Genomic DNA, 65,964 nt, shown 5'->3' on the forward strand with positions numbered 1-65,964 from the left:
GCATAAAACTCTCAAAAGGTGAGCATTCATTCTGTAGGACCAATCCAATATATCATCTGATTAATTTCTATGTCCATTATAGATTTTCCTCTATCAACTTATTTTTGTTTCCCAAAAGAGAGCTAAGACTTTTTTCAGTAAAATTTGTATATTAATCTTTTTATTGGATTGCATTGTATTCAAAATATAAACATCCCTAACCACTGGTCTGCTTACAATTTAGGAAATTATGAAGATAACAGCAGTTCAGTGCCTTAATTCAACAAGCACCAGAAGTGTTTACTGCCTGGTTTCTGGCTCTGGCATTAATATGCTCAGACTACACAGCTTTCTGGAGCAGTTCTGCAAGCAATGCAATAAATTTGTAATACTGACCCATCTCTCACTTTTAGACAGCTGGCTTTTGCTCAGCAATTTCAAATGAAAATGACAACTGCTTTAAACCAGCTCTTTAATTGTAAGTACTGTGATTACTAATGCAAATGCATGATATGTATCAATATACTATTACTAGCTTTTATAATCATGGGAACATCTGATTTAGTCCATTCAGCGTTGGAACAAAAAAGACTAAGGTGGGTCTCTCTCCCATGGTACTGGTTTCTGTAGAAAAGACAGCTATGATTTAACCTAAGATTAGCAGAGATTTTTAAAGGACTTATGCATGACCATGTGTCCAAACTGACTTAGAAATGGTATTTCTGCAGGGATAAGGTATTAATTGTTTAACAAAAATAAATTTGATCCTCATATACTGTTAGTACAGTACAGCATGTCTGAGACTCAGTGGTCAGTGTCTCCATTTCACAAGGAAATAGTGAACACTTCTATTTCAAGTGAACACTTCTATTTCAAGTAAAGTACAAGATTTTACTTCCCAATAGTCCTTAATCACTGTAATGAAAGGTATTTCAATTTCATTATGTCTTACTTTAAGTAGGAGGCCAGTTTTGTAAAATAATGTAACACACTGAAATGTAGGTGAGTAGAATGCAGAGAGGGGTTTGTAAAGGCAGAGGTTACTGCCACTATCTAGGTACATGCACAGATACTGTGGGGAAGGGTGCATTCTGGAACTCCAGATAAATACGCAACAAAAAGGACAGTATAACACTCTGTCTTTTTGTTTGTTTGTTTTTGTTTCTGTTTTGGGGTTTTTTTTTGGTGGGTTTTTTGTTCTTTTTTTTGTTGGGTGTTTTTGTTTTTTTGTTTTTTTTTTTACAGTCTAGTACAGGAAATATGTCTGAACATTCAGGGTGTCCATATCTGGGAACCCAACAATCATGTCACCACAGCAGCTGTGTGCAGGGCTGCCCCAACCCAGGACAGCATGGGGGAGCTGCACAGGCACTTTTCATGCCCCCCAGTCAACACCCAGCAGATGGCAAACATGGAATGGAAATGTCCTCAGGACTGGAGCATGGGAGAAAATGGAATGGCATTTACAGTTTACACCTTTTGGGGAACTCTGACAGCAGCTGCCATCTCAGGTACACCCCACAGAAAGCTTTCCACACATCAGAAGAAATGCTTAGACATCTCAGGCACAGGTCTGGGGTCTAGTCATTCTGTGCAATTTTGTATTGCATTTTCTTCTAGATACAGTGTTTAATGCAGCATTTTTTGGCCAGATGGGCCCTAACTCAGAGAAGGGCCTATGGGGAGACATGGCCTGACTCACTAAAAAGCACACTACAATTGAAATGTTCAAAGCTTTACTATTATAAATGAAAAGCACCTGGAAGAATTTAATGCTTATGTTTTGGGTTAATACTTATTCCTGTGCATTAACTCTCAGGAGTTACTCAAGCACCTGTAAATTCCCTTGCTGTTGTTTTTTCCTCTTATTGCTGATTGTGGTCTAGCAGTGATCTTTCTTTTAATTTCCTTTCTCTTCTGTGACCTTTACAAAGAGCATTGCAATCTGTCTGGCAAACCAGACACAGCAAAATAAGAAAACATTTTGAAGACTTACTTCTTACTTTGAAGATTTACTGAGAGAGATAAGAGAGAGCTGTTAGACAAGGAATGATAGTTAAGGCCATTTCCGGAAGTGCTTAAAAGCAGACCCCATATACATATCAGCAGGTTCCCACAAGAATGCGTCCTGAGGCTACCAATTAGTATTGGCATGGGGATTGTTACATATTCCTCAGTACCTTGGAATCTGAGACCACAAACACTTGTTTCATGGGAGACCTACTCAACCATGTCAAGTTATCTATGCATGTACCTGGTTACAAGTAGGCAGGATTTGGCATTTGGGTTAGGATTTGACACCGACAGACACTACATGTGACAGGACAGAGCTGGCAGGCACAGGCTCAGTCTCAGTGGATGTCTCCACAGCCAAGAAGCCACTCTTATTTCCTGCAAATGGTCCAGCAGCAGTGCTGGAGAGGGCTCTGTCAGCATCTGCATCTTCATCCACCCATGTGTAATGTCATCAGATAAAAGCCAAGCTATGTAAAAGCTGTATGTAATGAAAGGGTTACAGTACATTTTGGTCACTTCTCATTTGCATATTCCTGGGATTAAGCTGAGATATTACACATAATAGTCAGATTTGAAAGGCCCAACAATCTGTTTTGATTTCATGGTTGTGGACTGTGCCTGTCCCTTAGCCCCTGCTGGAACCTGATCAGAGGAGTTGTGAAGTGAAACATAATCTGGCAGTGAGACACACACATCACACTTGCACCCAGAAGGAGACAGGGCAGCAAGGAAGGCAGAACCACAGATGCTGATCTACAGATAAACCACGTTCCCCATGGTGGGAACTCATTGTCCCAGATCCCCATCAAAGTCAGCCATTCCCAGGTATGTGTTCTCTTATTTTGGAACAAGCTTCGACCCCTGGCTGTGGGGTTCCGTCAGCTGGGGAATGGAATAGACAACACGTCAGCTCTTAGTCACCTGGGACATGGGTGTATTGGGAAAATCCTTCTGGGCCATTCATCTGGCTTTAGGAAACAACACAAAGTGACCTTTAGTGCATAGCAGCATCTAGTGCCAAGAGCACAAAAGCTGAGTGTTAGAAGTACTGTTTCTGCTTTTTTTATTCAAAGAGGTAGTGAAATGCTAGTGTGTATGTGCTGATGTGTTAACAGAGGCCTCTGACACAAAGATCATGCTAAATCCACATATCTCATGGCAGGATAGTTCTCCAAGTGGGGGAACTCTTCAAATCACATTACATCAGCATTGTCAGTGCAGGAGCGTGCCTTGGCTCATGTCCCTGAGTCCTAGCAAATGGTACTCATTTGAGTGCTCTGTGCATTGCTGTGACAAAACCCCACCAGTCTGCAAACAAAACCTGAAAACCTTAATAGAGGCAGAAAAAAAAAAAAAAAAAAGACAATTACTCTTAGGCACACTAGGGTCAAATAACTCACAGTATTTTGTCATAAACTTTTATTATCCTCAGTGCTGCAGGATACAATTGGGATACTAAAAGTTGTCAGCAGAGTGGCAGGCTCTGATTTTGTAATCTGACTAGCAGGAATGGTCAGGATCCAGATTTGCTCTCCGTAATAGAAAGTATACTGGAAATAGATCTTGACAGATGTCAGAGGGAGAGACAGTGTGCCAGTCCTACTGGAGTTCTCCAATAAATAAAATGACACAGGGGGGAAAAAATGAAAAATGAACTTTGCTTGGAAATGAAGAAAATTGCCTAAGAAATTCTGTCAGAGCACATAACATTTTGCTTAATGGTGAAATTGCTCAGTGAAATAGTTTCTAAGGGAAATGTTGAACTTGAGGGATGTTTTCCAGCATTATCATGTGCCAATCTAGAATATGCTTCCAAACAGACTATTGTATGCTCAGGCATTTAATACCTCTCTCAACACAGCTTCAGCTAAATATCTGTAAAGGGTATGCATCTGTATTTTCTTTGCCTTGAGTAATAGCTGTTTTTTTTTTTTTATTTACGTGGCACTGACAGTGTGTATTCATCGATTTAGAGAAGTGTGCCTTCTGACAAAAGAAAAGTCCTGGCATCCAGCTGCTCATTTTTGGTTCCCCATCCCATGGGTACTGAAGTGACGACTCAGCCAGAAAGTAAGGAGGAGAGCAGCAGTGGCAGCAGTGGCTTAAAACAATTTTTTTGTGCTGCTTTAGCTCTGGGTGTCACTCATCTGTGTGGAACTCAGAAGTATCCTGTGAAGATTTATGTGGGAAGTAGATTGGGCCTGTGATTACTACCCACTGAACACAGGAAGAAGTGAAAACCCGTGGATGTAATTTTTAGCAATACTACAGAACAGCCTACACCAAAAAACACCAGCTTGGCTGCTGGCTTTGTGAGCATACTGCACTTACCAGCACTAAAACCACTTGTAATTCCACCCTGACCTTTAGATTTTGGGCCATACACAGCTAAAATCATCTAATTATCCCAGGCTGTCTGCTGATGAATTATCCTTGCAAATTCTCCTATTAACAGTCTGTTAATAGGAAACATACTGCACTACATATTTTCGTCCCAAGCTGCCAGGAAATTCTATAACATATAGTCAAGCCTCTCACCTTTGTAATGCAGGCTATTTTCTCTCAGACACTTAATAAGCAGAATTACTCTTTTTTAAAGACTTCATTAAGGGAAAAAAAAACCTCATTGTATGACTTACAGCATTTCCTTATCAGTGTCTGAAGAGTGGCTTAGCTTGGTACAAGATCTTGTGTGATGAGAAATCAAGCATCTGTCTCTCACTTTCTCTACTGTGCCCCATAGCGCTGGTTTTTCTCCAAGCAAATATATTTCGTGTCCTGACAGCATTATCTAACCAAAGGCCACTGTGATGTGCAGGCTCACAGTCCATGTTAGTAAGGACAGCATACTATACAAACACTCTACATATGTTTGCATGGGTTTTTTCTCCTAAATCATGTATCCTAGACTTACTGCATCACTATGCCACCACTGTGAGCTATTTCACTCCAGCCATCTCCAGCACCTTGCATATTTGATGTCACATTATGCATGTAAAGATTTTCTTCACTTAGATGCAAGTGACTGCATTTTATATATTCTGATAGCCCATTCATTTTCATTGAAAACAGCTTGATAATTTGCAGTTCTGCCAACAGGCAGGAACTAATCAAAAGAGCTCCGCTTTCATTTTCTGCTTTAAAAGAGATAAAATCTGGTATCTCAAGAAAAGCAAAAAAAAAAAAAAAAAAAAAAAAAAAAAAAAAAAAAACCCAAAAAAACAAATAGGAAAGGATAAAAATTGTAAAAACACAGTTACTGACCTCTGTTTGGCTGTGAGTTTCTTACTAATTAAATAGTTTTCAATCCCTGTTACCACAATCCTTACCTGACGTTTCCAAAAGATGATTAAAATTTTATTTTTAAATTAAATAAAATTTATTTTTACTTTCTTGGTAATTTCAACTATTTTCTAATTTCTGTCTACTGCAGATAGGAATCAATAATGGCTATGCAGAACCTTCTAAGGTAGCTATGCCAGAATAGCTACACAAAAATAAAAGGGTCTATGTCACTTTGTGCTTCTTGTTGGCTAAATATGTAAGGAGAGATTATTGTCTTCTAACACATCTGCAAATTCATTGACACAGGGTATGTTTTAGGTTTTTATTACAGTGTCAGCTTCCTGGGGCTATGCCGGGAGCCATAGGACTGGTGTCATGAGGTGCCAAAAGGTATTGCTACAGGCATGGTTTTGTGGGAATGGCAGCAGACTACCGGATCAGTCCCTGCATGTTTAACAAATGGTCTTTCTTCTTGCCCTGTTGCCTATCTGTTTCCACTTTTAAGTTTTCTATGGGATGTCTTCTTGCTCTAAGTACTACTTTAAAATCAAGGAAAATTACAAATTAGGACAAGAGCTTAAATTATAGCCTTTAAAGTCTCCTGAGTTCTGTTTCCTATCTCACTGCTTGTCAGTGCTGCTTCTGTAGTATTTGAGGTGGAAAACCTATCCAAAGCCTTATCAAAAGCATCAAGTACTGTTTGTGTCAACTTTTTCACACAGCAACATTCCTAATGACTTCACTGGGACGTTATCAGGACAGAAATCAGTACTTATCCCAGAATCATGACTTTGAGAATGTATGCTCCACAAGAGCTCCACAAGAGAGAGACCACAGAAGATCAACGGAACAAACAACATGCTGAGGATCTTCACCAAATTTCGTCTTCTAAAATAGTACCAAGATCCTACCTAACACCCACAAAATTTTACCATGTCTTGTGCTCAACCACTTACTTGACTTAATATTGTCACAGACTGGTATATTCTTGCACGTGTACTGTCACATTTTCCAGCAAATTGTACTGAGGCCAGGTATAAAATTAGAGGCAATTTTTAATATGGTGTGGAAGGTGCTTCCCTTTGATAAATGGATGTTGATCAAATAAAACTCAGTGAATGGGAATAAAACTTGCTAGCAAACTGTTTGTTTTCATTGCAAGAGTAAATCTGTGAAAGCCACAATGTTTAACTCTGTGCTACTGAAATCTGGAATAATCTGTGAAATTCATGCTTTATGGTGGTCATGAAAGCAGTAAATGCTGTCCCGATTTCAAGTTTATTTTTTAATTTGAATTTGGACTATATTAGGGGGGTTTTGTTGTAAATGGAATTTATGTGTTCCTGTTTTAAGCTACAAAGATGTTAAAAAGCAGTGAATGTGTCTTGCATCTTTCAGCCATATATCCAGAATAATGGAGGTGAAAATTGTGACTGTGATTGACATACGTGTGTTGCTGTGCTGGTTGTGCAGATACAGTCCCAAGTCACACACATGCTCTTTCAGCTCTTAAGCATAAGGACTTAGAGTAACTACAAAGAAAAAATATAGAAGCACTACATTTGAAATTGCACCTTCTAATTCTGATCACTAGTTTAATCACTTAACTCTCATAGATACTATAGCAAGCTGATAGGGACCAGAACTGAGAAAAAACAAAAGCAATCATACAACTTAAGGGTTTTAATGTACCCTTTAGGAACTCTCTTTTCTGCAGCACACACTTCCTTAGAAAACCCTCCATTACATTGGTAACACATTCTCATTTATTTGTCTGTGACATATTTGAGGTCTTCAAAGTGCAGCTCAGTGTGGTTTGAGTTAGTCAAATCTTGGCCTTCAGGTGACAGGAGGAAGAAAAGCTCCCAAAAGCCCAAAGTAGGCAGCCATCTTTTTGCAGAAGCTTCAGAAAAGGGCAACAAAAGGCCATAAGAAAGTCAATCACACTTGATTGCATTAATAACCAGTTACAGAAAAGCAGTATAGGAGCTGATAAATTAATAACTCATTATGAAAAAGTGGCAGAGACAGCTGCTGAGTAAGGTCTTAAAGCCTCAGCATGACTGATGTAGTAGTGTGACCTATACAGACTGCCAGTTCCCAAAACAAGCAGCTGCTAAGGTTGTTGATTGAATGTACAAATGTGTACCAGGGACAGCATCCAACTTTTTGCTGTGTTGAGGTTTGGCCAAGACTAAAATCTTCTGTAATTTTGCCAGAGCACTTTTCTGTCCTCTGCTTGCCAAGATCTAAAAAGAGCAGTATTTTGGAACACTGGGACTTGAGCTTAGAACTAACACCTTCATCACATCTAGAATGATTTTCAAGAAAACCTTTGAGACTTAAGACACATTAGGAATTGTTTGTTTACTGGCATGCCTGCTATCTCTCTTACAAAAGTGGCAGGAGTAGGAAATGATGTGAAAATATACTAAAAAATCCAGAAAACAGAAAAAAAAAGAAGGGAAGATTTAGAGGGGGAAAAGGAATAAAGAGGATTAATAATTATTCAGTTGTCTTTTATATAGTTATAAATCAGGAGAAAGGGAAGAAAACAAAAATTATGTTCACTTGGGATGCTTGGACTTTTCCAGGTTTTCTTCCTTTCCCCTTTCTTTTCCATTTCAATTTTAATGTGAAATCTAGATTTCAATGAGGGTTCAAACAGAGATGAGAGGGGGGGGGGGGGGAGGGGAGGGGAGGGGAGGGGAGGGGAGGGGAGGGGAGGGGAGGGGAGGGGAGGGTGGTTTACTTGGGCAGATATTTCAATGGATACTTAGAATACAGCTTTTTTATTTCATTTTTATTATTCCTACCACCTATATTCTTCTATGCTGAGGTTGTTACTGGGTCTAGGGTCTTCAAAGAGACACGAGCAGTTGTTGCTTGTTATAAGATTGTTTATTGCATGAATACATCAGGCTCAAAGGCAAAGAGTTCAAGGTGTTAGAGTCTGTGTTAAAGCTTTTCTAGTATAGAGTCCCAAGCTGGAGCAGCATCTGCAAGGCTGCTTTCTGGTATAAAGTCCCAGGTTCTGTGCAGGAACAGCAGCAGCAACAACAGTTGTTCTCAGTCAGAGAGTCCAATGTCCTGGGCAGCAGCAGCAGTAGTACAGTCAGGCAGTAGTACAGTTCCAGGCAGCAGCAGCAGGGACCACAGCTTTTCTTTTCTTCTTTCTTCTTCTGTCATCTTCCTCTTCTGGTGGCTGCTGATGTGTTGATGCTGTGATGATCAATGATGATGGTGAAGCTGATGCTGAAGATGATGTTGCCAATGATGATGATGATGATCATTGTACCCCACAACGGGGCTTTTTATTTACAAATTATGCAATCAGCTAAAAACATTATTCTAAAACATTATTTCTAAACCAATCTGAACTTGATTCTAATGTGTGAAAGTAGTACGAAAGTAGTGTCAGTTCTTACCTGAAAAACTACGTATATAATATTATCTATTTACACAAATGTAGTATCTGTTTTCTTATTAAAATTTATGTGAACAAGTTCATCTATTTACATGAATAGTTCTATCTATTTACGCATGTAGTTTTATCTATTTTATGTGAATAATTCTATCTGTTCAAGTGGCAACGTTCTGCTATGTTTTTGTTATGTCTAGGGCTAAGTTGCTGAACTTTTAGGTAGGCCTTAAGGCCTTTGCTAGCTGATACAGTTTCTTAAGGCACTTAAAATGTGCTTCTACTTACTTAAAACCTAAAACTTAAACTTACTTAAAATTACAACTCACACTTCTATTTACTTAAAACTTAAACCTACATTGCTACTTTATGTCTATATGGCTTAATATATCTTAGTTTCTCTGAAAGCTTTAATTCAACCCCAGCATTCATCTCCTTCTCTGAGAAACTCAGAGAGGCTTGCATTCCAAAACTCCTACAAACACATACTAAAACTAAGTTACTGACTCCAGGCGTCTTTTCATATCTAGTGCTTTTAGTTTCTTTAGAACATCTGCAGGGTACTAAAGATGAAAGCCAAGCTACCTTTCTTTGCCATCATGCCACCAACCAAATTCCCTTCTACCTAAAGCACAGCTTTATGCTAAAATGAGTTTGGGTGAGTGGAATAGGCACTCATTTAGGGAAGAGAAAACTAGTTTCTATAATTCCATTGTCAAGTCTGGAGCTCCTTGACTTCTGGGGCAAGTTAGGCACTGTCAGGAGAAGATATTGGGGGACACAAACACTGGTCTGCAGCTGCAGAGCCACAACCCTGTCTGTGTCCAGGCTGTCAGGTCTGCCAGCACTCCAGGTTAGGACTCTTACGAAAAAGTGATGACCACTCAGTGCTCATCAAATAACAGGAAGCTGATGGTATATGGTATCAATATGGGGCCAGACCATCCCATGAAGAGGGACAGAGACAGCCAAAGAGCTGAATGCAGGCTCTGCTATCTACAGCTATATAAAAGCTTGTTGTTGGTTTCTTAAAAAAAAAAAAAAACACACACAAAAAACCCCCCCAAAAAAACCCCAACCACAACCAAAAAAAAAAAAAAAACCAAACCCAACAACAACAAAAAAACCCAACAACCCAAAAGCTAAGCCTTTAGTAGCTATCATGCGCTTCTCAGATGACACCTGGTGGACAGAAGCTAAAGAGACGGAAGCATTCTGCCTTCATAGTGCAGAACCTTGATCCTTACTCACAACTGCAATACTGCACCTACTGCAGGTGCACTTATCAGCTGTCCTCCATACTCTGCTAATCCACACCACGCCCCCAGTCCATTATTAGCTTCCCAGAATTATCACCCATCTTCAACAGCTATTTTCAGCACTCATATCTATTTTCTTTATATTTTCTTTATTCTTTAATTATTATACTGACTCATGTCCTGAGTTTGTTTAGTTCTGACTTGCAAGTCTCAGGCTAGGCTAGAGTGGACACATCATTTCCACAAATAAAAATACAGGGAAAGCCCATGGTAGCAGCAACAGGATGATATTATGGTGTGGGATAACTAGACAATTTTATGAGTGCTTCACAAGTGGATAGTTACATTCAGAGGGCTAAAGGCTTTAGTTTCTTCTGATTGTTAATTTACTCTCTTAAACTAATTCCAGTTTGCTTCTGTTACAGTGTCTGTCTTTTCTGCAATTTCCCTAATGCATGCCTGTTGAGGTTTTAGAAATAAGTTAGCAATATAAAGGGGGGGAAAAGGTAGTCTGAAGAGAAACATGTACTCAGAAAAGTGTTTCTAATGGGGATGTTTTTACCTCGTGGTGAAACAGGTAGTTTCCTCAAGGTCTCATGGACAGGCATATTAAGTTCTGGTGCAGTCCTGTCTCTCTATTTGGCTCAAAGGATTTCAAAAATGTCAGATACTGCTGAATCAATCCTGTGACATATGAGGCTTCTCCCATAAATAAGGTGACCAGGGTCAATTGTTTGATTGCTGGCATTGCATCTTCCAGGTTTTTTTTCCTGTTATTTTTTTTCCCTGTTCTGTGTACACCTATACCTTTAAATGTTATCAACTATATTTTTTCCTTGGTGTATTTCCATGTCTTTTTTTTCTGCCAAATCTTGGAAGATTTTATGAAGCAAAACACACAGAGAAAACAGGGATTCATTGACTTCAAACACCAAGCTAAGCTGAAAAATAATGTGGTAGAGGTCAGAAGGAAATTTCATAATTATCTAGATTGCTTTTTCTGGATTCAGATTATCTGTTTACCTATTGGTATCAAACCAAACAGGCCATCCAAGAGTTGTGGCATTGTATTTGGTCTGGCTGAGGTGGAGTTAACATTTAAACAGCTGTGCTTTGTGTTTGTAGCCACAATGGCTGAGACCACTCCAGTGCTGGGCTCCTGGTGAGCCCTGCTCAGGTGACATCAGGGCTGTCACTCCAACACCCCCCCCCACAAAGGCGAGCAGGCCTGGAGTGTGCAAGAGGCTGAGAAGGGAGACACAGCTGGGACAGCTGGCCCAAACTGACCAGAGGAACATTCCATACCATATGATGTGTAAAAACAAAAGCTAAGGGGTGGTGAATTTTTGTTATTAAGGTGTTTGTCTTCTAAAGCAACTGCTACATGTACTGGGGCCATAGTCCCAGGAAGTAGCTGGCATCGCCTGCTAAGAACAATTAGAGAATGGATCTTTTTGCTTCCCAGTGTGGCCTTTGCCTTGATCTCAACCAATCGAGTTTTTCATCTCATTTTCTTCCCCTGTCCTGCTGAGCAGAGCAAGTGATGGAGCATCTTTGTGGAGTCCTGGTGTCCAGTCAAGGTGAACCCACTGCAGGCATATCCTGGCTGAAATGAAGTTTTCTCCACAGAGAGAACAAAGTAATGTCCTGGCACAGCTGAAGGTCAGGGTTCATCTTTATACCAGTGTTGCAACTGGACATCCGAGTCTCTGCTGCCCAAAGCCAGAAGTAACCAAATCTAACTATGCTCTGATACCTGAAATATCCCTTCATATGGTTTCCAGAACTGTGTAAAGTCCTCAGGATTCTGAGTAACTCACAAGTAAAGTAAAATAGTCACAAAGATTGACCAGCCAGAAACTGGTGAACTACCAGTGAGCAGTACCTGAGTTACACTATGGGGGGAAATACCTTAATAAAGCACTTGCTGAAAAAAGGTGCTTCCTGCAGAGCAGTCCCTAACACCTGATCAATTTCCTGCTTACAGTAACAGGAAACTTAGAAGGGCTGACAATCACCAAAAGAAAGCAACTGCTAACATAGCTTTACTTTTTTCTCTTACACTCAATAGTGAAGGCCAAGGCAAAGAGGACTGTGAAACACTGCTGCGAACAGAATACTTTTACAAGCTTTTCAGGTAGCAATCTATGAGAACAACCCTCTTTATTTTATGCTGAAGAGTATTTCCAGGCTTTGAAATGTTCTCTTTTACTTTTTATTTCAGCAATTACCAAGAGAACAAGTATAGTCATAAAATACAAAGAGGAAAAATGTATGTGGAAAGTGCTGTTAAGAACATCAATTAGGCAATACAATGTCTTCAGCATAGCCCTTTGGGCAGCATCTGTGAATGCATTTGTGTCCTGCCGCTGGGAAAACACCGGTTCCTGAAATCTCTGTAGCAGGAAAGCCAGTGGATAAATAATTATTCCTGTTCCACAGAAATGTAAAATGACAATTCATTTGAAAGTTTGACTTGCATACATGAGTGAGAAACAAGATCTTCAGAGCCCGCCCCCAAGAATTCATTGAATCATGTGGAACTCTCCACATTCTGACAGGCTAATGAGGGTATATCCCGGTGCTCCTGAAGGAAACAATCCATACAAACCCTGGAACATAGGTGAAACCAGGGCCGGCGAGGGCAGCCCCGCCGGCCGCGGCAGGAAGGAGTTAATGGCGGCAGCGAGGGGCGCAGCCGCCCCTCCCCTGGGCGGGCCGGCAGCAACATGGCCGCGCTGGCCCCGGCGCTGGCGGCGGCGGCCGGGCGGCTCCAGGTAAAGGCCGCCAGCACCCCAGCCCGGTGGGGCCGCGCCTCCTGGAGGAGCTCGGCCTCCCCGAGGGACCACGGGCTGTGCGGGTGTATTGGGCTGGCGCCTGTGCCCAGCGCCTGTGCCCAGCTCCTGTGACCAGCTCCTGTGACGAACCTTCGGTGTGGCGGGCTCGAGTGTGCGGGCGTGTCACACCCCTCACTCCACTTTCGTGCGCCTGCCGCTTAAATTTACTTGAATCGCGCCAGTAGAAAACCGAACATAACAATTAATTTTGTTATTATCTACAGAATGAGAGCAGTTCCAGTACTGCAGGTGCTGGCCGACAGATTCAGAGCTGGAAGATCAAAGCTGAACGAGCTAAGAAAGTTGAATTCATAAGAGCTGCAGAAAAGCTAAAAGCTCAGTAAGTTGAACACTTTATCATGAGTACATTTTCATTCTGTTCTGGAGGTAACATTATTCGGGGTTCAAAGTAAGAAAATGTGGTAATGAACTCTTTAAGCTAAAGGTATCCTTTTCAGGAGCTCAAAATATTGTGGTTATTACAGTAGCTCAGGATGGGCTCATGAGCTCCAAAATGCCCTGTTGTTTGAAATACCGTTCAGACTTATGCCAGGCATGTAGTAAGACTTTAGGATGAATTGCTGCACTTCTGGTGCACCAGAAAAGGAAATGTGCAAGGCACAGTTGAGTTCTCAGTCTTCCTACTTAGCTGTGCTTACCCTCTAAGGACCTAAAGCCCTTAAGACATACCGACAAAAGGGGAACTGCAGCAACAGAAGATTGAAAGACTTCATCTAGAATATCTAGGCCACTGTTTTGAAAAACAAGAGTTCAAGACAGCTCAGGCACAGGAATTATTTAAATCTTCTTCCCCACATCTTGACCAAGTGCTGATGACAACTATACTGGCAGCTGAAGGAACAGGGAATTTTCTTCTCAAACAGATGAGAACAGATGAGCTTTTTGGGGAATAGCTAATGTAGCCATCTGACTGAAGGAGAGGTTTGCAGTTGTGAATCGTGATTGAACAGGACACTTAAGTCTCACACCAGTGTTTTACACTCCATGTCTGACTCGAGTTCACCTTGATTACCCTGGATCCTGCGTTGCGGTTGAAAATTTGACTGCTGGGTAATGTAAATGTTCCCAAGCCACTTGAAGTGAGGCATGCTATTTAACTATGGCTCAGCGTCCCTCTGTAATGTTGTCTATGCTGGGGCTCCATCTAGGTATGCCACTGCATTAATACAGCCTGTCTGCCTGCACTTCCCAGGGAAAACTCTGGCAAGGCTCCCAGAGAGAATGCGTGCACATAAAATCTCAGTGTGTAAACTACTGCATGCCACTGACATTATTTCCCTGTTAATTTCTTGTTAAAGTTCTTGAGTTACTGAGGTGTGTAGTCCTATAGCTGGAGAAATATTTTCCTTGAAAACAGTTGTAGAACAAACCAGGGATTTGTATAAAATCTAAGACAGTCCTGTTAACACAGCCTGCATGCTAACTTTGGAAAATCGTGGGGCTTTGCTGAGTGTTACTCACTGTGCCACCCCTTCTTCCTAGGCTTGCAAATATAGAAAAAGACAAAACTGGACACCTTTATAACAGGAAGAGTGATTTCAGGATAGAATACAGATTGCTTGAGGAACTGGAACACAGCATGACTGTCAGCAGGAAAATGGAAAGTAAGTGTATTTGGGCTTATTGGCTTTTGTTTTTTTCTAATATGCTGTTGTTTTTGTAAATGGTTTAAAAATCAGTAGTACAGAGAGATGGGTTTAGATGGAAGATGTATGTTGATAAGTGTGGTAGATAAGTGTGGTATTTCACCATGTGCTTACAGACAGACAGTTCACTGCAAAAATCAGAAGTATAAACATTTTGGGCCTCATATGTTACTAACAGTTATCTTTTAATCTTCAATGTAAAACTGTTCAAGATACTTGGGAATCAATTTTGTGTGTATATTGAAAAACCTAATGTAGTCCAGCTAAGGTGAAGTAAAAATATTCTTACCTCAATACTCACACACTAATTGTTGCCTTTAAATATCCCTTTAAACTGTTCTGTGTTTGCATTTTTGAGTTTTGGGCAATTAATATTCCTAGTTCAAATACTGCTGTGAGTTGGTACACAGTCTGTCCTACAGTATCTGTTCCACTTATAGTCTACAATATAGTTGTAAGATGTAGCCAGAACTTCATCCTCTTCAGCAGTGTATTTATGGACTCATGAGGAGCCAAGTGGTAACAATGCAAATAAGTGCAGACATGCTTAGAGCACATGAAAACATTCATTTATTTGTTGTGTTAAATAGCAAAGAATCAATCTTGTTGAAGTAGTACGTTCATATACACTTTCAAAGTTTGTTTTCATAAATGGGTATTTTGAAGCCTCGGTTAAAGTCTGTCTCTAAACTCTAGAAGCTATCACCTGCATAGGCAATATTCTCAAAGCTCCCCTTTAGAAACGGGAGCTACTAATTTTAAAATCTGATGCTGTGCAGGGAGCTAACATGGATCACGTGGCCAGCTACATGCAATTACTAGTTAAAATGCTTAGTACTATGGCAGTTTCTTATCATCACACAGAATTTATGTCCCTGCTTGGATCCCTGGTTTATTTTCATTGCTCTTGTTCTTTTACTGAATGTAATGCACAAAGAAACTGTTAGAACTATCAGCACTTTATTTTGTTTAACAGAAGCTAAAATCCTGCAGCAGCTATCAAAAATACAAAACAACGTGAAGAGACTTCAGCAGCAATTGAAAGATGTGAAGCCTACACCAGAGTGTAAGTCAAGATGACAGGTTTAAAAACATTTTTCCTCTACAGACACGTTTCTTGCATAGTTGTCTTTCTCCTGCACACTTGGGACACTCCTCCAGTCTTTTTAAGATTTTGCAGGAATCTGGAAAGGGAAGACTAAACCTAGAAATGGCAGAAACCTAAGAAATGGTAAAAGATTGTGCAGTTCTGTATGGAAACAGAAACTTACTTGGTCTTACAAGCAGTGTGTGTTTGTTCCTCGAGGTTGTTGAAAGCCAGATTTCCTATCTGTGACATTTGCCTTATGCAAAATAAGCTTGGTATTCTACTACATGTAACCCCTTTGATCTGGTAAGAGGTCATAGAGTAGATTCTACAGGGAACTCATTTCTAGCCACCAGTTTGAAATGTAGACTGGAATATTCCACAGAAAATGCTGCAGCAGTTTGTTCAATTTGGATGTTTTAAAACTTTTGGGAAATAGGTTCTGAAAGGACCATCCTCATGTGGTACCTACTACCTTTTGTGGAGCTCAGGTTGAGGGCCTCCTACTAGCTGAGGGCTTTCTGATGCTAGATAAAATGCATCCCATTTTATTTATTCAGTGTTTTATCTATAAAATTATCATTATCTGCTTAAACTGTCAGTTAAGATGCTAAGAACTAACGAGGCATGAAAGCTGAAAAATTAGATTTAGTTTGTGTAACTTTACCAAAATACAGGTTAGTTGAACTGCATTCAGCTTGCCCGTAGAGATGTTGGGCTGATCTAAAAGATATTTTAGTCTAATAATACAGTCTAATCTAATGGGTGGATTTTCTTCCACTGCAAAATATATCTCCTCTGGACAGCTGTATTACCATCTTAAGTCAGGACTACAGCATGCTGACAGTACAGGACAAAGTCTTACTTTGATGTTTCTTAGTCAGCTTCGTAAAAGTAGTTACCTGCAGGTTAAATAGGATTGCTGTAATGTGGTATAAACCAGAGCTGAGTGTGCTTAAGTCATTAACTGCATTGCTATAAGAAACAAAAGTGGAACTCTAGGATAAGTCTGTCTTACTTTGGGTATCAGTTGAAGGTTAGTGAAAGTGAGATTTCTTTAAGGGAAATAAACATTTATATTGGCATTTGCATCCAGTTAGTTAAGTCCTTTCATAAACACACCTTTTGAATAAATAAGAATTTGTCTTTTAAGGCTGTTTGAGATGGAAATCCATGGTTTCTTGTATAGTGAGATATGTATCCTGAAAGTCTCCACAAGCCCTGCATTTCTGGATAGTGCTGATAAATAACACAGACTTCTTAAGTTATATGTTTTTTTTCTTTTCCTTTTTTAGTTGTTGACAAGATCAAGGAAATGATGGAAGAAATAGAAAATGCAATCAATGCTTTTAAAGAGGAACAGAGGCAAATGTATGTTTATACATGCTTCAGCTACTAGCAAAAGGGCTGTTGTAAGACACAATGAAAACTTTGGATTAATCTAGCAAACTGTTCTTATGATTTACTCTTTTGGTAGTGGTTCCTGTGGTACGTAAATCAAAGCACAAACTGTCAGCGGTAGAATTTTGATAAACTGACTTTTAGAGAGAGTGTTTATACAGCTATTGCAGCATTCCAATGTAATGATTTGCCTATGAATAGGCTTTTTAGAGAGGCTGTAGAAGAGATTAGATTGTGGGGGTTTTTTGTGTTGCTGTTGTGTTTTCTCATTTGGGGTTTTGGGGGGGGTTTCTTTTTCTTTCTACTAGTGTCAGGAGGGGATTGAGTTAATTGTATGGGTGCCATAAATGTGTTCTTTCAGTAAAAGGGTAACTTAATTCTCATTGTGTAGGGCTTTATTACTGGATCATTACAACTGTGCTGTTTCCACTTCAGTTCTTAATCTTTGAAGAATGGCTCTTGTGTGGCGTTGAACAATTCCAAAATTCATTTTTGGTGAATGGACAATGAATACTGGATTTTTTTTCTTACATTTCAGTGTTTGTCTCTTTTCAGATATCAACAGCTTTTGAAAGAGGAAAAAGCTGTCATTAATGAGCTCAGTCTCTTTGAGAGAAAAGTGGAACTGTGGTCATTAGGGAGCTCAACAGCAGAAAAAGTTTGGAAATTACCATCAGCCAGGGTCACAGTTGATAAAACACTGGAAAATCATCTACCTGAAGAAGTAATAGAGTTTGAAAATTTTCTTCGGCGAACAGGGGGGCAGCAAGGAGGCTGGGATGATTATGATCATCAAAATTTTCTGAAAATACGGACAAAATACAGAGGAAGGCTGTCTTACATGGATGAAGCCCTTGAGTATCTCAGTGGAAGAACAAAAGAAGACATAGAACAGCATGACAAATGGTATCAAGAATATGTAATTTTACATGAAAGAAAGAAAGAGGTAAAATGACCCCTCTAAGGCTTTTGAAGATTTCAGGAAATGTACTTATTTTTGAAATGCATAATTTCTTGTTTTTCTATCTGCCTCTCTGGTTGTAGTGCTAGGCAGATTTCTCTTACAGTTGATGGTATGTAACTGAGGTCTTTAGCATCCCCAGCTTGCCAAAGTATTTGTCTTTAATAAATAATTAAAAATAGGCAAAGACCTAACAACACAGAGAAGTGGCCTGTGTATTGCCGAAGTATATTACAAATGCTTTTGAAGTCAGTGATCTAGCAAGTTAGGTGCCGAGCCCAGAGAAGTTAGTGATCATGCCTTCCTGTTACATATGTCTCTAAGAATGTGTGTCCTACTGTATAAGCAGTACACCTAAGACAGACTGACATGCAGAATTATTATTCCCTCAAGAACTATCTAAGTAATAAAAGATAAACTGACATAAGAACTACTATAAAACAATGCATTATTTGGAAAGAAAGCAAGAACTGAAATATGTTTGCATTAAAAAAGTATATTACATCAACATTCATAACTACCTGAAGTTAGTTATTATGATTCTTTTAACTGAAACAGTTTTAGCAGACATCTGTTAAACCTCCTTGTGTGATCCATAAAATAGAAAAAAAAAGAGAGAGAGAGAACATATATAGGTACTTATTGGTTTTAGGTTTTACCTTCAGTAGACTTTTAATTCCTATGTGCATCTTGTGTTCTTGGAACAAATGTCTTCATCAGACTGAATCCATGTGAATATGTAAAATTTTCATGAAAACCTTGGATTTTTTTCCTATGGTCTCTTGCAGTCAATTAAAAAGTGGAAAGAAAAGCAGCAGCAAGAAAAAGAAAGAAACCTGAAGGAAAAAGAGAAATCAGAAAAAATGCTGAAGGAAAGATGGCTACAGCGTGAAGAAGCTCAGAAGCAAAAAGTAGAAGAAGAAAGAAAAAGAAAACATGCTGCAGTTGAAGTCTGGAAGAAACAGAAAGTAGTAGCATTTGCAATAGATAAAGCATCACAACTAAAACTGGAAGAGAAAGAGAAAAAGCAACAAAAAGAGCGCCAAAGCCATGTGAAGTTACTGTTGGAAAGGAATACCTTGCAAAAAAAAGTAAAGGAGGAGCTTGAAAAGCTTGAAAATGAGAAGAAAGAAGAAGCTGAAAAGGAGGGAAGGAAGAAAATTGCTGCAGAAGAAATTTCTAAGTTTCAAGAGCATGTGCGTAATTTCACCTCCATTTTTGCATGTCGTTGTTTTAAATGTGATATGACCTACTACAATATAATCAGTCAAACAGGTTTTAAAATCGAAGTACCACACATCTAAATCCATTATTGATTCATTACAAAAAACAGTATCTATTGCAGATAAATAGTATGAAACTTGATTTTAGACAAAGATGCTCCTTTTCTTCAATAGATACTGAATTGTACAGGATTACTCAAGCACATATCACTTTATCCATGTAGAAGTGGTTTTATTTCTTCAGTAAATAATTTTTTTGAGAAAAACTACTTGGGCTATGCTGCCTAAGAAGACTTCAGACGACCTGAGTGCTCTATTCAGATGGGAGTTAGAGTTGTTTGAATATCCTGCAGGTTTCAGTACCTGTTAGGCAGAGTCAGATCCCGTATCAATGTAAATACGATTGCTGGAGAATTGACATTATTGTCAGCGTTAATACCGAATTTCCATAAACAGAGTTTGAACTACTACGTTTATATTTCCAAGCCACATAACTATAAATTGTTCGTGCAGGACAAGCTATAGCATCTAGCTACTACCTAGTGAAACCTTATTCTTTACTATTACAATATTTTCAAAACAAAAATAAAAAAAACCCAACCAAAAATAAAGAAAACAAAAAACAAACAAAAAAAAAGCTATGAAAAGGCTGCATGTATATTTTTACATCATTTGTTTTACTTCTGAAGAAAAGTTTGCTTTTCCACTCATTATGTTTCAGGATCTACATAAACTGGAGCTAAGGGTTCTACAGAAACAAGCTGAAGAAATAGAGAAACAGGAAAAAGAAAAAAGATTGGCAAAGTTAAGAGAGAAGGTAACTTTTTGTTTGTTTTAACCAGAGATATGTGCAGCTTGGTGGTTTAAGCAGACTTTCTTTTCATTGATCTAAAAAGCAATTGTTTTAAATTATCTAAATGGTTGATAAAGGAAAACAAAAAGTCATCAGTAGACAAAATTGCAGCAGGCATAGTTGTTCCTGTTGGGGAACAACTGGGGGAAAAATCACTAAAATTTATATCTCTCACAGTAGTATTTCACTGGGTAAGGCCTGTAAAAGTGAGCTCCAATATGGGTGGTGGCTTTCATTTTTTCAAATAGTTTTCCACCATTAGTTAAATAAGTAGGCTGTCTCCCAGAAGCATTTTGCATACACTGGGTTTAACAAGAGTTTAACCTTTTAAATTATTAAATTATTAACATTTAATGAGAGCAAGTGGTGTCACTGTCTTTTATGATGAAGACCTAATGAGCGTCATGGAACTCCTCTTGTGATGAATGAAAAAGGCTAATTATTTTTGGTTGTTTGTTTCACTCTGAGGTCGAGGTTCGGGTCACCAGAGACCGATCCACGTTGAACAGACCTTCCAAGGGCTGGGAGGAACGCAGGCAAGAGATGGCATCAGTAGCTGCAGAACAGCTGTTGCGCATTTCTCAGAGGTGAGGAGGGGACCGATGGACGTGTAGCATGACACAAGCGCAATTTTACACTTCAAGCCTTTTTGTTTTCTTGTCAGAGCTGTCCCAGCCTGGAGAGGAGGGTCCTAGCTGCGCACCAGCCTGTCCCTGCCGCAGTACGAAGCAGCAGGCAGCACCTCTCGGCACAGAGCCGGCGTGACCCATGGCGTGCATTACCTCTGTATTTTGCGAGTGTCGGGTCTGACACGCCGGCTCTCAGACCGGCCCGCTGTGATGTCCCTTGGCATTAAAACGCGTTTTCCTCGCAGGTGGTTGTGGCGGCCCCTTAATCGTGGGGTCGCCACCCCGGCCCCCGCCGCAGTGCAAGGTGCCCCTTCCCTTTCCCCCTACCCTTCCCTTCCTTCCCCCCTTCCCTTTCCCTCGTTCCCTTTCCCCCTTACCCTTCCCTTCCTTTCCCCGTCCCTTTCCCCGCCCCCGGGCGGGCGCCGCGGGTGACGCGATCCGGGCGCGCCGGGCGCGGGCAGTAGCGGCGAGATGGCGATGGCGGCGGCGGTGGCGGCGCCGTGCCCGGGGGAGCCGGAGCGGCTGGACTTCCTGCGGGAGCGGCACGTGCGCTTCTTCCAGCGGTGCCTCCAGATCCTGCCCGAGCGCTACTCGTCCCTGGAGACCAGCAGGTAGCAGCGGGCCGGGCTCCTCCCGCGGGCCTCGCGCGGGAGGCGGGACGGGCGCCGCCGTGCCTGCCCGGCTCCCCCCGCCCGTCCCGGGCCCGGCCGCGCTCCCCTCCCGTCGGGCGGTCGCGGTGACGGGAAGCCCCTCCTGGAGCGCTGCCGTCTCCCGCGGCCGGGAGCAGCGCCCAGCGTCCGGAAGGAAAAACATCCCTATAAATCTGCCTACCAGCAGACGGTTCCCAAAAAATATGTGCTAGTGTAGGGGTGTAGTCACTGCTCGCGTAAACTGCTTGACATCCACGAAGGAAGACTTGTTGATCCTTCTAATCTGTCTTAAATCCAGTGCTTCACTCTCTTAATCTTCCCTGGAAGCCATTTTAAAATAAATCACCTACGCTTATTGGAGGGGCATTTGTTCCTCTAATGGCTTCAGAATGTACTTTTTTGATATTTTTACACCTGAAGCGTAAGAATACCAGTAATGTGATTATTAAGCTGCACTTGATAAAATATTGGAGACAAGTAGATGGTTTGATGATCTTATTCAGCCAATAAAATAGTAAGATTCTTTTCCACTTCATGATGTCTGGCAAGTTATCCTGTGCGGAAAGCTCCATGGCTTTGATCATGTCATCCTGCTTTATTTTGTTTGGAAGCACAAACACCTGGCATAAACGTGTAAGGATTAGAACAGATAGTGCTGAGCTGTGTGTAAAATAACACGAATTTATATTGAAAAGTTAGAAATGGAACTACTGGAGAGGGGCCAGCAGAGGGCTTAGAAGATGGTTAAGGGACTGGAGCATCTGTCCTGTGAGGAAAGGTTGGGTGAGCTGGGCCTGTTCAGACTAAAGAAGAGATGACTGAGGGAGGGTCTTATCAATGCATTCAAGTATGTTAAAGGGTTGGTGGTGAGAGGATGGGGCCAGACTCTTTGAGTGGTCCCTGTGACAGGGCAAAGGGCAGCAGACAGAAACACAGCAAGGTCCATCTCAAAGGAGAAAAAACTTCCTCACACTGGGCTGATCTGAAGCAGACTGCCCAGAGAGTTTGTGGAGCTTTCTTCCTTGGAAATATTCAAAACCTGCCTGGACACAATCCTGTAGAAACTGCTCTGGTTAAACCTGCATTAGGAGAAGGGAGTTGTATGAGATGATCTCCAGAGGTCCTTTCCAACCCTGGTTATTCTGTAATTTCGTGAAATTTTGATTGCAGAGCTGTAGATCATTTATTCATTAAAAATTAGTTGGTGTTTCAGTCTACTTTCTCATTTATTTTAGGTGACAGCAAGGGGAAGTCTAGGCATCCTGTGCCTAACAGTACGTAGACCTTAAAATGACCACAGCATGCAGATGTACTAGAGCAATAACACAAATAGCTAACCTTAGCCCCACTGACATCTGAAAAGAGCTAAAGAAATGGGATGTCTTCAGCCTAGAGAAGGACAGCTCTAGTTACAGTCTTCCATGGGTGGGAAACTACTTACAAAGAAAGATGGAGGTGCTGTTTGCAAAGGATCATGGTGACGGGGCAGGAGGCTGTGGCAATGAGGTACTTAGTGGAGAATTGTGTGGCTGTAGGAAAAATGTTCTTTGCTGTTAGAAGAGTTAACCATAGAAAGTTTGCCCATTGAAGGGATGGAGTCACCTTTGAGGATGTGGCTTCTCAGGATCTTGGGTCATCTCCTCTGAGGCCCTGTGTTCTTCAAAAGGTGGGACCAGTGATCTCCAGAGGCCCTTGACAATGTAGACATCTTCTGCAGGGCTGCACACCTGTCTTTTGACAGATTCTGAGTGGGAGATGGAACCATAAATGCATCATTTCCAGTTTGATTTCAAGGGTATTAAGTTTCCGTTTTTGCCAAGTTCGAAGTCACTGAGTTCAGCAAACCTTCAGCAAACCTCTGGAGCTGATTCAGCTGCAGAAAGAAATGCTGTTACCCTGTTACTCGTATTTCCCCTGTTCCTGAGTTGGAGTGGTTCTATTTTGAGTTGGATGGGGGAACAGCAAAATTAAAGACACATTTGTTAAATAAATAAATAAATAAATAAAGTCATTTGTCAGATTTTTTTTCACTGCACTGCAGTAGAAAACTCTGTTTGTTGTCAGCAGATAAGGATGGTAGAGAAATTTTCCTCACTGTGATGGTGCATTCCAACTTGAGATTGTCAAACAACAGAGAATGAAGAAAATTTGTTTCATGTTCTCTACGCAACTTCTTTGCCTCAAAGCCTTTGTAATTATTTTTATCTGTGGTTATTTGCATGCAACAGTAGTTGCAGCAAGAGTAGATTTTAAGCATTCTGATTGATAGTGTTTCATACACACTGATTGTCAGCACTGTGAGGTTTTGCAGGAGAATGCAGCTTTCTGGTCTCTGAAGTCTTTAGCATTCTGGTACTCCATGGTGCTCCTTGTAGCACACCTAATCAGTTTCTCAAATTTGTCTCTTCCAATGCTTTTTGAATTCTTTTGTAAAACTGTAGTCTTTGTCCTTGTTTGAAGATAAAGGGGTCTGAATCTGCCATCCAAAGTGTCCTGGTGGCCGTCCTCTGTGGAACTGGCTGTAAATAAAGTTTTTACACTTCTTGGCATGTGTCTGTCACCTGAGGTGCTGCTATGAGTTGCTTTTGCTAGGACATATGTTTGTTAATTTTCTGTGAGGGAGGATAGCATATCGAGTAAAGATGCAGTACCTAAACAGCTGTATTGCAACCTGTGTGTGTGACCAGTGGTGCCAGATGCTCTTGCCCACCATAAATAAATTCCATCACGTTACAGACTGTTCTTTAGTAATGCTAGAGACATTCAGTCAACTCTGAATAAGTGAACTGAACCCTAACTATATTTAAAACCACTTTTTAAGTTCATATATCTGACACATGCATTTTTAACTGTAGGTGAGATTTGCTGTCTGTGTTGTATGTATAGCCTTGTGGTTTTGGACTTTGCAGCAGGTTCTAGTGCTGATGTTGGCATGATTGTGCCTCATTGGAAGTAACTTAGCTGGGTAAGATAGAGTGAAAATGTCTTTTTAATAGTTCTAGTAAAAGATTGTCAGTATTCGTGAAAATCAGAACATACAGGCAGTGTTTCAAAAAAATAGTTTATTGTAGCCAAACAGTAAATTCCTTGTTTTTTAAAATAAAAGTAGTGATTTTTAAAAAATTAGTTATTTATTATCCAGGGTCAAATTCTGGGTTAAACAGAGATCTGATCAATGGAAAAATTTGATATAAGCCTTGAAGTGTTAATTTTGCACTTCAAAAGACAATTTCTTAGTCATCAGAAGGGCTAAAATATACTCTTGTTCTCTATTGAAATACTTTTGTGTGCAACATACTTTTTTTTGGCTTTCTCTACTCAAAAAAATTACTTCAAATAGTGACAGTAAATATACATATTTTACCAGCCTGCTGTTAGGAATGTCACCCTGGGAGGTTGTGCCACTGTATTGAGATTAGTATCTGCTGTGTTGTCATTTGGCTGCTGTGTTTTAATTAGAATAATTCTTTTGGATGTGTGTTTTGGGCTGACTCACATGGTCTTACTGTTTGTGGTTCTGATGCAGAACCTCATGCAGAAATTAAGTGTCTGTGGAGGCTCCTGTCCACATCTATCTCTTCAGAGGTACCAACCTCTGGCCAAGGTGGCTCACCAGTACCAGTTTGTGAGGTAAATACAAATTACAGCTTAATCTTATAAGGAAAATTGGTGTTAACTGTTGGCTTTCCTTGGCATACTGAATTTTAGTTTCTGCATGTGTAGCAGTTGTTTCACAATCCATGATCTTATCCGGTGTATGGAGAACAAGAATTTCTAGAAGGATCAGCAGACAAGTGTGGGTGGCAAAATAAACGTCTGGCTAATTTTAGTCTGAGTCAGAACATCCAAGGTACCATTATATGAGCATTTTCCCTCATGGTAAGTTCTCCCAAGTTGCTAACCCAGTGGTGTTGCTTTGGTGCTCTGTCAGAGTGAGTAATGCAGTGTTGGAGGGCCATGCCATGGGTGGCTGCAATGCTTTGAGCTAAAGCCAGTAAAGAAGGTGTTAGTTAGCAGCTATGATAGCACACATTCATGGAAGGAAGCAGGTTCTAGGAAAGAAGGACATTCAGCGTGCCACTCCACTGCTAGCTACATGCTAGCTACTCCACTGCTCTGTTGGATACTTGAATGTGACATGCTTAATTTTAGATGTTTAAGTAAGGTAGTCATCTAGGCTGCTTTACGCCCAAGGACCAGAAATAAGTACCTCTAGATGTTAATTCATTCTATATGCCTATTAATGCATTATTTGCTTACAAAGTAGGCTTTGCTGTTTGACATTGACATCTAAGCATCTGAAATTGGGTTTGAGACACAATAAGAGGCAACTTACTGTAGTTAAGGGTTACCTTGCATATGCGCCTAATGCATGTTTAGGGGATTGTTCATGTAAGAATTCTTCACAGAGAACTAGTGCTCCATATGTCAATATCATAACCTAGTTTACTTCATAGTGGGTTGTTTTGTTGGGATTTTCTTTTGGGTAAACAGGTCCTTATGCAAATTTTTAATTGACGTATCATTATTATATAAAAGGAGGTAAAGCTTATATGAAAAACCTTAATGAGGCAGAGAAATGTTTTCAGTACAAAGAACATTATTTTGTCCAGTAGATGACTTTCACGTGTTCTAAGCTAGGCTCTGTGTTGCACCACTGTCAAAGGTTGAGAATTCATAGATGTGTCTGTTGCTGCAACCGTTTGTTAATTTCCCCATGATATTTATGGTGGGAAGTGTAAGTCTTATCTTTTTCTTTTAGGTTGACAATTGCATTTTTCGCACTCTCTGGTCTGGATATGTTGGATTCCTTAGATGTGGTGAACAAAGATGATATAATAGAATGGATTTATTCCCTGCAGGTCCTTCCCACAGAAGACAGTGAGTGAGTTTTTTAGTTTTTTTAATTGATATTAACATTTTTACTTTTGCTTTTTACATGGGGAATAGTGGATGACTCTTGTTTTTATAAAATACAAGGTTGACCTTCCTGAAGTACAGTCCTGATAATTTCAGGTAGTGATGTTGAGCAGATCTTGGATATAGATCCCTCACAAGTAATAAAGCTAGAAAAAGCAGAAAATAATTTGAAGATCAGCCAGTATAAAATAGTATAATAAAGTTGCACTTTTAGGCATTTCAGAGGAATGTTTCACCTGGTCCTAAAAGAAATGCATTTGTTGTCAAAGTATTACAAGTGTAATAGTGATTATATTGACTTCCACTTCAAAGCCAGGAGCTGTGATCACAGGTGTGGTTTTTTGCAACAGCTTTTGGAGATTTAGAGGTGTAAGAGTAGCAAGCAAAAAGGATAAACACAGTCCCTGCTTGATGTTCCTTAGATCTGTGCAGGTTGAATTTACCCTAGGTTTTGAGAAGGAGTAATGCTGTTGCTGAATCCCAGCTGTCCTCAGATTGGAAGGTGCATGGCAGAAGAGCTGGCAAGGGAACTTGCAGGAAATGTCCCTTTCCTGGTTGGTTTGACAGAAGTTAGAGAGGTGCTGTTCCTGTGGGCTAGTTGCTGTTGGCAGTTTTTTGTGTGGCAGCCCAGGTAAATGGCTGGTAGCCCTACAAGGGCTGGGAAGGAGGGAGGGAGATGTGGGGGAGGCACTGCTGCTCTGTGACAGAAGGTGCTGGCATGTTTAATGCTGGTATGGGCATAGCTCCAGGTTGGTGGTCTCTAGAGAAAAGGCAATTCCAGTTGCCTGTCTGTAAAATGATTAATACATCCATCCATGTACTTTGGATGGATGTAGGCAGAAAATTCTGTGTTTCCTTCTATTATTTATTCTAATTATATACAACAAATAGGGTCTCTAAATACAACAAATTAGGTCTCTAAAATTAGTTTTATGAAATAAGCATATGGAAGTCAGGACTGCTGATGCCTTATTTTTACAGTAATAAAAAAAAAATCCTTTTTCTTACTCTGGAGATTTAGAAACCGTCAGATCCACCACAGGAACTAGTTCTGATAGATTTCTTTTTTCTTGTATTGCATTCTAGGATTGATTCTTGAAAAATAGGAGTTTGGATTATATAAATATTCCCACAACTGTTTTTCATGATTAGTAGGTTCCTGTGCCTTACTGTTAAGTAATCTTTGCACAGGGTACATGCTTTGTTTCTAGGAGTTGCTCACTTTATGACTCTTATCCCAGTCTTCAGGATTTGATTCTAAAAGAAGAGAGAGGTTTGCAAGAAGAGAGATTGGAACAAGCATTTCTGTTTGTTTGTTTGTCTTTGATAGTATGCAGTAATTCTCTGGTGATTCTACCTGGTCAGTGTTTAGAATATTGCCGTTGTCTGGAGCCTCCTTGGGAGGGCAGTAAAAATATCAGTGTGCAGATGTGGAGGCTGACAGTTCAGCAGAGATGTTCTGCTTCTTTTTCTACCTATCATCCCCTCATAAAACTGAGAGGAGTTTTGGGGAGGGCACTTCTGGCAGTGCAGTCTGTGCTTTCCAAGTAATAAATCTGCTTTTCACTAGAAGAACAAGCTGCCCTTCAGTCCTGTATTTTTGTGTCATATTGTAATCTCTTGTTCTTCCTATGCTTTTGGTAATAACACTGCTCTTATCTGGTCACTTGACCACTAAAACTTCAGCGTCATTCGTATTTCATTTTTGCTTTTTCTATTGGACAATAGAAAGTGCAAAATGTAAATGATGCTGATAGCAGCAGTCTGGATATTGAATGACTAAATGTGAAGAGGGAAACACCTACACTCCGGTAATGTCTACTTCCAGTAAAATGTATTGGCTCTCTAGTTTAAAATCCTGGGTGAGTGCAATGCTTGTTAATTGGCAGCCTCCCAGCAGCAGAGCTCCTACTCCCTCTTTCGGCCTCTTTAAAGAAGTGACTGAACTGTGGTAGGCTACAGCACTGAAGTTTTCGGTTTCAAAGTGCTTGTGCATCTCTAGTTAAAGAGGAGATTGCTAATTTGATGGATTGGAATCTGTCCAGATTAAAAAAACAAACAAAAATCCACCAAAAACAAACAAACAAAAAACCAACAACCCCAAAACCAAGAAAGCACAATATTTTACTTTTAAAGAAACATGCTATTGCAGCATTTTTTTTCATACCTTCTGATAAATGTCTCTTTCCATGCAATACTGGTTTATATAAATTAAAATACTCTTTTATAATGATAAATTCCACCAATCTAAAGTAACCACATTGTATTCAATGAAAGTCTTCACAAAGTTTGGCTCTGGGACTGAAAACCAGTTTAAAAGCTGCATTGTAAATAGTAATACGTTTTTACAGAATCTTGGGGTTTGTTCTTGATTGCATCAGTGCTTGAATTTCTAAAATTTGGTATCAGTCAAAAAGAGAATTCCTGTAATTCTGATTAGAAAAATTAATTTCTTTGCTTTTCATGTTTGTCTCTCTAAAGGTTCCATTATGCACAGCACTTAACTTGATTTTTATTTAAAGCAATTTTTTAAGATGGCAAATTCATATTATTTTGAGAACTACTACTACCTTAGAGTATTTTTTCCAGTGGATGGGAGACAGAGTAGTTGGTGCTCTGCAAACTTAGTACCTGTTTATTTTTATCAGTAACTGTTATAGTAGGTGCACTGCCTGGGCTGGAATTAATTTTTTCTACAGTAGCCTCTAATCTACTGTGTTCTGAGCCTGGTACTAAAAGTGTTTTAGTCTTTCAGCTATTGCTGAGCAGTGCTAGTCAAGACTTGCTCTTTTTGCCTCCTCTGCACTCCTTTTCCCATGGCAGATATAGCAGGAGACACAGCCAGGACAGCTGACCCAGGCTGACCTCAGTACTGTCCAGAGGGACAGTCCACACCATCTAACATTCTCAGCAATAAAAGCTTGGGAAGAGAAGGAGAAAGGGGGCAATATTCATGGTTCTGGCATTTGTCTTCCTGAGTAACCCTTTTTCTTGTTGAGGCCTTACTTTCTGGGAAGTGACTATATACCTGCCCAGCTGATGGGAAGTAGTAAATTAATTCCTGCTTTGCTTTGCTGTGCGCCCACAACTTCTGCTTCACCTATCGAACTGTCTCTGTCTCACTCAGTGAGTCTTCTCTTCATCTCTCTGTTTTCTTGCCTCAGCTGCTGGTCGGAGTCAACCCACCACAGCAGAGTGTTACAGAACCTGCTAGAAAATTCAGAATTTGGTGGTTTCGAGCACTTCTTAGGTAAAGTCTCGCAATACCCTGTGATAATCTTAAGTGACATGTGTGTATTTACTGTGTGTATTTAATGACTGATGGCTAGTGATAGCTTCACTTCAGAGGTTTGTAGCTTTTGAAATTTCATGTGAAACTAAAGCTCGCTAATGTTGATATCTTGATCTACTGAGTTAAAAGGCAAACATATGCTCTGTCAGCCTAATCAAAATGCACTTAAGGAAGCTGAAGATTAAGGTCTGTCAGGATAGACTGTATTCTTCTGTGGGTTTATTGTAGCTGTGATTCAAACAAAAAATGTCCTTTGGTACCATAAGTTTAGCTCAAGTCTTCTAGAGACTGGCTCAATACCACTTCTAATTAGGAAGTAATGGCAACAAATGGCATGTGCAAACTAAGCCTCACACAGAAACACATTCTTAGCTGAATGCTTCAACTTATTGCTGCCTTCTGCTTGTTTGAAGGACCCCTGTCTTCATGCCAAATAGTTTAGCTTTATCTTGCACAGATTTTGGCCATTGTTACCTTTCCTTCCCTTTTAGTGAATGCTTTGCTTAGGTGCATAGCTGTTTTTGTTTTCTTTGTGTGCTCGCTGCAAGAAGACCTGACTATGTTTCCTCTTAGAAAGAAGTTGAAATCTTAAAAAGTGCTTTTCTCTTTTTTAATTTTGTGGAGGGTAATGTTCTTTTACAAGTCTCAGAGAAATTATACGTTTTTAGATGAAAAGATTACTTTTTGAAGTGTTAGTGAAATTGGGAAAGGGTTGGCAAAACCCTCTTTTAGCTAGTTGCATGTTTTTAAGATCATGTCAGTGTTTTACTGTTTTTCCTCTCATAGTGCAGCTTAACTTAACACAATTTCAAGTTTCCTTTAGCTAACTAAAGCGCAACTCATAGCAATTTAAGAAAGATTTATTCCAGTTTCTTGCAAGTCACAATCGGGGTTGGTTCAGCACTTTTAAAAGAGAGTGAATCCAGAGCTTTGTACTCAAGTAATCTAATTACACAGTGGAAGCACACTGCTTGGACATATTCATCCACCATCCTCCCCCATAGGAACAGTGGCATTTGTTTGACCCTGCTTGAGAGCTTGCTGTAGTGGCAGAAAAACACGCATTTATTTATCTAACAGAAGGTTAGCTTTGTGTTGCATTGGTGAAATGTGTTGATTGGGAGTGCCTGTGCCAGCCCACTACGGGAGAAGGAAGAAAATTGTACTTTTTGACAGCTGGATGCTTCGCTGGCTTTGCTGTACTAAGAAATTGAACCAAAAGGAATACCAAAACGTATTTTACTTACTTACTGGTCTGAATCCCCAGGACCCATGGATACTAGACTGAAAACCAGTATGATACATGACAGACCTAAAACTTAATTCTACCCAAGTCTAAATTCAGATTTGTATTAATAATTCTTTCTTCTTATGTGGCAGTACTGAAAAAAATGTATAAAATGACATTGACTTTTTTGAAATCATCAGTACATGTGAGCTTTCTGATCATGAGTTTCTTGAGCGAAAATGCAGATTTTCTTCCAGCATAGTTTTCTTTTATGGCTGCATTTGATGTGTTTATCTGGATATATAATGGACTTCCATTTTAGAGAATGCAACTTTGCATTTAGTGACATCCTCTAGTGCTTTTATTTACAGGAGCAATTACAAGCTCTAGTTCACTGAGAAGAGCTTATGCTTACTTTTATCTGGATGTACTGACTGAATCAACCTATGTTAAAGCTATGATTTTTTTTAATACATTATATGATTTTAGTAATGTATGTAAACTCCTGTACTTAGCAAAAGGAGACAAGCCTTGCAGCCAGAGAAATGCATGGATAATCTGAATGTGAAGAATTAGTGGTAAAAGTTTGTCAATTTTTCCATGCAAGAGAAATCATAAAATATAAATAACAAAAATTCCCTGTCTGTAAAAAAAGAGCTCTTAGGATAAGTTGTCTGTGGTCATCACTTGAAGCTCTTTTACGTATCTTAAGGACTTTCTGGTTTAAGGACACATAAGTAACATCTTTTTCTTCACAGGAAAGTTTCATCTCTTGATTTAAGCATGAAGTCTTTTTGGTTTTGGAAAAGGGTCAGTTTTCTTTGGTTGTCAAACGTGAAAAGTTTTTCCGTGTGTGTTTTTCAGCTTTCAAACCACCATAAATACTTACACAGCAGTTTATGAAATATTTGTTACTTTTTGCTCTGTCTTAAGCTCCTGCAGAAAGTGGCTAAGTAAGGTTGATGTTGGACGTGAACACCAGGTGGTACCATTTCACAGCTGCAGTTGAGCTGAGGCACAGCAAACTCTGCTGGAGCTGAACTAGCCACTCCAGCAGTTTTTCCACAAGGGACATAGGCTGCCATCACATCCTTTTAATTTGGGTCTATTTAATTTTTAATTCTATTTCTGATTTTGACAGCCCATTTTTGGTTCAGGAAAGTGAAGAGTTTGATTACAAGCTATTACATAAAACAAGAAGTACAAGTAAATTGCAATAAAATAGTAACACCAACTTTACAGAAGATGAAATTTGACATTGTAAAGTTTCTTTCATAAACTGAAAGACAGTCATTTCCTGTAACTGGCCTTTTGTTCTCACTTGATTTTCAACTTGTGTGCTTACAGGATGCTAAAAAACCATTTTGAGACACTACATCAGTGTTCCAGAGTCATGTGGTTAAAAACAAGCTGTTTTCACTTCCTGTTTTAATGCTTCCTTTATCAACTCAGAATTCTATTTATTACTTCACGTATTGTGAAGTAGAGATTTAGCAACTCCCTTGTAATAGTCTAGGAAGGTCTAGGAAGCATCTGTTGCAAGCACATTATGTATTTGAGAACAGGATAAAATTACCTGCAAAGTTTAACCTAAAGTTTTCCTTAAAGGGCATGCTGGTCTTCTCTTTTTCCTAGGAGCCAGTGTGTGAAGTTTGGAGTGGTAAATGAGAAGTATTGACAAAAAGCGTCAAAATAGATTTTAAGTTCGTAGCAATACAGTTAAAAATCCAATTTTAAATCCAATTTTAAAATTGCAAATGATGTTTTCTAGTTGATAGAAGTTTAGTTGTTCAAGAAAGGTTTTAAAATACTACATGAAAATTGAACATCTAAAGGGAATAATAGATCATGATTTCATTAATGTACTTTATCTTTAATCTATTTCTATAGCATCTGTGAACTCAGAAGGTGATCAGAGTGACCCACTAACAGCAAACTTGGGTTTCATGCTGCCATTTCTACCTTGATAATGAGTTATAAACTACACTCCAAAAGGCCAGTGATGGGGATAGATATTTCTGGGGTGAATCCTTCCATCCAGGAACTGTCAGCCGAGTTCTGTTCAACTGCAGAGCTGTCTTAATTGTAGCATGTATCCTTTGCAGCAGGCCAGAACAGCTGTGTTAGTAGCATAATAACTCTTTTCTAGGTAAAGGGTTTCCACACCAGTATAATTTCAAAGTGAGTATTCTAGTTTGCTTAAGCACTTTAGACACAGGTTCATTTTTACTGAAAATGAATGTGAGTGGTGATTTTTTTTTTTCTCCTCCATGATGTCGCCTAGGAAATCTGGGACTTACACAGGCAGGAATTCTAGATCTTCTCTTACTGATTTGTTCACGTTGTGTAATTTTTGAAATTTTGGTGCTTTTTTGGGCAGTGTCCTTTAGGACCTTAGTCTTTAAGACTCATTTAATTTTTTGCGCTTTCCAGAGGCTGAGGCAACATGAAATGCAAGTTTTTGACTCTGCAAGTGAACAGACAAATGTTCTCTGCTGAGAATGTTTATATTATAATAAATAAAACAGTTATTAATTTTTTTTTCCTTTTGTTTCCTCTGTGTGGATCAGACTATGGCACACCAGCTTTAAAGCAGGCTGAAGGTGCTTTTGTTACATGTGTAGAATCATTAAGAAGAATCATGTTACATGTGTAGAATCATTCCTGTGGAGGAAATGGAGAATTGCAGGTGTTTCGATCCATGTCACTTAGCTCCAAAGACTTGTCTGGCAGAGAAACTTGCATACTTCAGGCCAAGTTGAAATTCTTAAGCTGATAAAACCTTTGTAGTTTAAATTTTGCATATATACAAGGTATATTTAGAATTGAAAGGTAATATGCTGCTAAATTACACCAGAGCTTGTAGGCCACATTGCATAGTGACATTGCTTAGAGCTTTCAGCTTTATAACTATTCATTCTTATTTATTCTGGTGCAGTTTTCTCTAGTATCCATGGGGGGTTTTTAGCTTAAAGCTGAATAGCTTAAAAGAGGTTGATAGTATTTAAGAACAGCCAGCTGCTGTTTGACTGTGGCATTCATTAAGTTTTTAGTTTCAGACATTGAGCAGTGAGCAACAGGTTTCGCCATGCAAAAGCAAGTTTGAGCCCTGCAAAGCTGTACTTCAACTCTTGAGAGTGTGTATGGTTCATGGTTCTATGTGTCACATGCACAGGTATTGTGACGGGTTTGAAACAAATTACACTGTATCACCAACAGAAATGTTTGATAGCTACAATGTGCTTAAAATTGTGAATTTTTTATCCTTGAACGTGTTGCAAAGTATCTTGAAACAGTTCTGCTTGGGAACAGATGGTATTACCAGGCAAGAATCCAGAGAGCAATAAAAAAATATGTTAACTCTGGCCATTTTCCCAGGGGAGCAGTCCTTTTCTCTTTTTTCTTGTGAGCATGGATGACAACTCTGCCATGACACAAACTGTATTTCCACCAAATTTAAAAAAAAAAAAATTAAAAATCTGATGCTTCGTGTTTTGTCACTACAGCAATAAGTAAGTTAAGTTTCCTTGTGGTTTTCTTTATTTTTTTTGTTAATCAGAGAGATACCAAACTAAGGTTGGGAACTGAGAGACACGTGCACACTTTGTTAAGGCTGTGAATAGTGGGTCTTGATCTCATTAGAGAGTTATGGTTTATAATGGGTCTTGAACTAATGGGTCTTGATCTCATTAAAGAATTATGGTTTATAATAAATGTTTCAACAAAACAAGTTAGTTGAGTATTGTTTTAATCTTTTCCAGGATCAAATATGAATCGCTGTGGATTCAGAGGTTCTTCATATTTAGGGATGCCATTCAATCCCTCCAAGGTCAGTTAAGAATGTATACGTGAATGTTTTCAATTAGGCAATAAGTGATCTTGTGTCTTTTTTTATAATTGCAGAATGTCTGGAAGGCAGGGAATTTTGTACTGTTAATACTGAAATGTTTGCAGAACTTTTAAAAAATGTGCGTAAGAAACATACTAAAATGATACCTAGAACTTAAATTCTCACAGTAGTGAAGAAACTGACACACAAATTGTGGCTTATCTCAGTACAGTCTCCTCCTTCTCTGGTCTTCTCTTCTCCTAACAAAGGACAACTTCTCTAGCTGAAGATTTGTCATGAGGTAGAGAAGCTGGGCAGAATAGCCCTAATTCAGTGATGCAGAACGTGCTGTTCTTTGGTATCATAGAAAGGTTCAGGCTGGAAAGGGCCCTTAAGATCATCTAGCTCCTATCCCCTTGCTGCAGGCAGGGACACCTTCCACTACACCAGATAGCTCAGGATCTCATTCAGCCTGGCCTTGGATGCTTCCAGGGACAGGGATTCCACAGCTCTGGACAATCTGTTCCAATGCCTCACCACCCTCACAGTAAAGAATTTCTTCGAAATACATAATCTAAACCTGCCCTCTTTCAGTTTGAAGCCATCCCACTTGTCCTGTCTCTTCATGCTTTGGTAAAAAGTCTCTGTCCATCATTCTTGTAAAGTCCCTTCAGGAACTGGAAGGCCACAATTAAGTTACCTCAAAGCCTTCTCTTTTCCAGGCTGACAAATCCCAGCTCTCGTAGCCTTTTCTTAGAGGAGAGGTGCCCTAGCCCTCTAATGAACCTAGTGGCCTCTTCTGAATGTGTTCCAACAGGTTCCCATGCTCCCTGTGCTGAAGACCCCAGGGCTGGACATGGGGTCTCACCAGAGTGGAGCAGAATCCCCTCCCTCCCCTGCTAGCCACGCTGCTTTGGATGCAGCCCAGGACATGTTTGGCTTTCTGGGCTGTGAGTGCTCATGGCTAGGTCATGTCCAGCCTTTCACCCACCAGGGCCCCCAAGCCCTTTGCTCTCGATGACTTCTCTTCTTCTCCCCATCTGTACCCTCCCAGTCCAGGGCTGTCCTGACCTGGGTGTAGCACTTTGCACTCGGTCTTGTTAAATCTCATGAGGTTCTCATGACCCACTTCTGGAGGTTGTCCAGGTCCTTTGAGAAAAGTGAATCCCATCTGATGCCAATGTGTCTGGTGTCATGTAGGCCATCCCATTGTCAAAAAAACACCTAAAATCTTGGCAGTGACACCAGCCAGGGAGGCATGTATTGGGCCTGACTGTTTCTTCCAAAGTGAATGTCTGCAACTGCAAGTGTCAATCTCTGCAAATGGTATTTCTCTTCCTGTATTGATTCATGCATATTTGACTGCACCTGATACCCACCCAGACTTAGGCAGGTCTGTTCATCCATGCCTGTCATGACAATAAGAACGGGTGCTTTGAAGCCCAGGGAACTGAGGTTCAAGAGAGTTAAACTTCCATATGAAAAGAAAATGCCTTTAATAAAAGACAGAAGTGAGGTTAGCAGAGGCTAGTTTGGTGCTCTCACAGATTTTTCATCCACTTTTCAGTATTATTTGATTTTTCTGTCTCAAACACTGGACAGATCTACTGTACTTCTTTTGCAGTCCTTCCTGCACACTGGCCTCTACTTTTCATTTTCCAACTGTATCACACCTTTAGCAGTCCTCCAGTGTAGTATTTTAATAGTAGTAGTAGTAGTAGTGCATACTTTTGGAAACCTTTTTCAAATCCTCCCCAGTTTCATACGAAGCTAGAAGAGTTTATTCTGGATATAGTTCTGAAATCTTGTAAAGGGCCATGAGCACAAGAAGTCTGTAAGATTGGCAGAATATTGTTTTCCTCTCCCAGCACTTTCTGGTGTTTTAATTTAATTCTCACCTTTCAATGGTAAATGCGTCATAGTGAAATATTACCTTTATTGGAAATATGTTGCCGTCCAGTAGAATGTGTTGGCCACTATACATATGAGATAAAGGGATGGAATCAAGTTACCTGTAGAAATTAGCTACAAGGTCACTATCTCTAGAAAACTGCTTGCACATGGATGTGGTTTTTATTCAAGTATTGCAGTACTTTCTTCATTGTATCTGCATTTGAGGGATTGCAGCTGTTTGATTTATTAGCAAAGAAAGGTTTAAACCATTTCCAGCACTGTTGCCTGAAATGTTCTGAAATAACTCAGAAAAAAAGAGTTGGTAATTCACTCCCATGACTCTGGGATATGTTTACGGTCACATCATTTTTCTTTTTTCATTATTTGAAAGTGTTCTGTTAAGTCTGCTGTGAAAAATATTTTTTTTAAAGCCTGTAAGCATTTTGGATTTGCATTGACATTTGCTATCTATTACATGCCACTACAGTGATTTCATTCTTGAACTGTAAGGAAGTAATAGCCAAATCTATTCAGTTACTAGGCGCCCTTCAAAATAATATTAAAAAAGCGAGGGTTATGTTAGAATATCCAGCATTACTAAATCTCTCAAGAGCATGACCTTTTGGGTTTGATTTGGGAGCTGTGGTATTTTAGCTGTTGCTTTTGAGGTGCTTGACAGTAGTGTCTTTGCAGCTTTTTGGGATAGAAGCAAAAGTGAAACAGAAGCATATCCACTTCACCAACTCACAACACAGCCCTCACCAACTGTGACAATCTTAACTGTGAATGAAGGCTTAGAGTGACTCCTCTATCTTCACGTTCAAAACATGATTATTTTTAGAATTAGAAAATAATTGTATACTGAAGTGGCTCCAGATTTTGAAGTGCCTCAGATTTGCTGTTACTGCAGTTTAATCTGGCTTTTTAATTTAGGGGTAAACAGTCTCCTCAAAGTTTCAGGTAGGTCTAGGTCTTTTCAGTTTGTTGAAAGTGTTGTGAATCAGAATCTAGTTTTCAATAGCTGCGACTTTTATGTAAGATAGTGGTAATGAGCACATGCTTTCACCTTGGGGGGAAAAAAATATCTTTTGTGTTCCTGATACAACATTGTATTTTCTCAAGGCTGCAAGACTGATACTGGTGAAAGATTAATAGTTATAAATATTTTGCAGAGTGAATCACAAAAAAGAAAACAATAAATAGAACATAAAAGTAAATGTAAGATAAAAATAAATACTGTAAACACTCAGGTAAGCCTGAGCCAAAATACCTCTGTACTACATATTTTTTTATTTTAAGGAAACATCTCTGTATTATTTTTAGAGGGCCTGTGCAACGTGGTCTACTGTCCATGTCAGGGGAGTTGCAACAAGATGATCTTAAGGTCCCTTCCAACCCAGACCATCTTGTGGTTCCATGAAGTGAGAAGCCAAGGTCTTGCAGAATAGTTTTGAAATTATTAAAGAGATTACAGAAGCAGAGACACCTTGAATTGGTGGGTAGATACTGCATTTGGCAATGTACTGTAGGTTTTACTCAAATTAGCTAAACCAGCTAAAATCGTGCTTTAGATGAACTTAAATCATTATAACGTAAAAAAGACACCTCTAAAGCTGAGGCTACCCATGTCCAGGTAAAGACCGTACCAACTGAACCCCTGCAAAATGTGTTGTGAAATACATCAAAGCATGCAAAAGATAGATTGTCAAATAGCTATTAAGTAGGCATTTATTTAGAAATTAGATAATTGCATACTTGTGTATTTTGAAAGCATAATTATGCTTCTTGGCTGTAGCTAGGTGTGTTGGCCTGGTGGACCTAGCACTCAGCACACACCTCTGTAAAAACATGTCAAAACCACTTAGCTCCGTGTGCGGATTGGCACCTACGGGAAGGAACCCTGTCTTGAAAGTGGGACTGTGCCAGTGCAAGTGCATGTTTAGTAGCTTTCTTTATTAGTCTTTGAAGAGATCTTGCCCATGCTTCTGCAGCAGAGAGAGTTTCTTGGCTCTGCAGTGGTCGCTAGGAATTCTTGGTGGCCATGAGTTATGTTTTAATAGCTTTTCCAACTGATATACTAGGGAACACTGTCACATCACTGAGCCAAGTTTAAATGTTTGAAAGCTTCCCCCCAACTTAAATCTTTTATGTATTAATTCTTTTAAAGAAGGCTGAGATTGTGAAGAACATGATGGTAATTCCAACAGAACAGAACTGTTCACTCCATCTCTGAGATCCAATTAAATCTCTTTCCTGTGGAACCTACAAACTAATTCTTAAAATTGGCAAAGTGCATGGAGAACAGACCCTGGCCATACCCCCTTTGTTGTCTTCTCAGAGTATGTGTGCACCAGTGCATTAGCTCAGGTCAGTAGAGACCACTTAACAAAAGCAATTTAATGTGCCCTATATGTCTGTTTAATGTGTAGGGTAGGAGACAGTGATGGGGGCACTGGCAGTGCAGGGATGGGAGTGGGAGCTGTTGGGATTTGTGATGCCACTTCAAGAGAGGGTTCAGGACTGAAAATAAGGGAGAGGAAGTGCAGCTCTCCGCACATAAACTCCTGTTCTCCTTCTCTGATACATAGCTTTTTCAGTGCTGCTGAACCCATTTCACCCTGTTTTCTGCCTCCCTTTCCCAATTGTCTTTGGTTCCCTTGTATGAAAGCAGTCTCTTGCTATCTAGTGGGTAATAACAATTTTTCTCCCAGTTTCTGACTAGAAGCAAAGCCTTTTGGCTTTGGAAATACGCATGACTTGCCTGAAAAATACCAATTACGCATAACATAATATTAAATTTAGTTTTATACTGCTTTTTCCTTGTGTTTTTAGGATTAATTGCAAAATAAGAATTGCAACTGATTAGGCAACAATGCTAGTAAAATATAATTTTAAAATCTGTATCTCTACTACTCAGGATTGAAATAGCTTTTATTGTGTTTAAAATAGTTATCTTCCAGTTGCTCCAAACTAAACCATCCCAAGTATCCACAGTCATCTCATTACATGTAGCCTCTGTTTCCATGAAGTGGTACAGTCCAGGATGGGCCTATAAAATACCATAAAGAAAAACAGTAGTTTTAGCACAGCTCTATCAATCCCTTTCCCATTTCTGTGACTTGTATTATGGGACTAGTCAGCCTTTAACTATAATTTTTGCTTCTCAGTTGACAGTCAGTGATCCTTGTGAGTCCCTTCCAACTCAGGATATTCTATGTTTCTGTGATTATTTGGTATATAAACACTTTGTTTGATCTCTGATTATTATTTTAAAATAGAGATGAAAGTAGGTAAGTGGCTAATTTGGTATTGCTTCAGTTGACAGTGACATTACTAATAATCTCTCACACTGCTTTCTTGTAGATCATTATGTTGTAAAGTCTCTGCTGAGGGGCCTCCAGAGTTTGGCTGTTTAAAGAGTGCTTACCCAGCTGCCAGGAAGTTATATGCCCAGTGGTGTGTCAGGACAAACTTAGGTACAGTTGAGGACATCCCATTTTTTCTTAATTGTTTCACAAATGGAGCTTTTGATAAAGCTTTTTCCAAAGCTTCCTACTGACCAGGTATTTACAAGAGCAGCAGAGTTATGCAGTAGCTTAGTTTGATAAGGAAGGCTGAGCAGAGTTTGATGAGGAAAGCTGAGCAGGATACCTTCAGTTTAACTATAATGAGTAAAGGGAAAAGTAATTTGTTACCTCTTACCTTAAAAAAAAAATTGCTGTAGTGTAAGCTCTTGTGATGTTTCAATATTTCTATTTTTTTTCCTCTTTGTTTAGGGTCCAGGTATATCTCATCCCTATGATAGTGGGCACATAGCAATGACTTACACAGGACTATCATGTCTGGTTATTCTTGGAGATGATTTAAGTCGAGTAAATAAAGATGCCATACTAGCAGGACTGAGAGCACTCCAGCTGGAGGATGGAAGGTAAAAGACATTTTTTATGCTGCAATTCCTACTACCCACATGTGGAATGAAACATAAGAAACATGTTTTTTATAGAAGTAGCTATAATCTTTTTGTTCTATTAAAAAAATAGTTTAATTGGTAGTCATATAAGTCATAAGAACATATGCTGGCTCCTTGGGAGTAGTTAAGTCATCAGAGAATATTAACTAGCTCTTCGAACCAAATGGAGGCTTTCCAAGCCACAAATCCTAGAAGAAACAATTAAAGGTTTCTTTATTGTCACAGGTAATTCAGCCATATACCTATTTTTGTATATCATGGAAGCATTTAGATTGTAAAAGACCTTTGAGATCATGAAGTCCACACAAAACCATGTCCTTAAGTGCCACATCTACATGTCTTTTAAATATGTTCAGGGATAGTGACTCCACCATTTCCCTGGGCAGCCTGTTCCAGTGCTAGACAACCCTTCTGATGAAGAAATTTTTTCTAATACCTAATCTAAACCTCACCTGGTACAACTTGAAGCCTTTTCCTCTGTCCCACTTGGGAGAGGAGACCAACCCCCACCTTGCCACCTTTCAGGTAGTTGAATGATAAGGTGTCCTCTCGGTGTTCTTTTCTCCAGGCTGAACAGCCCCAGCTCCTTCAGCTGCTCCTGGTCAGATTTGTGCTCCAAATGCTTCCCAGCTCCACTGCCCTTCCCTGGACACACTTTAGCAGTTCAATGGACTTCCTTGTCTTGAGGGGCCAAAACAGAACACAAAGCTTGAGGTGTGGCCTCACCAGTGCCCAGTACAGGGGGATGGTTACTGCCCTGGTTCTGTTGGCCACTTTCTGATACAAACATCCAAATCAGGGCATCCATCATCATCTTAAGAGTCCCTGAGATTGTGCCAAAATAACCCAGATACAAAAATTTTAAAATGTTCATATAGTTTGGTGTGATTGTAACAAAAACTAATGAAAAACTGATTCACCATTTGTATTAGAAATGGTAGTATTACCAATTACCTTTATGCATACCTGGGAAGCTGGTCCTCAAGTTGTAGTAAGGAAAAGCAAGCCTTGTGAGCTATTAGGATTCCTAGGAAGTCAAAGAATTCTGCCCAAAGCAGCTAAAATGGTAAATCATGTATCTGTATATACTGTAATAGGTGAAAGACTGCAAGCATAAACATCTTGGAATAAATAAACACCAGTGTCATTATGTTGCTGGAAATAGTTACTTAGGCTCCTAAATGTTTAGAGTTCTATGCATTTTCCTTGGCTTAGAATCACATCTTCTAAAAAGAAAGTCTAGTGTAGCTTTGGGTTATATTTATGAGACTACTGTAAACTAATCTTTAAAGAAAACACTGTGCAATTCTTTGAACCGCATTTCATGTTTTCTGCTGTAACAGGTGAAACAGTGTTTAAAGACAGAAATGTTTCTTTCAGTTTCTGTGCAGTGCTGGAAGGAAGTGAGAATGATATGAGGTTTGTGTACTGTGCTTCCTGTATCTGTTACATGCTCGATAACTGGTCAGGCATGGATATGAAAAAAGCAATAGACTACATTAGAAGAAGTATGGTGAGTGTTCGCAAAATGTTACTTCTTCCTATGCTTTTTTTCTTAACTTTGGCTAAAAAATAGTCTGTCCAAACTGTATTACAGTAATTTCTTTATTTTTTCTTCCTGCTCTAGCGAGTTGAGAATTACAAAGTACTTTTTTTTTTGCATTTGTATTTTCATTAAAATGTGTGTTCTAGCAAGATAATTTTATTTGCTGTGTTTGTTCACTGCAAGTTGTATTAAAAAGCCTCTTTATTTAAAATAATTAAACAAGTGAAAGTAAGTTTTTGAAAACTAAGGTGTGATGTTTGTATAACTTAGAAAAAGTGCATAAAGCACTTTGGAAAAGTGTACCAATAAAATCCTCATATTTCATTGAGCTGTAGTACTGCTTTTTAAAAGATACACAGATTCAAATAAACTAATTATTGACATCAGTTCATGCTTAAGTGTTTCCAGTCATGCACTCCATAATTTATTTATTAGATACTTGGAATGAAAAAATATATTCCTGAGTACGTACACATTTTTTTTCTGTGTTTGTGCAAATTGTCTTCATATTCGATTGGAGTAAAGGAGATTTCCATTTTTTTCATGTTGTTTCATTAGTTTAACTGAGTTACATTTTCAAAGATTGAAACACAATTTTTAAGGAAGCTGAGCAAGCTTGAAAATTGCAGCTCCCTTAGTGTGAGTAAACACAGATTAAACTCCTGTGATCCACAAAGAAGACCCAAATTTATGATGACACACAACTTCTGTTGTAAATGACTATTTTCAGTAGTTGCTGTCAGTAGCAAGATTGTAAAATTTATGTGAGAAACAAGTTTAAAAAAAGATTTCAAAATCTCCTGCTTCCAGACCAAGTTGTTTTTTATTTGTTGTTTATTTTTAGAGGAGGTAGTTGGATGTCCTGGTATTTCTTACTGTACACCTCAAGAAGCTTTCTGGCACACTGCCATAGTCCTGAACAGGCAGAGATGATCAAGGCCAGGGCTCAGCCATACGAGGATATCGATCTGCAGTCTATTCACACCCTAGTAGCACCTTTTATCCCATTTTCCCCTCTGTTTCCTCTTACTTGATTCTTCTCCAGTCTGCTTTGATATTTCTGTTTCTTACCATTGGCCCTTTCCGTAGCCATCCCATAGTAAGTTATGCTCACCCCTGCATTCCCCAGAAAACAGTCCATGATAAGGGAGTTTCTGTACAATCCTGGAATCTTCCTCCCCTGCATCCCATAAGAGCTCTTCTCCCATAGTTGGTAGCTTGCCTTAGTTAGCATGGGTTCGCAGCATGAGAATATCCCTGCTGAATCATTTCAGTGGGTTTCACCCAAGGACAATGATTTATCCATTCTCCTTTCACAGTCTGAGAGAGGAGCTTAGAGGCAGGGTGCTTGCTCTTACTGATTAGGTTGGGAGCATTCTTCCTCCTCTGATCATTTCTGGACCTTAATGTTTACTGAGATCAGTATTTAGTCAAATAGCTTAGCAGAGTTACAATAGGAGAATCAAGTGTTACAAAAGAGCAAAATCCTCATTGTATTTCTGTACATCACATTGTCTGTTAGTTAACCTTTGAGATTGTTAACTGGAGTGTGACAGAGATATGTAATGTAACAGGCAGCACTGAAATAATAAAGAGAGGGAGAAGCAACTATTTCTTTCTAAGACAGAACAGACAGAGAGCATCAGATGAGGCCATTAACAAAGCCGGCAAGTGGAGATTTTTTGAAAGTTTAGATCTTTGAAGTGGTACTGGAGATTTACTGTATAGTGTGATCTTGAACCAAATCTAAACTTTGCTTCTAGAGTTTAGCGTTAATTGTTGCACCTGCAAAATTCCAGTCATTATGTTCCTATTGGAAAAATAGATACCATTAAAAAAAAAAACCTATTGGAAAAATAGATACCATTAAAAAAAAAAAAACCTCTAATAATTGAAGCCTTACCATGGCAAAACATCCTACTAATACTACCAGTAAAGTAGAGCTAAGTCTTGGTGTGGTCAAAGTTCAGAAGACACTGTGTCTTATCACAAAGATTGTGTCTTTTCCTGGCTAGCTCAGAGAGTAACTTAGAGAGATCCTATAAGCAGTGCTCTGTACGGAGCAATCATTCTAGCGTGTAGAAATGTGCAGCAAGACGTGCTGTATTTTTTGTCCAGTTTTACTGTGAATTGGTAGGTTCAGTAGGACTTTTGTGTGCTGTGAATTCACTGTAGAACTGGTATGCATATGTACATTAGTTCTGTCTGTGTTTACTGCATTTTCTCCTTGGCCCACCAGTATTTCTGTGAATTAATTCTGTTGCAAGATGTCTGGCAATTTCTAGGAAAAGACACAAAACTTTGCATCTGCTTGGTCACATATAGAGCAGTGAATGTGTCTGAAGAAGTCTCAGACATTCAGGGAGTAGCCTATTGTGAAGATCATTTCACAGCAGTGGTTGTTTTTTCCTTTCATTCATTCATCTCTTTCCACCACTTGAGATGTATTTCAGTTTAATTGCATCTCACAGGAGCCATGTATTTAAAGTGTATCTCATAAATAAACACAATGACTATGAAATGTGGCATCCAAGGAATGTTAGCTTGATTTCTTTCATTATAGATTTGTAGATGGTGCTAAAACTAACCTATAATATGGAACAATTAAAAGTAAATTCTGTTAGAGGTTATTTAATTTGTTACTCCTTGTGTAACTAACTATACAATTAATAACTATAGGCTTTTTTGTAAATGCTTATTCCTGTTTTGTTACAATGTCATCTCATTCTGTCACTTTCTTCAGTTATAGAAAAAAAGGAATTGCATTGCTCAGTACCAAACTGCTTTGACACAAAGGTGTGGTTTTGATTTACTGTTGTACGTCACTTGTGTGCACCTAGATGGAGCACGTGACAGTTAACAGAACTTCTTTCAGTTTTTCAAATTGCAATATTTGTGAAGTACAACTCATCTGGATTGAGAGTAATGTAACTGGTTAACCACAGTATTCTTTGTAGTAAGCTTGAAGATTTTTTAGCTTATTCATTGGAATTTGTTGTCTATAGTGATGCAGTATAAGAACTGTGACATAGTTTTATTGTCAGTAAAAAAATCAGATTTCAACACACAATTTTTAGCAGTGTAGATTGACTCTTGTCTTTCACATTCAAAACTTAGATATATCATTAATCATTTTGATCTTTTAATCAAAAGACAACAAATACTAGCATGCTGAGATTTTGAATGACTTCCAGAGACTCAATAACACTGGTCTTTGCAACAACACATTTTTGGTTTTGTTTTTTTTTTTGAGTGGAGATATTGCAAGAAGCTTTAAAAATATCATCTTCTTCTTCTAGTATAGTCTTCTTAAAATGCACTTGTATTGGTCTGTTGATATAGTTAAGCTGGTTGTAAAACTTGTAGACTTTGAAGTGAAGATTTTACCAAATTAGATTTACACATTTCCTTAGGATAGTATTTAATAATGCATTTGTCATGTTGCAGTAATCAAGAGCTCCTTTTGCATACAATTTCTGGAGTCTTTTCAAAAGATCCAAGAAATGAAATTATTCCCTAGCTCTTTAAGGCACACAAGTCCCCAGAGAGCAGCTGCTGTCTGTAAATAAATAGGTGTTAGTTAGCCAAGGGTCAGTTATTGTCTGTTAGTTTAAAGCTAATTGTACAGCCCAACATAGTAGTGTCCAGGATGCACACTTAACAGCTTTTTTCCAGAGCTAATTTCTTTGTTATACATAAAGCAAGACCCCTCCTCTTAAAATTGCTGTTTGTAGAGTTAATTCGCTTTGCCAGCACAGTTTTGCTAATCAGCTTGCCTTTACTTTGCAATTAATGCATCTGTGGAGTGTGGTAGCACATTTGTATTGCATTCTCAAAAGGCAGTGGAAAAGGAAGAGTTCACACTGTGTGCTTTAACATTCAGAATTTCATAGAGATTACTAAAATTTACTGGTTCAAACCTGAGAAATCAAGCTGCAACTTGAAGTGTATGTATCAGATATCTATTTTTAGTTGCTTCAGCTTGCAGCAACAATTCAAAACTAGGAATACAGTTTTAGTGTAGCTTCTGTGTCTTCTTCTGTTTACTTTTTTCTTCTCAGTGTCAGCTTTAAAAGTAGATGCACAAAATAATCCTTAGGTAATTTCTAAAGATATGGTAGTCCTGTAGCCATTCTTTGGTTAGGACTATGGGAGTCATTATTGATTTGTCAAGGTGTCCTGTATCTACTAGCCACTGTTTTAGAGAAAACGTGAGAAATTCACAGTCAGCACCTGGAGGATGTGGGGGAAAGGTTTTTGGTGCTTTGTGTCTGATCAGATACTGATCGAATCATTAATCGAGCAGTTGATGTAGAATATGTAGGGCCTATGTAATTTAACTTTAAGAGTTACACCTCATTTTTCCTACTAAGCAATTTGGTATTTGTTCAGAAATAATTCATTAAGTATTCTATGAACTCTTGTAAAATAAATATTTTCCATTTATGAATAATTTCTTACATAATATTTTGTTTCTTTTCAAGTAAAATGATTTAATGGATTTTTAGGGAAGAAAGATTATTATGCTTATATATACATGTGTTCTTAGATTGCTCATGACAGACATGAACTGTGCATTCTTGGTGCTTTGTCAGACTTGAGTTTCCCCTATTGTTGCCATTAACAGAGTGATTTTTCAGCAGTGTACTGGTATTTTTTAAAAGTAATATTTTATAGGCCAATTTAAGTTTATTCCAATGCATGTTATAATTTTCTTCTTGCTTCTGGTTCCTTTCTCATTGTTTTTTAAAGCCTGATGTACTTGCTTCTTCCTAAAAAATTGATTGGGTTTGAGTATTCTACACATGCATTGAGTATTCTACTTTGCATTTTGCCTCCTTTTTTAATGTTAAACTACTCTTGGATTAGAAACACATTAAGTTATCTATTTAATTCTGTTTTGTTTTGATATATATATGTGTATATATATATATATACACATACATATACACATATATACGTATATACATATCCATATTATATATATACATATCCAATTTTTTTTCATTTTATACATGATTTTTTTCTTTGTGACTTACCCTTTTTCAGGTTTCTAACATATGTCACAACTGAAATTAACTCCATGAAAGTCATAAAAACTTTCTACATTGAAAAAGAGCTGATGTGTTAACTGTGTTGTGGCAAGAACTTTTGGAGGCTCAGAATTTAATGAGGTTAAATCATGACAATGATCTGATGATAATTTTGCTGGTAAACTAAGAAATTGCAATGTCTGTCAAAGTGCTGTGGTTCTAAAGTAACTGCTTTGTGGGATTTTATTTTCTTCAGTCTTATGATAATGGCCTGGCGCAGGGAGCTGGACTGGAATCTCATGGTAAGAATGTCAAAGTGTTCTACACCTTTCAGAGTGGTATTGAGAATGCTGTAGGAGGTGCAGGGTATGCCATACCTTTCCTTCTTTTCTGATTTTTAAGGAAGTTGTGTGAGGAGGAGCAAATCCAAAACATGCCTCCAAATATCACTTCTTCCTTTAGATCTAGCTTGATATCTGAACAGACAGGCTTTTTTTAATCACTCCCATCAATCTTATCTCGTAAGTGTTTTGTTGAAAAGTGTTGCTTGTAGTTCTCAGCTGTTATTGACAGAGCAAACTTTTTCCACATGTGCCATTGTTACTCTGACTATTCTGTCTGCAAGAGATTTTGTGCAACGTAACTGATCATTTCCAATTTCAACAGCTTTGGTAAAACATAGAAACATTTCCTCTGATAGATACAGCATCTGTTGTGGGTTCAAATCTTGAAGCAACAGTTAATTTTTGTGACGAGTTGGTAGATCTGAAGATAGGAATCCCTAAGAGACTGCTATTTTTAAGCAAAATGTTTCTGTGCCATGAAGTTGCAGTCTGCTTGTGACAGAGGAGTTTTTGGCGACTGATTCTAAATCTAGTGCTGTAGTCTCTTGGACTTACTGGTCCAAGACTGGACTTGATGATCTTGAAGGTCTTTTCCAACCTAAATGGTTCTGTGATCCTATCAAATGTTTAGCCTTAGTATTGAGCTTTGATTGGGTTTTATCTGTTTCCTTCTTGCTGGATAAATAAAGCTGAAAAATTTAAATTATACCCCTAGGTATTAAAGCAATTAGTTAATTAACTTTCTGTAAAATGTTAGTGATAACAAATAGCAGTACTTGAGCACTGCATTTCAGCATCAGAGTGAAAATAATCTTACAGCTCCTGGGGTCTTCCCAGGACCCCAGCACCAGGATATTGTAAGGAACTTAAAATAGCCCAGGTCTTCTCTCAGCAGCTTGCTTGTGGTCTTTCCCAGCCTCTGATTTTATTGTATCAGACTCAAAATAAACTTTGATGGACTTTAAAAAGTGGTGGCTGGGCTACACAAAGAACATGAATTTATCTTTTTTACCATGCAGTTTCCTTGACAGCAAAAAATTCCTTAGAAGCACAATTTTTATGTGTTACAACCATGAGAATCCAGGAGTCTTCACCATATTAACTGTGCACTTTTTTTTTTTTAAATAATTTTACTTTGAATTTTTTTTCCTTCTGCTCTCCAGACACTTCTGTCTGTTTATATCCTCTGGGGGACTGTGTCTGAGGCTGGCTTTGGCATCTCTGCTTCAATCCGATTGCTGGCATTCCGATAGCTTTCTTTTTTAAGTTACAAGTGAAGAAATATTTCTGTTGCAATTCCATGTACTTGTTTCTGGACTGCAGTGTAATGTAAATTGTGCAGCATTGTGAGAAGAAACAGCTTTAAGAAAATGAGCTGGTTTATTTCTACAAGAGCTGGGTTGAGGGATTTTCCCCTCCCCCTTTGAAATACCCTCCAAACTTAGAGTGTTCTTATTTATTTGGATTTTAGATTCAAAGTTAACTTTTTCATACTTTAAAAGTCTATTGATTTCATTGCTAATAGTTTAGTTAAAGTTCTGACTTCAGTTAAAGTTCTAACTAAACTAAAGTTCTGAGATCATGCAGGCTTCAAAAAATCTATGTATCAAAGCACAGCAAACCCTGCTCTCTCTTCACAGGGGGCTCTACATTTTGTGGTATAGCATCACTGTGTTTGATGGGCAAATTGGAGGAAGTTTTTTCAGAAAAAGAATTGAACAGAATAAGAAGATGGTGTATAATGAGGCAACAGAATGGCTACCATGGACGACCCAACAAACCTGTGGACACTTGCTATTCCTTTTGGGTGGGAGCAACATTGAAGGTAGTGTACAGAACAGGTGTAGGGGTAGTTATTGACTTGTTTTGATGTCCTTAAGCACTATTTTCTTTGCTTGAAAGAGTTAGATATTTGACACAAGTGCACCAATATGCACCAATGACTATAAATGTCTTTCATCTTGCAAAAAAATGCAGGAAATGGAGGTTTACCAGATTAGTGCTATCTCTGCTGTTACTGCTTATCTCAAAAATAGGCACTGTAGTCTAGCGTTAAAAATGTACTAAGACTTAGTTAAAACTTAGTGTAAGAAGTATACTAAGACTTATATTACTGTTACAATCTAATTTCTTTTCAGCTCTTGAACATATTCCAATATACAAATTTTGAGAAAAACCGAAATTACATCCTGTCAACTCAAGATCGCCTTGTTGGTGGATTCGCCAAGTGGCCAGACAGCCATCCAGGTAAAGTAACCTTTCAAAATTGCAATGAGTATGTTCTAAGTAAGAAATAATTTCCAGCAGTCAGACACCTGAAAGGTGTAAGGGAAACCATACCCTTCCAAAAAAAAAAACAAACAACAAAACAGAAAAACAAAACAAACAAACAACCATAAACAAAAAAAACTCAAAATATAGAAGGGTTTTCATTCTTGAAGTGGAAAGAGGGAGATGAAGTTTTTCCTTGTTCAGCCACAGAGGAAGTGAGCTGTTGTTGTTTAGATTACTGTTAAAAGAGTATCACTGTCTATTTAGTATGTGTTTAACTGTTCTGCTTAAAGGATATATTGTGTTGTAGGAATCTCTGTAAATTGAGTTTAATAAATCAAAATATTTGTTTCTTTAGTAAATTAATAATTTAAGCTTATTCAGAAGTCATTGATATAAGTAAAAATAGTCAAAGTTTATGCAGTTATGTACTATGATGTACAGATTGTGTTTATACAAGTGTGTCTGACAGTTATGCTTTCAGAAGTGGGTAATTTGAAGTAGTGAAAAAATTCAAAAGTCTGCTAAAATCTTTTAATTTTAAAAGTTGTTAGAATTCAATTAAGGTATTGCAAGCTTCTGAAAAAAAGCTTGTGCCAGTAGTGTTTTCACAGCCCATGGCATTTTGTACAGGGAAGAGAAACAGTCCAAATAAACTGACCAAATAAGATAAAAATTTAGTCATAATAAGGGAAGAGTCTGTTTAGAATCTGTGCCCTGGTATTTAATCTGTTGATAATTTCATTTTGAACAACAGTTCACAATTTTTCAAGGTGAACCCACACTGAGAATACAGTGCTTGTGATAGATTTGCTTCTGCCTCTTCCCTGAAAACCAGTTTAGGATTTCTGAGGAATTTAGATGCATTTCCTCCTCATCATATAGATTTAACAGTATCATTTGGAGGGATTGTTTTGGTTTATCTTAATGAAAGATTTACCTTGTGAGTCAGAGATTAGAAAAGTCTGTTTCAAATACCCATCATATGTTAACCTTTTCTTAAACTTAATTTCCTTTTATGACAAGGTTGTCCCCCTAGATGACCAAGGGAAGCCATTTGATGTAATCTAAGGCTTTCAATAGTGTCCCTTCCGAGGTCCTTCTGGACAAACTATCCAGTCCATGGCATCTCAAGTTCTGGGGGCAGTTTTGGTTACCACAACACAAAAAAGACATTAGAGAGTGTCCAGAGGAGGCCACGAGGATGGTGAAGGTGAAGGGCCTTGGGGTGAAGCCATGTGAGGAGTGGCTGAGGTGACTTGGTCTGTTCAGCCTGGAGAAGAGGAGACAGAGGGGAGACCTCACTGCAGCTACAACTTCCTTGTGAGGAGAAGAGGAGGGGCAGGCACTGTTCTTTGCTTTCTGGTGACAGTGACAGGACACGAGGGAGTGGCCTGAAGTTGCATTCAGGGAGGTTTAGTTTGGATATTAGAAAAAGATTCTTCACCCAGAGGGTGGTTGGGCCATGGAACAGGCTTTTCAGGAAAGTGGTCATAGCACCAACCTGACAGAGTTCAAGAAATTTTTGGACAATGTTCTTGGGCATGTGGTGTAACTCTTGGTGTCTGCTATGCAGAGCCAGGAGTCAGACTTGGATTGCCTTTGGGGGGGTCCTTCCAACTCAGGCTATTTTATGAGTCTGTGATTCTGTCATTTAGTATAGTGGTGACTGTTCGAGATAAGATTTTAAAAAGGCAAGACAAATAATAATTGTTTTTCTTTGCTCTGTGTGTGCACGATTCTGTATTTTCTAGGCTAACTGTAGCATTTTTTCCTCAGGCAGATGGTGGCATAAGTCTGTAGTCATGTTTTGAAGGAAAAAGTAAAAAGTTAGTGCAGTTCTCATACAAAGAAGGACTATAAATGCAACATTGCAAAGATTGCTGCTGTGTTTTCATTGTTATAGATACACAACTGAGCTTCCTGCAAGCTCAGTCCCATATCTGAAAGGCACGTTGTCTTTCAATCATGTTAACACTATAAAGATTACTAAGACTTAATCACAATTCGATTTTAACTTCTGTGGCTCCTACTTTATAAAAGCTCTGTTTAAATTTGGGGACTCAAGCTGTCCTTGCTGTACAATAATGTTTTTAAGAAGACTAGAAGAAATTTCAGAAGACAATCAACTGCTGATGATAATCTATATGTTATATGGACTTGCAATGTTAAAAAGTAACTGTTTCCAGCTGATTATTCAGGGAAATAATACTTTGTAGTCTTGCTGTGTTCCCATGCTAACAGACATCAAAATATTGTTGGTTGTGGAGGCCACTAGCATTATTTAGCAAAGGACTGATAGGACAAGAAGAAACAGCCTCAGGTTACACTAGAGGAGATGTAGATTGAATTGTAGGAAACATTTCTTCACCAGAAGGGTTGTAAAACATTGGAACAGGCTACTCAAGTCAATGTGTGAGTCACCATCCCTGGGGATACAATATGACACTTAGGGGCGGGGCTTACTGCTGGTCTTGCCAATGTTAGGTTAAGGTTTGGAGTCTGGTCTTAGAGGTCTTTTCCAGCCTAAATGATTCTGTGATCATTTTAGTGAGATACTAAATTATTGACACCTACACAAAGTGCTACATGTTGAGCTTTTTCAAGGGGCACATGAAATTCCCATTGTCTTTCTATCTTTCACCTGTGATTTCATGGGCAGATAATCCAATCTGATAGCTTGCTGCTACCTGGCAAGCGGCGACCCTGGTATAAGGTGGACATGAAGAGCAGCATGGAACAGGAGAGTAAGACTTTTTGGTGGCAGTCATCTCTTGATCAAGCTGCATGAATTCCTATCCTTAGGATAATCTCTCAGGAAAATGGGAAGCTAGGAAAATTAATGGTTTCTTCAGTTTCTCTAAGGCTTGCTGTTGGCAGCTATTTGCACTAATTTTGTTGTTTCAATAGTTAGCTGCTCATAAAGTAACCAGCCAAAAAATGCTTGCAAGAAAAAAAAAATTGCTTTCTGGAACTGGTTATTTTCAGATACTTAAATCCTTTTGCTTTTTGGCTGTGGCACTCAGAAAAAATTAAGTAGTGCACAAGTTGTTATAAAAGAAATCTGGACTTTAATTTATGCTGGTAGCTCTAGGCAGAAATGTTTTCCTTCCATCAAAATTCAAGTTTAAAATACGGCTGTGGTATTCACATGCCCTCTGAACAGAGAGAGACATAATTCTCTCTCTCAGGTTTTTTCCTGTAGAAGCACAGAGAGAAAACAATTCTTATCTCATTTGCTGCTCCTGTTGTTTTCTGAATGTGTGGAATGTGTTGGAAGATTATTTACCTGAAGGAATTTGATGATTGGATTCTGGTGATGGTGTTTTGATTCATTGACCAATTGAATCCATGTGTGTGTGTCAGGACTGTCGGCTGACAGTCACGAGTTTTCAGTTTAAAAGTATGATGTAGTATAGTATGTTCCTATTTATATAGTATAGTATAATAAAGTAATTAATTAGCCTTCTGAATCAGTGGAGTCAAATGTATGATTCTTCCCTGAGGATTGGGGGATCACCTGCTAATCTGATATATGCACCTGATATTTGTTTTCCTTGGTTGTAATTACTCTGAGGTGATTGAATATGGGCTGAATATTGGCTGTTACAGCCTGAAATAATTTTTTTTCCTTTTCTGTCTTTCTTTTAGATGCTTTACATGCCTACTTTGGGATCTGTGGTTTGTCATTAATTGGAGAATCTGGTATTTGCAAAGTTCATCCCGCCCTAAATGTAAGCACAAGAGCATCAGAGCGTCTTCACCACCTTCATCAGATCTGGAAAACACGGACTTTAAACAGCGTTCAGACAACACACACCTCTCTACATGACTGATTTAGACTTGAATTTAGTTCTGGTAGCATAATTGTAGCCCAGGGTTAAAAGCCATGTATAACCAATGTGCTCTTTTAAGTGCTGGAGTCATACAATCAGATCTGTGTTGCTGGCATCACTTTGATAGGGAGTTGCCTTCAGCAGGTTATTCTGCATTGTGAAATGGGGAATATTTTGATTATACAGAAGTTTGTCACCGCAGACTGTAAATGGCTTTTCAGATGGCTTTACTTCTAAGAAATCCCTTGAGGCATTTAAACTTCATTTTAATTTTATTTTTTTAAATTTGTGCATACTGTGTCAAAATATATAATGGGGAAATATTTTCAAAATTGTTTACATATCATACAGTATAGCACAGAACGTTGAAGTTCTTTATAATCTTACTGTTTGACATATTTTTGGGTAGAGAATCTCTCATATTAAGTCTCAGTTAAAAATTACCTATTATCATCAACTTTCAGATTCCATAAACTTTGTTTTTCACAAACAAATTAATTAAATACAAATAAAAATATTTTATTCAATATACTGAACTTTTAAGGTTGTGTGGCCTTACTAAATGGATCTCATAATTCTACTGAGTAGGTTTTACACAGATGCAGTGGATTGTTAGCCAGACAAACAGTTTTCATCTGAAATAGTTTCTTCATGTGAAGTTCACTAAGAGTGTGGCATACTGATGCACATCATTAAGAGATATTCAGCCCAGTCTTTTGGAAGCGTACCTGTATGCAAGAGTAGCATTAGAACCTGCTTCCAAAGACAAACCTTTGCAATACATTGAAGTTATTTGAACTACAGTAATGATGAACATTCTCAGCTTCTTTAGTGCTTTACTAGTGCCTTACTTTGTGTGCTTGAAGTGCTGTTCAGAGTTGAAGGAAGTAACTTTGCAGCTGGTGTGTTTGTGGCAGGTCAGTTTGTGCATTCAGCAGACACCACAACATCTTTCTGCTTGCCAGTCATTAGCAGCACTTTTTTTTCCTAAAAGTTCCAAAGATAACTGAAGACTTCCTAAAACAGATTAGGTGCACCATTTGCCACTGCTGAGCTCAAAGAAACAGGATGTAGATCTTTTTGGCCAGCAAAAAGAGCTTTTGGGGATAAACATGATTCCTGTTTTGCAATGCAGGGCAAGTGAAAACAGTAGTGTAGTTGTACCCCTGGCACACATGTCAGAGAGGTCCAATAGGTATCTTTAGGCTACCAGAACAATCCCATTGTCCAAACCTGTAGCAGCCTTCCTACCTAAATAGATACGTTTTATTTCTATAGCAGATTAATTTTCATGGCAGCATTAGGAGCATAACTAGTGATAGTTGTCTGCTTGGAAAAGCAGAGGAAGAGCAGAGTAGGGTGTGTGTGATCTAGACATGTCCCAGTAGACATTTTACTTGGAGGAGGAGGGACTCAATAGTTGTAAAAACTGGGAGGTCCGGAGGGGTGGAACCAAGAGAACTGTGAGGCCAGTACTGGAGAGGGGGAATGAAGTAGGACTGAGTAGGACTGTTGCAGAGTAAGAGAAATGAAAACTGGATGATACTGAGGCTGGATGCAGGAGCAAAGAATGTGGAGTAGTAATGGAACCAATCTGATGGAAGGGATTTGAGCTGTCTAGGGTAGGATTAGGGAGCAAAAGAAAGGTCCTGACTCAAGGAACATAGAGGAGTTAAGGGGCCAAGATAGAGCTTGGGAATTAGTTTTATTGCCCACATGCTGAGATGACCAGAAATCCAGCCACATGTAAAAAGAACTAGCAAGATACCTAAAAGAGAGCATCTCCCAGGCAGGGGGCTCACTACTGCAGTTCCTGTGGGAATCCCATTTTCCTGGATAGGCTTAATGGAATGTTGGTTAGCAAAGGCTGAAGTAGCTTCCCTGAACAGAAGTCTCTAAGGTCATGGGGGTCTACCTAGATGAAAACCCATTTGAAACCAAACAACAAAAATCTTGAAGTAAAACTTGATCAAAAAAGCATGGTATTTTCTTGTCATTACATCAGATAGTGACAACAAGTGACTTCATGGTACGATAGGATGGGTTTCTGGGACATGGTGTAGTTACAATGAAGATGAGATGTAATTTTAGCTATCCATCTCCACCACTGCTTCTCTGCCTTGCTGGTGAACCATCTCTGAGTTTTTAGCATTTACTACATACCCTGGTAGGTGGAGTAGCTTTGAGTTTCAGAAGAGTTGAATAAGGCGTTCTTAGTTTCTGCTGGGAAACAGTCTAAATATTTGTTCTTACTTAGCTTAGTGAAAAATTCTGTATTTGATTATCGTAAGGCAAATGCATACTTGCAAAATCCTGAGCTATGGTTCCTAAGTTGTCCTGTGTGTGAGCACATTCTCATCTGTGAGGGACATTGGGGTCCCTCAGCAGAAAGTATGAAAAATCATACTAAGTGAATAAGAAAAATTCTCATGGCAAGTAGTTTAACAGTTTTCTGTCTCAAAAAACAGGTAACATTTCTTGCTATGTTTTCTGTAAGCTCCCCTGGCTTCTTTATATGGATTTTACATTTCTTTTCTCCTTGGCCCTCAGTTATTCTACAACATCTTTTCAGGCTGCATGTTGACTGCAGAGCTAGCCCTTCCTAAGGTTGCACAAGGTATATTTGTTTCTCATTAACCCAAAGTTTGATGAAGGCAGCAAAATACCTATGCTTTCATCTCACACTGAGTATCTAATTTCTTTAATTCTTTTGAAGTCTTTAGTCTTTTTTAGGTTGACAAAAATCAGTACTAATAACCAACTCCGCATATGTGATTTGCCATTCTGAATGTCCCAATTTATGTCAGGCAAACAAATTATGAACATTGAATGTTCCTGTGTAGCAGACATCTGGATTCTGACTGTACTGAATTGTCTCTCTGATTTTTGTGGTTTATTATGTCTTTTAACTAGAAAAATGTTAAATGAGAAATCAGTGGACAAGAGTTTCACAGAAGTCCATAACCTAAAATTACTTTTAAAGGGGATACATCAAAATAGAGCTAAAACTTAAATGTGAACTGTGAAGTTTAAATGTAGCTAGAAAAAGCAAACCATGTGATTATTACCTACCTCTAATAATTTTGTGTTAACCACAGCTTTACATTGCTGAGACTGAACCTACATAAGAAATTCATGCATTGAATGGCTTTACCATGTGCTTGAGTTTGTAAAACCTCTTGGCTATCAGGCTGACAAATGTGAGTGCCTCTATCCTATCTGAAACACTCCAGAACTCTATGTATGACCCAAATTTCTCTTCCAGAAAAACAGCTTTAAAATTGTATGTTGAACAAAGGAAGTCAAATGTATCTTTTCTGTAGGATCTGAGGACTGGGGATTTATAACATTGTCACTAGGCTTTTCAGGCCCACTTAATTGTACATAGCTGCTGACAGATGTGGTAACACCATTTTGGAAGGCTGCTTCCAAGCATGTTTGTATTTATGAATTTTCATACTGAGAACTGTTTTTTCTAAATGGAACAATCATCATCACTGAAAAAAACTAGCAAGTAAATTTGGTATTGCAGGAATACCTGAAATGCATATGCTGAAGCACATATTTAAGAGTAACATGCTCTATGCTCTATTGCCCAAGGTAAAAGACAACCTGAGAGGAGCTGAAGAAGCTGCACCAAATTTGCTTTCTCCGTGGATGTCAGTATAGAAATTAAATATTCAATAGAAACTGTTCTGTTCCCTAAAAAAAATACATTTCAACTTTGTGCCGAGTGAGCCATTTAGTATGGGGTTGCCTAATATAGAAGGGAAGAAACAGTGATTTCCAAAGTCAAAGCCTTTTATGGACAGCCCATCTCCTGGCATTTTGGAGAAACTTGCTATCAGTGTCCCTGTGGAAGTCAAAGAGATGTCAGGACATGCACAAGAAGCAGAGAGACCCTAAGTAAGAAGATGCTATTGTTGCAACTAAATATGAGACATCTCCAAAATTCATCAGTTGAATGAGATTATTGGTCTGTTTATGTTGATGCTAAATACTGTGGTGATTCTGAAAAGCTCTTTTTTTTGCTGTTGCAAGAAAAGACCATTTAAGTTTTCCTCACTTCAGGTGACACTGGGTGAAAAAGAAGATAGTCTCAACATCTTTATACTAAATGGTTATTAAATTACTCCACTGAGTCGTTACAATGTGTTGTAGCTTTACACTTTCTGTTCACCATTTTTAAGCTTTTGTGTTCCTGGTCTCTATTTGCCTGATTAGTTTCTGAGTTTAATAAAAATCAATGAGCTGTTGAGAAAATGAGGGAAAACTGCAATTTCTTTTTACCTGTAGCTCTTGTCATGTGTTTTTTTCCTAAGTTACATGTTCTAGGTGAGGATCTGTCTTCCCAAGAGCACAGAGCATGACAGCCTCCAAAGGTTTTCAAGCTGAACCCATCAAAGACAGCAAACCCTGTCACTACTGCTTTATTTTTGAAGCACTGGAAAGATGCCTTGTTTGATAACTACATTGTAAGAACATAGAATCATGAAATAGTTTGGGTTGGAAGTGACTTTAAAAATCATCTCTTCCAACTCCTCTGCCAAGGGCAGGGAGACCTCCCACCAGATCATCTTGCTCAAAGCCCAATCCAACCTGTATTTGAACACTTCCAGGGATGGGGTAACCGCAGCTTCTCTGGGCAAACCTTTTCCTAGTGCCTCACTACCCTCACAGTGAAGGATTTTTTCCTAATACCTACTTTCTCAGTTTTAATCCATTCCTCCTTGTCCTGTCACTACATGTCCTTCTAAAAAGTCCCTCTCCAACTTTTTTATAGGGTCCCTTCATGTACTGGAAAGTGCTATAGGTCTCTCCGGAGGCTTCTCTGTCTCAGGTCAAACAGCCCCTTCTCAGTCTGTCTTCACAGGAGGGGTGTTCCAGCCCTCTAATCATCTTCGTGGCCTCCTCTGGATGTACTCCAAAAGGTCCCTGTCCTTCTTATGTTGAGGATCCCAGAGATGGATGCAGCACTCCAAATAGGATCTCACCAGAGCAGAGCAGAGGGGTGGAATCCCCTCCCTCCCCTGCTGGCCACGCTGCTCTGGATGCAGCCCAGGACACATTTGACTTTCTGGGCTGTGAGTGCTCATGGCTGGGTCATGTCCAGCCTCTCACCCACCAGCACCCCCAAGTCCTTCTCAGAACAGGTGCTCTCAATCCATTTGTTGCCCAGCCTGTACTCCTGTCTGCAGGGCCTTGCACTTGCACTTGGCTGTACCAAACTCCATGAGGTTCACACGACCCCCCTTCTCAAGCCCGTCCAGGTCCCTCTGGATGCTATTCCTTCCTTCTGGTGTGTGAATAGCACCAAGCAGCTCAGAGTCATTGGCTCACTTGCTGAGGGTGCACTCAGTCCTACTGTTCCTGCTGCCCACAGGGATGTGGAACAGTGCCAGTCCCAACACCAGGCCCTGCAAAAGGCCTCTCATCACTGGTCTCTGCTTGTACCTATGGTGTTGACCACAATTCTTTTGAGTGAGACCATACAGCCCATTCCTTATCCATTGAGTGGTCCACCATCTCCAGTTTAAAGCAAGGATGTCATGTGGTACAGAGTCAAAGGCTTTACACAGGTCCACATATATGTCAGTTGTCCTTTCCACGTCCATCAGTGGCTGTTTTTGAAGGCCACCAAAATTGTCAGGCACTATTTGCCCTTAGTGAAGCCGTGCTGGCTGTCACAAATCACCTACTTATTTTCCACATGCCTTACCGTAATTTCTAGGAGGATTTGCTCCGTGATCTTGCCTTCTGCTAAGGTGAGACTGGCATCCTTTAAAATGTTTATCTGCGGATAGAGGTTCTGTACTTGGGAATGGGACTGGACAGGCTGCTATCACTGGAGAACAAGTAGGATTCTGAGGAAGAATGTGGTCCTGACTTGCAGTAAAAAAAGAAAGTTCATTGAGGAAGAGGAAATCTGTGTGAAAACAATCCGCATGTGCTCTCACTTGAGAATTAAAAATGTTTAGGAAAGAGCTTTGAATTTGCCATGCAAGTTGTTTATATTAAATTCACAAATGCAAGGAGGGAGATACGAATGTAACAGCTGAGTTTTGACAATTTTATCCTGCTTGTGAAAGTGGCTTCCATGTTAACTCCTAACAGTGATGATAACCAAGCCCCAGTACAAGGACCAGGAGCTAATCTGTTGTTTTGAGTCTGGCTGAGTTCATTTTACCTCAGCACCCCTCACAGTGCAGTGCTTTGCACTGGGAGCTGGAAAGGTGCTGATAACACAGGGGTGCTTTGGTTGCTGCTGGGCAGTGCTGGCACAGTGTCAGCACTGTCTCCCCAGCATTCTTGCCTACCCCATCAGTAGGCTGTGGCTGGGCACTGTACTGGGAGAACACACAACCAGGCCAGCTGATCCAAACTCACCCAAGGAATATTTCGTAGCATACGACATTAGCTCAGATATAAAAGCTAAGGAAAGGAGGAGGAAGTGGGACGTTTTTTATTTACAATGCTTGCCTTCTGGAGCAATCACTCGAGGTGCTGAAGCCTTGTTCCTGGGAAGTGGCTGAACATTGCTCGCCAACAATGGGAAGTAGAGAATAAACCTTCTTTCTCTTTGCTCATGCATGTGCAAACTTTCACTTTTGCTTTAGTAAGCTGCTTTATCTGAACATGTGAGTCCTTTTCAATCTTATTTTCTCTCTCCTTTTCAGCTGGGAAGGAGGTGATAGAGTGGTTTGGTAGGCATCTGGTGCCCAGCCTAGGTCAACCCACCACACCTGTGCACCACTGAAATGACTGCTTTGGATGCTCAATCTGGGAGAGCATGGAGGCTTTCATGAGGTTATTTCTGCAAGATCCAGCCTGGGCTTCCATCCAGAGCTCTCCCTGTGTTCCCTTTGCTCCAGACATGAGACAAAGGCTCTGCCTCACCCTGGGAGGGGGGACCCCCCCCCTTGTCGTTTTATGTGAAATCTGCAAAAGAAAAATTTGAAGTGAAAATGAGTCAAGATTTTCTGTGGTTTATTGCCCTTCGTGAGTGCTTGTGGGACAGGTGCTTATGCTGCCTAGAAAGCTAAATATGTAAGACTGCTGTTGAAATTGCATGCTGCCTTTGTTTAATTTAAAGGTTTCCCTAAGCACAGAGCTATATTTTTTTGCTCTTGTGCTGTCCAGAAGTCTTTGTTTAACAACCTTCTTTAAATTACAGCCAAGCCTTACTAAAATAAGCTCACTTGACCAAATTGCATTTTCAACTTTGTCTCAACATCCATTCTGCTTATTTTATCACTAAAACCTCCTTTGAATTCAGACCCTACAATGGGGGAAGGGATCATACATGAAAACCTGTTGCCCAGGGAGCATTTGTCAGAGGTGCTCTTTCACAGAAGGTTAGACTAAGAACTGTTTGGCATGGGGTAGGGACAGTTTATCCTGTCTTGGGGCGCTCTGGTGGACTATTTCTTCCAGTTATTTAGATTCCACTTTAATTTCTTTTTTTTTTTTTTACCACCCCTGAACCTGTGGATTTTTAAACCAAAGAGAGCTGTGCTCTGTTGGGACAGTTTATTGTGGAGCCAATCTGTGAGGTACATAGATGGGAAGGTGAGACAGGGGGAAGGTTTCTCTAAATAGCACAAAAATACTTCAGAAAGAAATCAGAAATCTTAGTTAGATTGGGCATACATGCACTCTGGTCTGTACACTTGTGCTTTACAGATCAGCTGTCCTCAGGAGGTACTTGCTGTCTAGCATCTTTCCAAAATATCCTCTGAAATATGTAGTTCTCTGGTGAGGTCAAGGAGTCTGCTCAAGAGAAGTCCTGATGAGGCTTTCCAACACAGGCACAGGGCTCTTCTGTATTTTTGTATACAGCTCTATATATAACTCCCTGTATGTGGCCAGAATGAGTACTGCAGGGCAGTGATAGCATGCCCTCTGTGGCTTCCCAGTTTCTATAGATAGCTTCCTGTGCACACCATGCAAACTGCTACTAACACCAATTTTTTTCTGATGCCTCCATGCCTTGACATCTGTTTTCAGTGTAAAAACTCCAGTCTCCAACAACTTCATTCTACAGAATGAGGAGCTGCTGGTACAAGCAAGAGCTGTGTTGGTGGGCATCTGAAGAAAAGGTGTTAACTTTGTTAACAAGGTGAGCTTCCCTGGCCATAAGACAAGTCCTGTCCCTTTCCCTTCTGCCAGCCCTGGTTTATCCTAGTTTTTATTAAATACAGGAATGAGGGAACAGCAGAGGCACATGTTTACTCTGCCCAGGATGCACACTTCTCCCTGCTGAGGGGCGTTGCCAGCTCTGAGCATGAGTTGGGAATGGCAACCAACAGTGGGAAAGCTGTTCCCCAGCCTTGTAATAGCTTCTGAGCTCAGTGGCCACCAGCACAGACCTGGCCAGGCATCCCAGCCTAGGCTGTGCCCCACGGGCCTCGTGCAGAGCAGCAGGAATGCTCCTGGCACATTTCTCCTTCTGCCCCTGGATCGTCCTAACACTGCATTTCTCTTGGCCTCTACCTGTAACCTCTTGGGGCTGTCGCAGGCTTTCTCATCTCCTGTGACTCCAAGTCATGATCCAGAAACCACAGAAAAGGCAGGCATCACCGGTTCCTGCATGAAGCAAACACAAGCTCACTGGTTTTGGCTGCAGCAGAAACCTGAACAAACACGCAGGCATTTGAGATGTTACGCAGAGTCTGTTCCCCAGGGAGGGCAGTTTTTTAAACCAAAGGCTCCACTGACTTTGGAGAGCAACAGTTCCCACAGTTTCCCTTCTATAAAAGGAAATTAAATTCTTCAGCAGCTGTTGATATGATAGCCAGTCTGGACTGGACCCCCCTCCCATCCCCTTACTGGCTTCCCAGACTACTCCTGCTACCCACAGGCTGCTTGTCCTGTCAGAACAAATTGATCTTTCTGGTGCTTTTTGATGCTAGCTAGATTTAGGGTCAACAGGGACATAAAGCAAGACTTTTTTTTTTTTTTTAACAAGTAAACACTCCCATCTCAGTCCCTTCAGTGAAGTTTTTTGCTCTGGAAACACTGGCAAATGAAGATTCAGGCACTTTAGATGTGCCTTGTCTTACAGGTTGAGACAGCTCTAGCCTAAACACTTTTGCTCATCTACTGCTGTCACTCAGGAACAGATTATTCTTGTTTGCTTTAAACTAATGGTAAAAATAAAAAATTTAACCAGGCTAAAATGTTCCATTTTGCCAACATTTTACACACCTCAGTTCAACATAAATGCAGTAAAATTGTAATAAATAATACAATATTCCAAACTAGTATGAGTTTATCTATCTTTAACCTCTTCAAAATCCTTGCCTGACAAGTTATTTGGGGAGGGGTCACCCTTGGCACACTAACACGCATTTGACTTTCCTCTCCACAGCAGGGCAAAGTGAGTGTGCCTCTGTGGATTTAGTGTGTTGTAACTGAATTGGAGGGAAGTCTGTTCTGCTCAGTTAGGCTGCTGCATCAGGCAGGCCTGATGAGAACTGCTGTACTTGTCAAGCAGTCTGTAGAAGTCAAAAGAATGAAAATAAATTTTTTGGGAATCCAGGGAGATTTCATTTCCTAGAAACTCCAGAAAAGTGTGTAAGTAGTTGTGGGCCCATGGCAGGGACTCACATCATGGGGGACTGTGCTTCTGCCTGTGACCCATGAGAGGAAGGCAACCAAGGCCACACAGCAATGTTGGCAACAGCTCACTTTGCTCAGTGATATCTGTGGGACAATACCTGGAGCCATGGCTCTCTGCTTCTGTACCCTCTGCCTGGCTCTGCACCTCATGATGCTTTGCTTGCCCTGCAGAGCAGCACACATGGGGAACCAGGCAGAGCCATGATTTGGGGGTTTGGACCCCAAATACTGCTGGCCAGGAACAAATGTGTGCCCCACATCCTCTCCACACTCCACACAACAGGGCCAGGGAGCAAGAGTGTCACTGTACTCCCCCCTGGCTTTTTATTAGCACTAAAAGGAGCAATTCTCTTTGCAGTGATTTCAGACAAAGTCCTTCAAGTGACATTTGTGACCTTTTGCTCTGTGATGCACATCCCTTTATATACATAAGCCAATTTTGTTTGAGCCACTTGTTCTTTGACAGGTCACCAGTGCCTCTGTTACCCTTCTGAGGGGGAAGGAGGCACAGGAGCTCTCAGCAGTGCAGTGCTGCCTGACCAGAGGCCGCAGAGTCAGTACTCCTGCAGGCAGCTACTCCAGCAGTGTGCCTAAATGCTGGTCCCAGCTGGATACCGGTGTTAAATGGAGTTATTGATGTGGGGGTTCTGGAGAGCCTCACATGCCCAGCAGGCATCCAGGTAAAGGGGCAGGCTTGCTCTGGTGCTGTGTGACACTGGAGGGTCAGCCTTGGGCACAGCAGGGTGTGTATCCGCCTTGCTCTGTGCAAAGTCAATCTGTAGGAAGCTAAATCCACCTTTAGAGGGGATTAAAGACCTTATTAACCCATGGGTAAATGCAGGGGATGAATTTCATTGTAGGAGCACAGCATGCCATTTTGAAAAAGGAAAGTTAATTCAAACCTAATCCTGGTATAGTTAAGCTGAAAGAAAAGTGTAGGAGCCCAGCTGACACACTTAAACCTTGAAGGAATGAATTGGACAGGCCTTGTAGAAGGGTGTAATAGTCTCTGGAGGCCAGCTGAGTCTAAAAAGCTTTCATGTCTAGGCTTCATTCTTCAGAGCCTTCACAATTACAGACCTGCCCCTTTTGCAAAACACACAAAATTACTAAAACATACATGACAACATTTGCATGCAGATCTCAGCAGTGATCGTCTTTCCCTTATCTTCCTCTGATTTGCATGTCTCTGATTTCTTCATTAGACACATTGTTTTAAGTAACTGAATAGAGTCAGTAAATTAATAGACTCAAGCTTGCTGTGTTTTGCTCAAATAATATTTGTTAAAACTCTAGATAGCCCAAATTCTCCTTGTATTGTCAAACTTGATTAACAGTAGTTGCAACAAAAAATGGCAATTACATGATATATTCATAGTATGCATAATTATGTACCTTATTCCTCATAAATATCTAATAACATACTCAATACATTAAATATTAATAGTGGTCTACATACTTAACCCATATTTTTTAAATGAGCTTGTTCCCAGGGGCATGTGATACTCTGCTAGTGTCACATGGAGCAGGCTAGGAGGAAATCATACATAAAGATAATTTTTCAAACAGTGCAGATGCAGTTTCCTGTCTGTACTTTATTTTGTGTGTTTGTGTCTCAAAAATACCGAATGAATGTATTAATGGAACTTGAACAGAGGTCTTTAAAGGGAGAAAGACAAAAAGCCTAGAGATAGGTATCTCCAGTGTCAAAAAAGTCTGAGCACAGTAGAACAAATTATTTGGCTCCAATATATCATGGATTTAGAATTCACTTTTTAATTTTATTACATTTGCCAAGCAGTTACAGCAAGAAGTAAAAGAAACTAGAGGTACAGGCAAAGGGTGAGAATTTTCTTCTGGCCATTAGCAACCAAGCATGTTGTGTTAGCCACTGCTTCAGTATCTCCTGTTGTTTATTTGCCATATTAAGTCCCATGGGTTTAGTGACCTGCATATTTTGCTGTTTTCTATTAAAGTACGTGAAAATAAATAAAACCCTGTTTCAGTCTGTGGTGATCAGGGATAAAAATAAGTTCACTAAGGAAGTTTAGAGACATTGAAAGGGTAAAAATCAAACTCCAGCAGAAAGTGAAGATGTGATTTGGCAGCTGCATCGTGCCAGGGATCTGGGGATCCCAGGCTAAATCTGAATCCTGAGTGGTGTTCGTTACCATGGCTGTCAGGGTGAAGGTGCAGGAGTTGGCCACCTTGAAAACAACATCAGTTGAAATGTGGAAGAGATGCAGAAGCAGACAGTTTTCTGACTGCTTGTCAAGAGAATTTGGAAACTTTCGCTCCTCTGTTTACCGGAGAGCAGCACAGGTGGGGAAAAAATGGCAGAAAAAAATGTCCCTGTGGTGCCTAGAAAAACTAGAGATGGGGTTTATTGTAGGGAGAGATTTAGGTCCACATGCAAGTACTCTGCTCTTTGAAATAGTTTGGCCTCATTTGTCCTGCTTGCAACACATTTCCAGCCATCATAAGGTCTCATCTGTTTCATGGCAAATTTTTTTCTGCCAGTGACAGTTCACATCTACATCACTCCCTGCAGAAGGAATGAGTTTATATAAAATTCATAAACTATTCACATGGATTCTCTTTCCTATTACTCAAGCAGGATGCAGGCCTCTGAAAGCTGTTCAGAGAATAAAACCAGGTCACAGTCTTTACCAGAGACATGCACACTCACATTTCAGGGGTGTTTCTTCCATGATTTCAGATGTTTGCTCACACGGACAATTCAACAGTGAAGCATTTCATGCCGAACACTAGCACAGTTTTCCACTATCTTTAACATCATCTTTCTTGCATCTCCTTTGTTCAGTGACATAGGAGTTGTCTGAGATGAAAGTACATCTACACAGATCTATTTGCCCCTTGCACCTGAAGTGCTCTTTCTCTCCTTAATACTGA

At 39.6% G+C, this 65,964-nt stretch overlaps 2 protein-coding genes across 3 annotated transcripts; both read left to right on the forward strand.

The window, feature by feature from the left end:
• Positions 1-12,595: 12,595 nt before the first annotated feature.
• CCDC112 (coiled-coil domain containing 112) lies at positions 12,596-20,862 on the forward strand. 2 transcript variants are annotated; one of them, XM_038124085.1, is made up of 10 exons: positions 12,596-12,737; positions 13,022-13,137; positions 14,301-14,422; positions 15,441-15,530; positions 16,847-16,922; positions 17,508-17,898; positions 18,702-19,109; positions 19,858-19,953; positions 20,458-20,576; positions 20,654-20,862. In XM_038124085.1, exons 1-10 carry the CDS (start codon positions 12,690-12,692, stop codon positions 20,682-20,684), a joined length of 1,497 nt encoding a protein of 498 aa, XP_037980013.1. In that variant the 5' UTR covers positions 12,596-12,689; the 3' UTR covers positions 20,685-20,862. The 2 variants fall into 2 exon arrangements, with proteins under 2 accessions (XP_037980013.1, XP_037980014.1); XM_038124086.1 differs by lacking the exon at positions 12,596-12,737 and adding an exon at positions 13,817-13,868 and having other exon boundaries at positions 13,070-13,137.
• Positions 20,863-20,989: 127 nt separating this feature from the next.
• PGGT1B (protein geranylgeranyltransferase type I subunit beta) lies at positions 20,990-56,992 on the forward strand. The gene is given in 10 exon segments (XM_038124087.1): positions 20,990-21,229; positions 26,031-26,149; positions 34,470-34,537; positions 40,207-40,358; positions 41,781-41,913; positions 47,236-47,281; positions 48,964-49,148; positions 49,462-49,570; positions 53,246-53,380; positions 53,383-56,992. Coding segments are annotated over 10 exon segments (1,131 nt in total). The 5' UTR covers positions 20,990-21,089; the 3' UTR covers positions 53,427-56,992.
• The last annotated feature ends 8,972 nt before the right edge of the window (positions 56,993-65,964 follow it).

Source organism: Motacilla alba, chromosome Z (genome assembly GCF_015832195.1).
Source record: "Motacilla alba alba isolate MOTALB_02 chromosome Z, Motacilla_alba_V1.0_pri, whole genome shotgun sequence".
NCBI classification, from domain to species: Eukaryota; Metazoa; Chordata; class Aves; order Passeriformes; family Motacillidae; genus Motacilla; species Motacilla alba.

Bases quoted from the DNA above. Each gene is read 5' to 3' on its own strand.
- CCDC112 (XM_038124085.1), top strand. From the start codon at position 12,690: ATGGCCGCGCTGGCCCCGGCGCTGGCGGCGGCGGCCGGGCGGCTCCAG. The intron at 17,899-18,701 runs GTAAAATGACCC...GGTCTCTTGCAG, and splicing joins TACATGAAAGAAAGAAAGAG to TCAATTAAAAAGTGGAAAGA. The intron at 19,110-19,857 runs GTGCGTAATTTC...ATTATGTTTCAG, and splicing joins TTTCTAAGTTTCAAGAGCAT to GATCTACATAAACTGGAGCT.